General features: G+C 31.5%; 5 protein-coding genes and 1 pseudogene across 5 annotated transcripts; 3 read left to right on the plus strand and 3 right to left on the minus strand.

Moving 5' to 3' along the window:
- Positions 1 to 1,338: 1,338 nt before the first annotated feature.
- LOC114395222 lies at positions 1,339 to 8,841 on the minus strand (annotated as a pseudogene).
- LOC114395223 (serine/threonine-protein phosphatase 7 long form homolog) lies at positions 8,735 to 11,952 on the plus strand. Its single transcript, XM_028356944.1, has 5 exons — positions 8,735 to 8,870; positions 9,042 to 9,102; positions 9,781 to 10,792; positions 10,877 to 11,281; positions 11,368 to 11,952. The coding sequence occupies exons 3-5, from the start codon at positions 10,778 to 10,780 to the stop codon at positions 11,434 to 11,436; spliced, it is 489 nt and encodes a 162-aa protein (XP_028212745.1). The 5' UTR covers positions 8,735 to 8,870; positions 9,042 to 9,102; positions 9,781 to 10,777; the 3' UTR covers positions 11,437 to 11,952.
- Positions 11,953 to 20,813: 8,861 nt separating this feature from the next.
- Positions 20,814 to 23,168, minus strand: LOC114396308. The gene is made up of 2 exons (XM_028358214.1): positions 21,989 to 23,168; positions 20,814 to 21,709 (listed from the first exon to the last, which is right to left on the minus strand). The coding sequence occupies exons 1-2, from the start codon at positions 23,166 to 23,168 to the stop codon at positions 20,814 to 20,816; spliced, it is 2,076 nt and encodes a 691-aa protein (XP_028214015.1).
- Positions 23,169 to 26,277: 3,109 nt separating this feature from the next.
- Positions 26,278 to 34,465, plus strand: LOC114395391 (ATP-dependent zinc metalloprotease FTSH 9, chloroplastic-like). Its single transcript, XM_028357159.1, has 13 exons — positions 26,278 to 27,314; positions 28,218 to 28,283; positions 28,395 to 28,529; positions 28,668 to 28,733; positions 29,103 to 29,288; positions 29,383 to 29,469; positions 29,572 to 29,685; positions 29,797 to 29,921; positions 30,974 to 31,082; positions 31,397 to 31,522; positions 32,212 to 32,535; positions 32,612 to 32,735; positions 33,922 to 34,465. Exons 1-13 carry the CDS (start codon positions 26,523 to 26,525, stop codon positions 34,044 to 34,046), a joined length of 2,379 nt encoding a protein of 792 aa, XP_028212960.1. The 5' UTR covers positions 26,278 to 26,522; the 3' UTR covers positions 34,047 to 34,465.
- A 14,203-nt stretch (positions 34,466 to 48,668) lies between these two features.
- Positions 48,669 to 53,906, plus strand: LOC114395392 (phosphomethylpyrimidine synthase, chloroplastic). Its single transcript, XM_028357160.1, has 6 exons — positions 48,669 to 48,853; positions 49,917 to 50,239; positions 50,385 to 50,512; positions 50,835 to 51,661; positions 52,143 to 52,813; positions 53,634 to 53,906. Exons 2-6 carry the CDS (start codon positions 49,929 to 49,931, stop codon positions 53,638 to 53,640), a joined length of 1,944 nt encoding a protein of 647 aa, XP_028212961.1. The 5' UTR covers positions 48,669 to 48,853; positions 49,917 to 49,928; the 3' UTR covers positions 53,641 to 53,906.
- Positions 53,907 to 68,633: 14,727 nt separating this feature from the next.
- On the minus strand, positions 68,634 to 69,368 carry LOC114397518. The gene has a single exon (XM_028359588.1). It carries the CDS (start codon positions 69,149 to 69,151, stop codon positions 68,873 to 68,875), a length of 279 nt encoding a protein of 92 aa, XP_028215389.1. The 5' UTR covers positions 69,152 to 69,368; the 3' UTR covers positions 68,634 to 68,872.
- Between the last annotated feature and the right edge of the window lie 2,721 nt (positions 69,369 to 72,089).

Raw genomic sequence — 72,089 nt, forward strand, 5'->3', positions numbered from 1 at the left:
TTGGATAATGAAGATGAGATACCTAAAAAAAAAAATGCGGCCTTAATCAATGCGTTGATCGAAAGATGGAGGCCCAAAACACACACCTTTCACTTGAGTATACGGAGGAACTACCATTACTCTTCAAGATTGTGTCAATTTGATTAAGTCTTCGTACTGACGGGGTACCATTAATTGGTTCAACAAATCTTGATTGGACCGATTTATGTGAAGAATTATTAGAAGTCAGATCACAGGAAGATGAACTTGAATGCAGTGTGGTACTACGTCTTCCTGTGATCTGCACTGCCTTCAAGTTCGTCTTCTTGTGATGTGACTCCTAATAATTCTTCATATAAATTGGTCCAATCAAGATTTGTTGAACCAATTAATGGTGCCCCATCAGTACGAAGACCTAATAAAACTGACACATATCTCATCTTCATTATTCAAAAAAATCCAAGTTGTCGAAACAGAGGAACAATCTTCTCTAATATTTGTTCTTCACCTTGATACGTCGGGACTGCTTGTCTGATGTGTAATTTTTTGTCTGGTTTCCCATTCCAAACATGTTCTGAAACATACTTAGGTTATATCCACAAAACACGTCACCATCAATTGGACCAGACCTAGTTTGTATATTTGATGAGTATGATGACGAAGATTTCATTGATCCTGCAAAATAAAATATAATACAATAAAATGAATAATAAAATTTAAACATACTCTCTAAATTAAATCACATCCAAACACAATTTTATATAAATAACAAATTACTTTTTTAATTTTAATAACAAAATATATTATACAAATAACCTAATTCATATATATTCTACAAATAAATTAAATTATATACAAATATAAATTTAAATATATAACATAATTTTTATATTTACAACTAAAAATTAAAATAATATATATGCATATATATATATACTAAATTAATAACTTAAAATACTTACGAATAAAATAATTTAACATACAAAATTAATAACTTAAAATACATTAAATTATTCTAATTTAAACATACTATATCAAACTAATAATAACTAAAACTAATGTAATATAAATAACTTAATTATTATCTAATTTAAAATTTATAATTTATAGTACCTAAAACTATTACTAATTTATCATATCAAATATTTAAATTAAATGTAATGTACCATGTAGAAGATTTAAACTAAACTTAATCTAAAATTAATAAGTTATAGAACCTAAAACTATTTTTAATGTACTATATAAAAAAATTTAACTAAACCTAATCTACCATATAAAAATTTAAACTATTCATAATTTATCATATCAAATATTTAAACTAAATGTAATATATCATATAAAAAATTTAAACTAAACATATACTAACTAAAATTATAACATATACATATAACACAAATAATATTAATATTTCAAATTATTACTTAAAATTTATAACTACCACCTAAAGATACATAAGATATAACATATAAAACAAACCTAACCTAAACATACATAACATATAACACCTAAAATTTATAATCTAAACACACCTAAAATTTATTATTAGTTAAAAAATACTTACCAAGAAATTCAAATAACAGCAATGAACCAAAGAAGCACTAGGAACCAAACGAATCAAGCTTTTTAAATAAGAAGATGAAAGTTGAAGTATAAGGAGTGAGGAGTGACAGCGCAATGGCGAGGAAAAGCAAATCGCTGGAGGGAATGACGCCTCCTTTATGCAACTCGCAATACCCAATGGCGCGTCCCTCACCACTGACCTGCTGCCCCTGCGTCGCTACAACCCCGACCTGCTGCACTCTGCAACGCTGCAACCCTAGGGTCTCGCGTTTGACTGCAGCCATGACCAACTCGCCATTAGTGCTGGTGTTTTCAACGCCACGTAGACAAAAGATAAGACGCTGGTGGGAATGGCGACACCAGCGCCACGTGACACGTCCCTGGCGAAAGCGCCACTGGTGGTGGCGCCATGCATGAAGGTTACGTCGAAAAATAACACCCCTCAAGAATATGTTTAGAAACAACCCCAGTTTGGGGAATTTGCCGTTCAACTCTTCTGAACCAAGTCACTGGTAGTTTACCTTTGAAGTCATGATTGCAAAAGATAACATCTATAATTCCCTCTCCTTCATTTCTTGGCAACCAAGCAGCAACAAGGGCATCAATCTTTTCCAATAGCCGTGGCTCTAAGACTAAACATCTTCCAGATATCAAAATAACCAGAGTTGGGATTTGGTCAGCAACTATGCTTATGATATCAGCACCATTTAAAGGGATTGTAAGCTTTGAATTGTCACCCCAGGTCTCAGCATATGGAGCTTCACCAACAGCTACAATTGCAAAAGAGAATTCATGACGTTCTATGGTGTAAATCGACGGATATTTCTCGTATATAACTTCTGTTTCAGCTCCCACAGTTGCCTGCACAACATCCAAAATTGTAGTCTCTGAAATGGTAGGTGTGAGACACATGTAACAACCATGTTTAACAAGGAAAATAAACAAAGAATATTGTAAAGAAGGAAAGATAATACATTAACATTAGCAATTCTTATAAATCAATCTTCATGTTCTCCATGAATATGTATTGAAGACAAGGATGGAGAAAACCTATGCTTGAGACTTGGGAGGGAATGATAGACCAAATGAATTTCTAGATTTATAAAATCAGAAACAATTACTCTACCTAAGAAGCCAAACAATATCATCCAAGTTCTACACTACCATGGAGAAGAAACAAAGTTTCTCTGATTTTGAAAGTCAATAAAAAACTTTGGAAAAACAAGAAAAAAAGAATGGCTTACCATCTGTGATCCGCCCACTCATTCCATACCAAGCTTTAGTCCAACCTCTACATTGATATCCAAGATCATCGGCGTGTGTTCCAGCAACAAGGATTCTCTTAGCATTCCTGATCAATGGAAGAAAAGGTTTGCTAGGATCTTTTCCATTTTTCAACAGATCCAAGGACTTCTGAACTGCTTTGCGTGCTAGATCTCTATGTAGCTGGAGAAATAGTATTATGTTTAAATGGACTTAAAATTTTCAACAAGTCATGATACTAACAAACAATTAATCAGGGAATACAGAAACTTAAAATGCCATGAAATGGGAAGAGCATAATTAATTAATTAATTATAATATAAATGTAAAAAGGAGTAAGTGTTACTAATTTGTGTTCTTTATCAAGATCCCTTGACTTTAGTGATCTAAGTTGAAGCATTTATGTTTCCTAGAGCTCTCACAAAAATAGACTTTCCATCCCTTTATATTATTACCTCATACATATTTAGGAGAATTAAATTCAGGACACCTTGGGAAATATTTCTAATTTAGTATGATTAGCCAATAGATTGGTTAATCATAGAAGGTTAAGATATTTGCTTGATTAATCATTTTTCTGGTTTATTCATTCCTAAACTGAAATATGTCCAATGGCATACCATAAGTTGTAATTATTGCGAGAGAACTAAATATCTGATCTAGAATACTACCATTTATGTTTCCTGTTGATCCATTTCTATATATATATATATATATATATATATTTTACCACTTTATATTCGAGGAGGGGAATGTTCTATACCCTCTAGAGTAATTTTTTTTCACGCCAAATGTATAATGTTTCTGAAAGTGGATCAAAAGTGAACCATATAGGAGAAGAATTAATTTTCAATTGCTTGCTTCTATTTATTTAAATAAGCACACAGGTTAGCAACAGTAGTCTATGGTTACGCCACTAGTTGCAATGATGTTAATATTTTAAAATTGAACAAAAATTCACATGAAACAGTCAGAGACAAAAAATGATGGAAATTGTCTGACAAAAAGTGTCATTCTTGAGCACTGTTGTATTTCCACATAAGGAAAAATACAATATGCAAAGGAGTAGGGAAAATTGAATCACTATTCACTAACACAAAAAGTGTCATTCTTGAACACTGTTGTATTTCCACATAAGGATAGATTTTTCCATATATTAGGAGAATTTGTGAAGGCAATGAATACTAAAACAAAAAATACTTCATCCATAAGGAAAGGAGTATGGAAAATTGAGTCACTAGCATATAAGGATAGAATTTTCCATATATTAGGAGAATTTGTGAAAGCAAAAAATACTAAAACAAAGTAATCCATCCATAAGAAGCTAGAGAAATAATCTTTCTGATGATGTGTGGGAAACTCCTATGGGTATAAAACTAGATTATGATTTAACATTCTTTATCGGAAATAGAAATATATTTAAATCCTCAAATGATAACTAAGCCTAAACAATGGGAAATAGAAATTCACTATGTGCTGAGTTATTGCTTACCTTGCAACCAACTATATCTAACAAAGATCCGTCACTTAACGGAAATTCGAAAAGACCAGCAGCGAACTTTACTCTCAAAATTCGCTCAGCAGCATCATCAATTCTGCTGATAGGTACTTCCCCTGATTCAACTAGAGACGCCAACTCTTCAATGAAAACTTTGAATCTAAAAGCCACCATCACCTGCATATTTTAATGAATAGATGGAAACAGATTAAGAAAAGCACACTATGATAAAAGATTCTTTTAACCGAAGATCTATACCATGTCAATTCCGGCATTGACGGCAGAGGAGATGCAGTACCGATAATCTGATCCATGAGGCTCGCACAGTTGGTCAAGTCCTTCCCAGTCAGATATCACAAAACCCTATAACAGCAATGGTGTAGCACTAGGTTAAAAAAATGTTATAATCAAAACCAGAAACATAAGAAAATGAAACACAATTTCAGTTATTGTTATCATATCTTATTACAACTTTCCTGAAATTGTCAAGGACCAATTGTTCTAAAAGCTTAAGTTGTTAGGTGGATGAAGCTTGGGGATGATTTTTATATCTACCACACCTCTTCTCACGTGATCTTTTTGGACTTGAAGTGTAGACAATTTTCAGGCCTATTATACCATCTTCTGAAAATCATTTTTTATTATAAGAGTAGGGACGGTAAGGATTGAATCCTTGACTACTTAGAGTATGTTTTGGGTGAGCTGTGAGCATTTACAAACTTGATTTTGATTCTTGAATGATCTTGATTTTACAAAATTGTTTATTGTTAAAGTGAAGTGATTTTTATGTTTGAAAACTTTTATCTCAAAAAGTTTGTAGTATAACTTAAGTGTAAACTTTTGAACCCAACACAAAAGCTATAATTTTCCATTTCTAGTCTATCATGCTTTTAATTAGGAACAAAATCATTTTTAAAGCAACTGAACATTCTTTTCTGGACAAAATCAGTGTTGTCTCTTAAATGGGGATTTGAGACTAGGCTCCTACCACAAATGCAGACATGCTATTAGCCAAAGAAGCTCTGGTATTGCGTCAAGGGACAATTATCTTAAAAGCTTAAGCTAATAAGTGGAGGCTCTTGAATAGTTTTTAACATTTTATATCTAATCAAAAGAAAACATGAAGAGCCTCCCTCCATCTTTTCAACATGAAAAGAAAGAACATAAAATGGGGAAATGCTTTTGGTCTTAATCCGTAACATACAGAAAATATCTACTAATGTATAAAATTGGGAAACATATTTTTCAAGCATATTGATGCAAATGCAACTTGAAAATTATCCAGTGATAAGGAGATAGATTTATCAGGGGTATTTTACCTTAAAACCTAGCTATCTTTCAAGATTTCAGTTATAAGAAAATGGTCAGCATGGAGTTTGTGTCCATTCCAGCTAAAATAGGAGGCCATAATGGTTGAAACTCCCTGGGAAATGCAGTCTAAGTAAGGTGCCATGTGGATTCTCTCTAAGTCTTCATAAGATAATATAGAATTTCCCTCATTTACACCTTTGTAGGTACCTCCATCTCCAACAAAATGCTTGGTACATGCAATGACATTGTTCCTGAAGTATAACTTGAACATAAGATGACAATATTGATAAAGAAAATGTATAATAATTAATTTTGGTAAAGTTTTTCAAAATAATTAAAAGTTTATGCCATGAGCAGAATGAAGAAATAGGAAAACATACAAAAGAGAAAACAGGTAACAAAATATTAATAGCTTGAAAACTTCAGGGAAATCATATTTTACAACTTAACAAAAGGGGAAAGGTTTAAAAGGGAAAAAAATCCCTTCCTAAAATGTGAATTATAGAAAATGATATATAAAGACAATAAATAAGAACAAGATAGAACAAATGCTGTCCTGCCTTCAAGTGTCAATATAAATGGTTATTGGGACAATAATAGTTCATTTTCAATACTGTTGAACAAAAATATTTTGTTATTTATATGAATGGCTTTTGCCTACCTTCCAGCAACAAAAGGATATCCATGTTCATGTCCTTGTGGAGGCTGGCCTTGCAAACCTGAAACAATGGAAGTCATCTTTCTGACTATTTCAGTATCCTCACTATAACACTTATAGCATCTTCCCCATCTAGGATCTTTCAAGACCTGGATATTTAACCAAGAGAATTGCCATTCTGTTATTGTTAAGATATTGAAACTTAAATAGAAGAAAAATGAAAGGAAAAATATGCAAGATATAGATATATTTTGATCATCCTTCTTGTTTTAACTCCTGTTTGAAACTGATTTAGAGACAGATATGCAAATATTTTTGGATAAATGTAATAATACACATCAACAGGTATTTAAAGAAAAAATTCATAAATCTATAGAACTGGTACAATCTATGAGAATTGATTCAAAAGTCCAGGATTCTTGGGAAGTGTTGTCACTGTCATGCAAAATATATACTGAGTTTACTGATGAACATCAAAGATTAGTGAATAATGAGTGCACCAGGGGCAGAACTTCGTTTTCTTGCAAAATTTTCAAAATTTAAAAAACTTGCACAAAATGAAGATCCAAGTGATTCTAGTTTCTACTTTGCAAAAGCAGCATGATCTATGTAGCTCTCTGGCATAACTCATCTAGGCATAGAATGACTAGCTTATTGCAATTTCTAACAGCCACACACGGAGCAAAATTACAGTGAAGCTTCAATTCTTCGAACTAAATCACTGTCCCTAAAAGCATGCCAGCAGTGAAAAGTAAGATTTGATTTCAATGGCAAAATGAGGACTACTTTATCAACTCAATGCCAATGTAATTCGGCATATCCGGCAAAATTATTGCAGCACAATTTCTGATGAAGTTAGCATCTTGCATTTTAGTGCATTCCCCTCTCTTCGGTACAGGAGAGCCATTCCACTGTAATATTATTAAGCTTTGCTAATTGAGTTTAAAAGCACAAAGAAAAGTGAGTACTAACCTAGTAGCTCCAAGGCCAATATTGTGAGGAAATATGGTAGCACTATAGACACTATTATTACCATGAACTGCACCAATCCCATAGATGAGAGGTATTCCCAGTCGCAACTGAAAAGCTGATTTTTGAAAGCCATCCACCATATCAGCCCAATCAGACGACTTTCAAATGGTGCACTGCCACCAGAACTAAGTAAGCTCTCTATAAAGTGCACAAATAATCAAACGCCAAAGAAGGGTCCAATCCAAAACAATACAAGCACACACAAGAGACATCAACAGGGTGTTTGGTTTAAAGGAAAGACGGGGAGGGAAAATATGAGAAGATGAGAGATAAAATAAAATCTCACGTCTAAAAGTTATAGACCATTTTTACTCTCCTCCAAATTCCCCAATATGAAGGAGGGAAGGCAAAGATGGCAGAGGAGGCCAGGAGGGTATTTTAGCCCCCTTATTTCCCCTCATCCAATTTTTGAACCAAACACACTACACTGCAAAGTTCCCATTTTTAAGGCACGCTCTCAAATGCCCCCCTTCAAATTCATTTCAAATTCCAACAGGTTCAAAGCTTGAACAAAATGTAGACACAAATGGAACATGTAATACATTGATACACAAACATCGCCCAAGTTCCATTTTCAAGACGCACTCTCAATTGGGGTCCCTCAAATTCATTTCAAAATCCTATAAGTTCAAAGCTTGCACAATTACACAGACAAACATCAAATTTCCCATTTTATGACACACTCTCAATTGGGGTCTCTCAAATTCATTCCAACCTCCAACAAGTTCAAAGCTTGCACAAAATGGGTGGCACAATTACACATACAAACATCAAATTTCTCATTTTTTAAGACACACTCTCAATCGGGGTCTCTCAAATTCATTCCAACCTCCAACAAGTTGAAACCCTGCAGAAAATGACAAAGTGGAGAAAAAAATTAAGGTGTGTGTACCAATGGAGAGATCTCTAATGGCAGAAGAGGTAGCAACAGTGCGCTCAAATTGGGTCATCTGACCAATCTTCTCCCTCAGAGTCATGCGGGAAAGAAGGTCTTCACACGAGCTTCAATTTGCTCTTCGGGATTCTTGTACACGCAAGCCATGGCTCCTTGGTTGAACTTGAAGGTGGTTAGGGAGTGAGCGTGTTAATGTTTCTGTAGGCAACAAACAAACGATGAACACAACATACCAGAACAGAACTCAATTTGGTGTCCTCTGGCAGACACACACACAAGCTAATTGACTTCAAGCATTTCGCCGTTGCCAGTAGCGAATCATCAGCAGGATGACCCGATACTTTTGTTGTGTCAGCGTAGCACAGCAGCGTGCAGCGTAGGGTCAGGTTGCAGGCGGAGCGTTTCAGCGTGCAGTAAATAGGAGCCAGTGTTTGATCATTGTTTCGCTGAAGGTAGGAGCCAAATTAATCAACTCCCTTTAAATTTCGACTCCCATCCTCTTTCCTTCCCCTGTATATAACAACTTTTCCTGGTCCAGAATACTCACTTTCTGCATTCAACAAAATTTTTCTACCTTAAAATTTTTCTAGTTTTTCTACCTTCAAAATTCGTGGGTCTTATTCCGCTGGTGGTTGTAGTGGTGAAACGCTTGTATCTCCAGAGTGTTGGTACTGGTAATATATATGTATATTTTTTATCCATTTCAATTTTTATATTATTGTTATTGAAATTATTTTTGTAATTGTGCATAATATGTTTTTATACATGTATTTTATTATTTATATATTATTAATATGTTAATATTATAAAGGTTTTGATGTTGTGTTATTATTTTGTTTGTATAGGTGGTAGCGAAACATTTCTTCCACCGTCATTTCTTACCTTGTTGGTGTTAACAAAACATTGGTAATATATTTATCCCAATTTCTATATGTATTCTTTGTGTTTATACTATGTTATTATTTTGTTAACATAGGTGGTAATGAAACATTTCTTTCCCCAGTTATTTCCTTTGTTGTTGATATCTTGGTGTTAATCAAACGTTGATAATATATTTTTTATATTCATTTTCTCAATTTTTATATGTATTTTTTATATTGTTATTATTTAATTTTTTTATTATAAAGGTGTATCATATATTTATTTTGTATGACTAAATTTATTTATATCTTATCTTGTATGTATGTATTTTTTATAAATATAATTTTGATGTATTTTTTTATACATGTATGTTATGTTGTTCTTAATTTTGTTACATATATATTTTGGTATTAGTTTATTATTTAATATGTTAATATTATAAAAGTATTTATGTTAAGTTATTATTCTGTTTATATTTATATATTTTGTTATTTATTTATTAATTTTGTGCTTGAATTTAATTTTTATAATGTTTATTGTATTATTATTAGTTTAGCTTTTGTGTATGTATTTTAATTTATTTTGTATAATATATTTATTGTATCATTAATATTATATATATATATATAATTTATTTTTTATAAATATACTTAATTTTATTATATTATGTACAAATATTTTATAATCTTTTTGTCACTTATTGTATTATATTTTATTTTGCAGTATTAATGGCATCTTCTTCATCATCTTCATCAAATATAAAAATTAAATCTGGTTCAATTGATGGTAACGCGTTATGGATGCAAAATAAGCATGTTTCACAATATATTTGGAATGGGGAAGAAGATAGAAAATTACACATTAGACGAGTTGTCCCCATATATCAGGGTCAAGAACAAATACCAGAAGGAATTATTTCTCTACTCCGTCAATCTGGTTTTTATTGGATTATGAAAATGGGATATTTAAAAATAAATGCGACATTAATTAGTGCCTTGATAGAAAGATGGAGACCGGAAACACATACTTTTCATCTGAGATGCGGAGAATGCACTATTACTCTTCAAGATGTCTCTATTTTATTAGGTCTCTGTGTTGATGGAACACCAGTAATTGGTCCAACAAATCTTAATTGGGCTGATTTATGTGAAAAATTACTAGGAGTCAGACCACAGGAAGGCGAACTTCAAGGCAGTGTGGTTAAACTAAGTTGGTTGGCTCAACATTTTTCACAATTAAACAACCATGACGGTGACGTACAACAACTGCAAAGGTTTACCCGTGCATGGATCCTTAGATTCATAGGAGGTGTCCTATTTGTTGATAAAAGCAGTAACAAAGTTTCCCTAAGATACCTACAATTTTTACGTGACTTTAGAGAGTGCAGCATATATGCATGGGGATCTGCCGTTCTTGCTTATTTATATAGAGAGATGTGCAGTGCCACCGATTATAAAACTAAATCAATTGGAGGTATGTGCATCTTAATACAAATGTGGGCGTGGGAACGATGTATAACTTTGGCTCCAAAGAGGACTCCTCCCCCAGTCGAAAATAAACCACTCGGGCACAGGGTAGTCGTTTAAAAAATTAGATTTAAGTTCAAAATAGATAATAATGTAATGTATATTAATTTATAATTTTTTTAAGGTGACTACGACATGGAAATCAACATATTGGCAATGAAGATTTGATAGTTTTTCGTCGCAAATTAGATATCATGAAACGACATGAGGTAAGAACATGTCAATGTATTTGTTACATAATAAATAATATGTCATATTTCATTGAAAATAAACAACATTGGAATTATATGCAGTTTGTGTGGGAGCCTTACACAACAAATGTTATGTCACTGTTGCCCCCAATTTGTTTAGTTGGAGATGTAACGTGGTGTGCGGTGGTGCCACTAATTTGTTTTCAAGTTATTGAGTGGCACCAACCTGATAGAGTGTTGAGACAATTTGGGATGCAACAACTAATTCCATTGTGTCCTTCGCAACCCTCTAATATTCATGACATTTCATTGAAAGGAAAACATGATGAAAATTGGGAGCAACTGTTAGGCCCAATAATCAGTCAATGGAACAATCGGGTTGATTTTAGGGTAGATGGTTATCCTCGACAAGAAGGTCCACTGAGCTTTAACTCCGATTATATGGTGTGGTATAGGCGAAAAACGAAGATGTTTGTTGACCCTAAGAATGCAAAGACAGCTACATTGGTATTTTTAAATCTTTTTTTTGAATATTTAAGTTCAATTTATTTATGAAATTTTAGTCCATTAATATGTTCTAAAAATAATTGCAGGCTGAAGTTGCAGAGGGCATTGCAGTACATGGTGTCTCCACAAGGGAGAAATACATGGACAGTGGATGATCTAGTGCCGTATGTGGAGAAATTAACCATTTTATCTGAAGAGCAAGAGAGAATCATTGAACCTGTGTCACATGGTCCATTTACTCAGTATCCGGCACAGATGTATCATTATCGATCCGAAGGTCATCAAAGTGATACTTCTGCAAGCGAACATTCATTAGGTGGTGTTACGAAAACATATCCCAATTTTTCATGGCCTACTATGACCCCTTCACAACAACATGATGCTCCAAGTCCTGAGGCTGACCAAGTTGAAGAGGGGAGATATCATGGTAGAAGAAATTCTGATAAACAAGCACGAATATGGGAACACTCATGCGGCACATCCTCACATCATCACGGACATCATGACGATTGATTTTCATATTACTATTTAAATATTTTATTGTGTGTTTTTAATTTAAATTTTAGATTTCTATTATCGTTTATGTTATGAATATTTAGTAATGGATGTAGTTTATGTCGCGCACAAAAATATAATAATAAATAATTATAAAAACAAACTGATCATGGATAGCTACCATTTCATTAGAGTAGACAAACAAAATACATAAATCAATTAATTTAACAACTTTCACATTCAGATTGCATTAAACATATGTCTATTGTGTCTTTCTCTTTCACATCTACTACATTTTTGTCGGTGCTCAGATTGTTCGAGTCAATCCATTTCATTCCTTATCCTTGTTGATTATGGCTGACCTTTCTCACGAATTGTACTTGGATCAGGGATACGTGTCCATGAGTCATCAGAAGTAGGAATTGTTGCTTCATTCCCAATAGACCACTATTGTGCAGAGTAAACTTTTAAGATGTGATCATTTGTGTAAACAAGATCTACATATTGGAAGTAGTAGTTGATGCTCACGTAACGACAAACAACAATAATGTGTGAACATGAATAGTGAAGTGCAGAATACTTTCCGCATTGACAATAATAGTCATTCAGGTTAACTAACCACTTTTGTTCGTCACGTTGTGTTATAAGATTGAATGTCTCCTCTACTTCAACCATTGTCAAGTGGATATCAAAGATGTGGACAATGTGCGAACAAACTTTTTTTTTTAAGTTCTTTAACAACCTTAAAACAATATAATTGTCCTGCATTTAATTGTCTTTGGGCTTGGCGACCACGATCAACAAAGTACTTTCGACACCAACCATACGTTGATTTCACCAAAGCTGTTATCGGTATGTTGCGACAATTCTTCAATACCTTATTTACACATTTTGAGAGGTTGGTTGTCATGTGACCATATCTACGTCATTTTTTATCATAAGTCATGGTCCATTTTTCCTTTGAAATGCGATCAATTCATGTTACTATGATTGACGAAATTTTTCTAAATTTTGATCAAATATATGTTTGCAAGGAGTGTAGCCTGCATAAAATTAGTTAGCAACAACAATTTTAAGTATATATGATACTTAAATTAACATCATATTATAAATTAAATCTTACTCAATTTCTTCAACATTTCTTTTTGTTTGACATTGTTGAATTTGCGATTGAAATTGCTTGTTATGTGTCGGACGTAGTAAAGTAGTAAACATGATAAGCATGGGGAGGTTGTCAACCAAGTGCTTCGTTAGCAACATTAGACTTTATACTCGCATGACGATCATATATGAGATAAATACCATTTTTATTTATCACGTGTTCACGCAAGTGTGCCAAAAACCATGATCACGCTGTTAACGTTTCACCTTCGACGATGAATGCTAGAGGAAGAACACCACCATTTCCATCTTGTGATGTAGCCATTAACAGGGTCCCACGGTATTTCCTGTATAAATGTGTGCCGCCAACTTGTATGATTGACTTACAATAATTAAAAGTCTCTTTACATTGACCGAACGTCTAAAATACTCTATGAAACTGATGGTGTTCACGACTCACCCTATTCCCAACAATAAAATTGTCATGCAATATTTGAAAATATGATCTAGAAGAATTATTTTTGCATGTGTTTTAGTCACGATGAAAGTTTGACATATGACTCTTCCCAATCGCCATATTCAATTGCAATTGCTTTTTGTTTCGATATCCATGTTTTTTTGTACGAAATCTTATAGGCAAATTCATTGTTTATCCTTTCTTGAATCAAAGAAATTTTTATTGATGAATTTTCTCTAATCATGCTTGTTAATAAAATAAAAAAATTTAAATAACAAAAAATGCAAAAATACGATAATATGAACATTAAAAACGTACCTACTACATAAGTGTCAATTAAATCTGAATCAAGCTTGCTATGATCTTGTGTCACACTCATATTCATACATGTGTATGATCCACCCCATTGTGTCACTTTCCATGAATAAGTTTTTTTAGATAAAATTACCCTCATATTAAAAGGGCAACGTCATTCTGCGCTTTTATTCGGGCAACAAACGATATATTTGTGTGATTTGGTTTCAAGAACTTTAAAACTTTGATGCACATTCATAACATATTGTTTCAGTGCATTTTTTACCGCATCTTTACTATCAAAATTTATACCAACATATAATTCTTGCCCAATATTAAAACTCGATGGCTTCAAACCGCAAATATTCTCCTCATCAGGATGACCCCAATTGATATTGTTATAATGCAAAACATCATTCCAAAATGGATTATGAATTCCTTCTACACCTAATAGTTAAAAAAATAAAATTCATGTCAATATCACAAAAATATTTATTTACCATTAAATATAATTGTTATAAAATGATTAATGTATTCAACTATTTTTAATTAATTAAATATACCTTCTCTTGGTTGAACAATTGTAAGTGATTCAATCATATGGGTGACTTCATCATCTGTATCAGATATATCATCAACAATATCATCTTCATCTAAAGACCCTTCAACATATGAATTAGACACAAGATAATCATCATCATCTTCATCATCATCTAAATTGCTTACATTTCTTGGCGGTTCCGACTCATTATTAGATAAATTATTTCCACATGATCTAACAGAATTTATAGAATGAAACGTAGAACCACTAGTAACATCATTTTCTATGTACAATTCTATAACTGACATTTGTTCTTGTTGTTGAAAATTTTCGATCATAGTTTCAACATCTTTGTCATCACAAATTTGCAACGCAACATATTTTTCTGAAACTAAAAATCTACAAGTTATAAAAGAAATAATTTCATTATTTTCTAACTTTACACCATCATTCTCTTCATATACCCTTCCATTCGAAATATAAGACTGTTATAACCGAATTCATCATACACCAAAATATACCTACAAAAAAATATTATAAATAATTAATCATAACAACAATAACTTCAAAATAAAATAATCTAATTATAAAAAAATATTACTTCAGTTAAACTTGAGATTAAAACTTAATTCTACAAAAAAAAATTACTTCAAACAAAATTTGTGAATGATGCGAGGATTTAAAAGGGAGAGATACAAGCAGATCTGATATTAAAATGAGAGAGATACGGAGAAATAAGAAAACTTGAAACTGATGTGTCTCTTATGTCTCTTAGGAGTGCATAATTAAAGGGAAGCAATTTTCGGTAAAGGCAGCGAACCAATTTTTTTATTATATACCTAGCCATTTTCGCGGGTACGGATGGTGAAACTATTTTTTTATTATATAACCAGCTATTTCGCCAGTACGGATGACGAAATACACTGCACCCCCTTCACCCCTACTTTGACACACACTGCACCTACACCGAAAGCCACCGAACCTAGGAGCCCATTCCGCTGAGACGAATGGTGAAATGTGTGTTTCGTTGGCATGCTTAGTGAAATAAATGGGTATTTCGTTGTTCCTCTTGGCGAAATATGTGTTTTGCCATGCTCCTCGGCAAAACGCTTACACAAAATAAATCCCAACGCAAAATGTTTCAAAATAGACCCTGATTGGGAATTAGTTTCTAAATGAAACCCCTTGAGGTCAATTTGACCACACACAAAGGGTCTGTCAAGAGATTTAGCTGACAAGTGATCTTGCTCCAACTGTCACTTGAAATTCTACTTTATCAGTCAAAGTCCATCTATTTTCTTTTTGGTTACTTTCTTTTTTATATATTCAATTGGGTGAATAGAAATTATAGTAAAATTTGTCTCCCTATTTTTTAATTTATTATTTGAGTCTTATATTTTAAATTATATTATCTTAATCTTTAGAGTTTATTTTAAATATTAATTAAACTAAAAAGTTGATAAATATGTTTTTATAAAATAAGAACTTAAATAAAGACTAGAATTATGGTCCTTGAATTAAGAAAAACATTCTTTTACAATTACACCCAAATTTTCAATTAAATATTTGATACAAAATATAATATTAATATAAATTTTATGCGAAAATAATTTTTTTATAATTTATTATATTTTTATAATCTTATATATTATATTTTAAAATACAATATATAAGATTAAATTCTATTTTCACATAAATTAGAATATATGTATATATATATATAAGTTTTATTTTTATTTTATATATTATATTTATCTTTTAAAATAAAACTTATGATTTAGTGACAATATTTTTTTTTATCTAAATTAAGATATCATCTTATTTATTATAATATAGATAAAAAAATAATGCCAATAAATTACATACATAAATATTTTAAAAAATAGAAAATATAGTCATTTTATTTAATTATGTACCTTCAGTATATAATTTAATTCTTTAAAAAAATTGTACCTGATTAGATAAAGTTAAATATAAATAAAAAATATTATTATAATAAATAAAAAAATAACTTAAAATAGGTTAAAAAAATAGTATCATTAAATCACATATATAAATATTAAAAAAATATACATTAAAGATAATATTTATATTATATATTTACTTTATAAAATAAATTTTGAATTATAAAAATATAATATATAAAACAAAAATAAAGCTTATGTAAATATAAATATTCTAATTTATGTGAAAATAGAATATAATCTTATATATTATATTTTAAAAAATAATATATAAGATTATAAAAATATAAAAAATTTTAAAAAAATTAAATTTTGAACTATTTTTGTTGAAAACTTATATTAATACTACATTTTGCACCAAATATTTAAATGAACACTTGAGTGTAGTGGTAAAAGAGTGTTCTTATTACTGCAAGGATCATGGTTTTAGTCTTTCTTTAAATTTTTTTTAAGTTCTTATTTTTTAAGAAAATATTGGTCAACTTTCTAGTTTAATGTGTAATAGACAAAATAGAGAGACATATTTTATAATTAAGTCTAGAAATTAAGGGAAGAAAAAAAATTATATTATATTATACTTAAAATTCGTGATGAATAAATATTTTTGAACACAAATGATTGTATTTTATATTTATGATAAATATCTTATATTGTGATTCAATGTTATTTTTAACTAGTAACAATTTATATTAAAAATATTAAAATTTAATTTAAGATGAAAATGATGTGTTGAAAAGATAAAATATTAAGAAAAAATACTCTAAAAACACTCTTATTAAAGAATAATAATTTATGTGTTTACAATAATGTGTCATAAAATGTTTTTCTAATATTACGGGTATAAGCGAGTAGGTTTGGATTGAGTTTGGTCAAACTCATGACCCAATGCAGTCAAACTTGAACGAGTTGGTTTGAGTCAGTTTTCTAAGAAAAAAATGAAACTCAACCAAAATCAACTTTTTTGTAAACAATTTGGGTTGAGTTGGATCAATGGGTTAAAACATTTAATTGGGTCTCTTCTTTTTTAAAATGCAATATTTTTATAAGTTAAATATTTTATTAAATAAATCAGACACAACTATTTATTATTAGATTTTTTATTAATCTTTTTTATGATGATGCCGCATCACACCCCACTCCAGTGACTCCTATCTATCCATTAGGGTGAGAAATTAAGTTGGCATACCATATTCAATGTAAGAAGTTTCAATAAACATAGTGAAAATAGGTTTCAAACACCTTTTTCTACCAAAACCAATGAGACATTAAGAGACTTACTCTTCATAAATAGATTCAAAACATTTTTAGAAGTCCATTTGAAGTTATTTCAATCAATAAAATCATTATCGTTTTGATCCTCAAGGTTAAGGATGCATTGATGCTTACTCAATTCAGGTTGATAAATTATGTAATCAATAATCAATAGTTAATAGTATTTGATATTTTTAAAAATTTAAAAATATATATTATATATTACATATAATAATAATAATAATAATAATTTAATACAAATGAACGGGCCGAAACAACGGATTCAAAAATTAAAACACATGATCCAACCAAAAACTGAACAAGTTTGATTGGTTTAGTTTGAATTTGGCCCAAATACAAAAATTATCCAACCCAAATTATTTAGATTGGTCTAGATCAATTCTGGGTTCATGAATAATTCACATTCGCTTACACTGCCTAATATTTTTTTAAAAAAAATATTCAAGAATGTCTTTCCTAAAAATGTCATTCCCACTATTATATTTCCAAGAAATATTATTTTTAAGAATGAAAATAAAGAACTTAAATCGAACACAGACCCAATGAGGGGTGGGTATCCGGATATCACACTCGTGTCAATTACAAATCTTACCTAGTTTAATGAAAAATTAGAAAATAATAACAAAACCTACAACACCATTTCCCATTCTTGCACGTCATTCACTAAACTGCTTAATTTCATCATAATTGATAACACTAAAAGTGTCATTAAATCTTATTTTATTTATTTATTTATAGATGAAGCACTTTATAAAAGCATCAAAGAAATGGATGAGTAATGTCCTATTTAAAACCTCTTAATATGAGAGGTAATATATATATATATATATTTATATATATATATATATAAAGAAAAAATCATAAGTAAAAGTTGCCTAAAATCATCCCTCTATGCACATCATTACAACAAATAAGTCAAATTAAAATATTAATAATATAATACATCTTTCAAACATTTATTCATAATTCTGCACAATATTTGTGTTCTTAGTGATAAAAGTAATTTATAAGCTAGTCAAAAGAATTTATAAATTTTTGAAAAAGTGTTGATGGAAGAAGTAAGACTTGAGTTTACTGCTTTTGCAATAATCTAATGAATATTGTAACGATTTGTTTTGGCCAATTTAATCCTACTATTACTATTCAAGTCGAACTCAACCTCTAGGTATACATTTATCTCCCTTCCTTGTACCCTTCTCGATTATATTCACTTGGGTGTTAGAGTCCTTACTAAGATAACCATCAAAATTCTATCTGTCATCCCGGAACTGCATCACTAAGGCTGCCTCTTACTCGCGATTTCACCACTGGTCAATTTGCTTATTGAGACTTTATCCGATACACTTTATAACAATTTGGCATGAGCAATAACGGAGAAAAAATGGAAAAGGCTAGGGAAGGATCAAAAACTCCTGATACCATGCATGTGAAAAAAGAGGAAAACTGAATATGTATTTTTGCATTTGTGTCGCATATCATTGGCCTCAATGGTTATCCTATTAATCCATGAAGGAGACTAAGATAAATAAGGAAATTTAGAAAATTACAATCAATTAGGTTCCCTAATATTTGCATCCCTAAGATTTGCTATTGCAATCAATCAAATATATCATATATAGATAACGTGATTCTTTGTTGTGAACCGTTGGCTTAGGTCACCTTTGTCGCTGTCACTCCTTTTGAATATTACTACTGCTTGATGGTTTGTCATTCTTATCATCTTCAATCAGCTCTGTTGATGGCACCTGCTCTATTAGTTTACAGAAAGATGTACAAATTGTTACAAAGTAACATTGAATAATCAAATGTTATTTTATCATCCACTAAATCTCTTGATTTCTCACCATATCCTCCAAAGTTGCTATCTCACTTATTGGTCTGGTGGATTCTGTAGTAGCTTCTTGTCTATTTAGGTGGTAAGAATTGTCTTCACTGTTCTCATCATTCTTTGACTTGTCCTCCTCTTCCATATTGCTGACTTCATCATTCATACTGCCAAAGACATTTGATTCTTCAATACAATTCTCTAAGTGATTAGTCTGCTCCTGGTCAATGTCACACTAATGTGCAAAATAAGGCTTGAAGCTTTTCTTTTTTCATTTGAGAGAGAAAACTTAGAGTCAGTTTGGTTTTTATTTTGTGTACCAAGAGTATTTCCAACCCACAATCAGAGACTTAATTAATTCCTTTTAAAGAGACTCTGAACAAAGGATTTTTTTTTCCATCTCTAGAAAATCAAACTTTGATCAACAAGTTTAAGAAACCTGACCATTGTTTATTGAGTCTTACCGGTAAGTTTTGTCAGTTTAGAAAATATTTTTTATTTTTACTTTTTATTTTGATAGATAATCATAAAAGGTTGTCTTATTTTTACTTCATTCCCCTTTCAAGAAAATAAAGTGAAAATAGTAAAATATTTTAAAATTAGTTGTAAAAATTAAAAAAAAAATATATTTTTATCAACACATCATGATACTAGGTTCATTTTCTTTAAATAAAGTTTCGGATTTGAACCTTATGCATAAAAAAACATAATAATAAAAGAAGATCTCATTAAAGATAATCAGTAAGATTCTCCAATAAAGATTAATCATCAATAATGTCATGGTAAAAAAAATATTTTTATAAAACAAATAAACCCTTAGTTACACTTACACACATCAATGAAAGTTATAATTTATTTTATTTAATTATTTAGCTATGAATATGGCAAATTGATAAACATTGATAAAATTAAGATATCATGTAAAACCAATACTATATACGTTTGCCAATGTGGCCCAATGGTCTTGTGCCAAAAGCCTTTAGCAACGGGAGTTACTAACCATGTTCTGAATACATACCTGACAATGATTGAAATTGAAGTCAACACTATGTGATTCATCAGTTGTATCATCCATCGTTGGCTGAATAGTTTGAGGCATGGTGTCAGGTGGACTTTCACTGTTCAAAGTTTCTTGGGCCAAACCCTCCATAATAAATTGTTGAGCATCTATATGCAGGTCTTGATCAAAAGCTGAAGGTGAAACTTCATCTGCCATGGTTATCTCAGGTAGCACAGACCTTGGTGATGAAGAAACTGAGCCATTGAAGGTTTCATCGATTGATTCTTGTCGCATTACCGATGTGCCTGGATCTTCATTACTTCTTAAGTTGTCTGTGTTATCTTGTTCTGTGCTTGTTGAGTTGTTCACAGCATTGATAACCTGTGCCTCATTTGTTACATTCTCTGGCATGTTGCACCATTCCTATTGAAAAGAAAATTCTAAAAATAAGAAGAATACCCCTCATGACTTCCTATTGAAGGAAGGAAGCAAATGAAGTGATTTATTCTCACATAGAATGCCATATTTTGTTCTTGTATTAATTCACAAAATAACACTTGCAGATTTGCAGTAACAACTTTTATTACATAATAGTACCAAAGTGACTCGCCTCTGGTCTTTCTGAGTGTGTTTCATTGGGTAATTGATCCAAAGCATGAGAAGAATTGGAAGATTGTGGTGCTTCAGTTTCCCTCACGGGATGTTTCATATAACCAAAGAAGTTATGATGACTTGCATGAGTTGGAGTATCTTCAGGCACATCAGATTTTGAGGACATTGAGCTCACATCAGCTTCATTTTCATCTATATGTCGCGGAGTAGTTGACGAGACAACATCTTTTGAATTGTTGTTAACTTCGGCATTATCATCCGCCTCACTTCTAACTCCTTGTGCTTCTTTTCCTCCATGGAATGAGGCTCCCCACAACTCTTCACTACCAGAACTAACATCTCTATCAATGTCCCCATCATACAGTATAGAGTCTCTATCAATGGATGAGTTAGTCTCAGCATTCTCACCAACTGTTGATGTTGGCGAACCAACTTCAGAAACCTCCACTTGTAAGTCAGAAGCTACAGAATATGTTGGGGTGTGACAAATTCTCCCATGGGTTAAAAATATACTTTCTTGCCTCTTATCAACTATAGATGTGACAGTTTCATACAAAGCTTCATTTATGTTAGTAGTATGAGTAGTAGCAGTAGTAGATACCGGAAAAGTAAGGAGCCTCCTGTGAGGCTTAGGAAACGTTGGCCATGGCCGTGATCTATCTGATCCTGGCTCACTTATTTGACCTGACATGGATTTTGTTTCATGATCATTCTCATCTTTCATGTTTTCCCCATCAGTTTTACATTTTCTATCCTCCTCATGTGTTGATTCTTCTCCATTTGTTAGTGTATTAGGTATTTGCAATCCATTTTCACCACCTTCATTGTATATCAACTGGTCAATTAGCCAGTCATGAGTTCCCTTATCTGCATAAGTAGAATACATTCAGTTTTCTAAATAAACTTTTACCACAGTTTTCTCTTTTTATTATTTAGGGTACGTTGGACAATCAACTTAATAGATCACTTGTTCAATATAAGAAGATTAAACTGTGGAACTTTTTGAAATAAGCTAAAAAGGACTTATAGAAATGTCAAACCATTTTTCATAAGTCCATTTAAGCTTTTCCAAATGTCCTCTTATTTTGAGAGCGATAAAGAGTTTGAGAAGGAAGAAAAAGGACGAGGAGAAAAAGTGAATGTCACCTGTATGATGCCTTCTGAATCTTGAGTATGCAAGTCTGTCAGAATATTTGCTTCCTTTATTAAAGTAATAGTGCTCTCTAGCTCCATGGTCATGTTTGGTTTCTGATGGGAAAAGATGGGTTGAACTGAAGCTTCCATGCCTGCTAAATGGCATATCCTTCTGACTAGAAAATTCTTTAGGGAAACTATCTCCTGTGAGGTTAGGCTTCTCCTCAGAAGGATCATAGGGAATATCATAAGGACTTCTTGGCATAAAAGATGGGGCAGAACCAGGCATGTCTAAGCCATCATCAAAATCCTTTGAAGAATCTAAGTGATTTCTTCTTTTGGTAAGCACTGGTGCCATTGACTTTTTATCAATTTGACCCTTCTCAATCTGCCCCTTGAATAGTTTTTTTGCTCTTCTTCTGGCTATGAGACTCTCCATCCTTCTGTTTCTTTCCATTTCTGAATTCCTAAGATACATATGATTTTTCTGATCATCTTCTGTCCATTCGATAGCCTTGTTACTTTCCTCCTGTGTTTCTTCCCCATCCTCATCATCTCCATCCTCTATCTTTTTCTCTATCTCTAAATCACCACATTCCACCAAGTCAACCATTGAAGGTTCAGATCTCAAGATTTGCCTCTTAGGAACCTGAGTTTTTTTTGCTGACAACCTATTATCCAGAGAACTCTCTCCCTTCTCAAAAGATCTGGCCCCTTTGTTCTCTATGTTTCTTTTGGTGAACTCATTATGAAAAACTGCTGACAAATCCTTGGCCTTATCCTCTAAACCACCATATACATCCCAATTCTTGTCACTAAAGTTTCTCCTTTTACTTGTGGCATTCTGTGATGGATACTTACAAAGCATCTCAGGTCTCCTATTATTTGGTATCTTTGGACATTTTGGTTCAACCTTTTTCTGCCCTCCTTTTTCCTCCTTTGTTTTGACATATTTGAGTTGAGTTTGCTCAGAACTCCAAAAGATTTTAATGAAAATAACAGCACAAACAAGGAAAGGGGACATGCAAACCAAGAAGCTGTAAATATAAGAAAGGAATGCATATAGGATGGAGCATACTAATGAAGCACCTGAAACCAGTGGATGCCTTCGCATAAATGAGTAACTAGACTTGGCTGAATCTTGAACCACTTTGAACAAACGAATTTGAATGTCCTTCACATTCAAACCCATCTTTGTCTCTCTGAATGTTTGTACAAAGAACAAACTAAAATGCTTTCAAGCTTGTTTGTGGCTGAATGTAATTGTTACAACTCATCCATCAGTGAAAAACTCAAATTGTGAACATTTTATTCATTGCTAGATTCAAGAAAGAAACTATAATCATTACAGTCACAGGTGACACATATGTTTGTTACAAACCTCATTGAAGAAAATATTCAATGAAAATGTGTTTTTCTGCCAAGGAAAAAAATGTAACAAACTAGAATAAAAATGATGGATAATCAAAATTTAGCAATGAAGTCATTTCGTAGGTTCATAGAAACCATTCAGAAAATTGAAAAACTGAAGGAGCAATAGAGAGAAACGAGGCCAACTAGCCCCCAAATGGTGGTCAACAATTAACAAATGTTTGATTTTCCCTAACAAATGGATAGTCATTACTATGACAATTTAGTTAGTCTTTTTTAAGGAAAGTTTTCGTTTGGCTGAAAATTTCATAGATCCTTTTATTTAGGAGTTTACTTACCATGCACAAAGGGGAAAATTGATCCAGAAAAAAACAAAGGGAGGGGGTGTAATACTCTCTGATGCTACACATTATGGAAAATGCTAATAGTTACAAAACCATTTTCTCCATGAAATGTTTTATGTCAAAGATTATTTTATATATATATATATATATATATATATATATATATATATATATTTTAATTTTTTAATTAATGTTTGTTTTGAAAGAAAGCCAACACTCCATGTTAATACATTATTCATGCAGATGTTATTCGTATTGAGTAGCAGCAGTGCATCTCTGATACATAGCACACAAGATTCGATTAATTTTTAATTATTTTAAAATTTCCTGTTTTAATTATTAAATATTTTTAAGATTAAATAAGTTGATATAGATCCACACTTAGTTGTACTAAAAAAACAAATTACCTTGATAAAAATGTATCCGGAGCAATAGACTAGTTTCTTGGCCTTGGCCTTCACAGAACATTAAAGATGGTAGCTGTCAAATTGCTTGTTGTTGCCTTGCTATTGGTAAACCAATGTTTCGTTACGCAGTTATGGCTATTAGCTACAACAAGTTTTGTTAAATGATATCTTAGAATAGCATGATTTATGAGATAATGGGATTAAAAAAGGTACTATTATATATTAAAAAGAAAAAGAAATATTTTGATAAAAAAAAAGAAAAAGAAATATTTAAGGTCAATTAACATGGCCGTTGGTATTTGTTGCTCCAAAAATCATTTCTAGAGCCTCGGTTTTTCAAAGATAAACGTGTTTATAAATCTATAAAATGACTTTTCTTAAACATGACTTGATAAAACGATTAAGATTTCATGTTTAGCTTTACACCTTCGAAAAATTTTATTGACGTTTTTTATTGGCTAAACGATCTATTTGGTATTTTATTTTGGTTTTTTGGTTTAATTTGATGATATTTTATCTTTTAATCTTTTTTATTTTAATAAAAAAGATTTAAAATAATCGTTCAAATAGATTTAACATCATTAATAATATAAAGTTATTGATCGTTAATTTTTTTCCTCCAAAACAAGTCAAGAACCACAAATCAAGAACCACAAATCAAGAACCCCACATCACAACCCCAAATCAGAAATCAATAGCCTAATCACAAATCACAACCCAAAATCAGAAATTAAGAACCCCTAAATCATAACCCTAAATCACAAATAATCAACATTGTCGTTCCCACTCCTCTGCTTAGTTTCTTAGGGTCCGAGCCACAAGATGCATCGGTGGAGATGCCAACACCAGAAGATCTTGTCGGCATGTTGACGGGGATGGTTGTGACGAGAGAGAGCAAGTTGCCAGATGGATATTTCTTGCGATTTGTTGCACATATCCAATGGGTTTCAGAGGCTCTCCTTTAACCTCTTCTCGAATTCGATGCACAAACGCTTTTGAAACCTCTATACTAGACCCGGGTAGAGGAAAGGGGGGTCAAAAATGGTGTTGAAGTTGAGAGAAGGGAAAGGATTTGAGAAGAGGATGATGAGATATCTTAGGGTTAAGAAGCAGAAAATGAGTTTTATTTTGATGGATTAGTGTTGCGTTGTGTTGTGGTGGATTTCTACAAGATCTACACAGTGTCATTTATTTTGGCGCATATTAGAGGAATCAGAGGGAGAAAAAGAGAGAAAATAAACTTACATGGTCATAATTTTTATTCGTCCATATTTTTATCTCGTTAACAACGTTAAATTAAACTGTGATGAAGAAAAGAATCAAACTGAATCAAATAAAAGATCAAAATAAATTTTTCAAAAAATAAAAGATCAAATTAAAGAAAAATAAAAGATTAAATAAATCATTTAATCTTTTATTAGGTGAGATTTATAATCTTCTATAAAACTTTCAAATTATACATATGTCACTAGGAATGTTGAGGCTTCTTTTTTTTACTTACTGGCCTAATGCCCACAATAAATAAATAAAAAGAACAAACAAAGAAAAATAATTAAAAGGTGCACTTTCATCTCTTATTCTCTTTAATATTGTCATTCATTCATTGAATTTAATTTTCCACTTTTTTCATGAGTTTGGTCCCCATTATTAAATATGCAATTTGGATACATTCAATATTTAATAAAAATGTTCACGTAATAGTAAAATGCTTACATCAATGTGTTGATATGGATGTGCTTTAGAGTGACACGGTAGCATTTCCCTTTCTAACAAGCAAATTAGGCTCCTTAACTACTTTCACACTTTAGTTTATGGACTAATCCTCGAATGTTTTTTTTATCGGCCAAAAAAGCATAACATTAAAGAGGTACCAAGGGTACCCAAAACAAATACATTACCAGCTACAATTAATCCACCGCAAACAAAAAGAATACCGAACCAAGGTTATCCCATCTTTATCTAGTGTCATACACAATTATAGGATATTCCCAAGAATGTTTTAATTTTAGAATGAGGTAACATATTTTGTCATTCTTCTCCCTTAACCTCTTATAAAAGAACAAAACTTTAAAAAAAGAGATTTTTCAAACACATAGTAATCTCACGCATGCATAATCCAATAGCATGTGTTTGAAATCGAGAAAAGAAAACCAATAAAAGAACAAAATACGCACGAGAGGAAAACAGAACTTGAGGCATGAGCGTGAGCGATGATGAGTATTGACTATTGACTAATGTGCCAAAACGAGAAAATCGACGGTTCAGATCTTCCAAGTCTCCCTTCAATCCAACGGTTATCGTTCGCTTCCTAATAACCTTCTCTCTCTCCTTCTTCTTCACCCACCATTGTTGCACTCTGCAAACTCCTATACCCACGTTCCAAGTTCCGATTTTTCGTTTCTGGGTCTCACTCACTCCCTTCGAATGTTACCCTTAGAGCATCACTTTCACTATCTCCCTCCCTTAACCCACACCAAATTGAAACCCTTTTCCCGCGCAAATTCTAGGGTTTCCCTTCCCCATATCGAGACCACCCTCCGTCGTTTCAACCCCTCTTCGTGTCGTTTCCGATGTCCAATTTCATCCAACGATTCGCTTAGGTTCGGTTTGAGGGGTGGCCACCGAACATCATGGGTGTGTCGTTCCGCCGGAGAACCCGATTCCGCGGCGGATTCCGGCGAGAAGAAAACCGGCAGCGACGACGACGCCGATTCGAACCGGAGAAAGGGCGGGTGGTGGTGGCGGTGGCGCCGGTGGCGGTGGCAGCCCCTGATTCAGGCTCAGGAAATTGGGGTCCTGCTCATGCAAATTGGGATTGCGTTTTTCGTTTTGCGGTTGCTCCGGCCCGGAGTTTCGCTACCCGGGTCGGATCCTCGGTCTCCGACTGTGTTTGTGAGTGTGCCTTATAGTGATTTTTTGAGTAGGATCAATAGTGACCAGGTGCACAAGGTGGAGGTTGATGGGGTCCACATCATGTTCAAGTTGAAGGCTGGTGTTGGAACAAGCCATGATGATGGTGGTGATGTTGTTGCAGGTAGTAGTAGTAGGTTGCAGGAATCAGAGTCTTTGGTGAAGAGTGTTGCAACAACTAGGAGGATAGTGTATACTACCACAAGGCCTAGTGATATCAGAACACCCTATGAGAAGATGCTGGACAATAAAGTGGAATTTGGGTCCCCAGATAAGCGGTCTGGCGGATTCTTTAACTCTGCTCTGGTAAGCATGTTGCAGCACTTTTTTGCTGTGTGTGATTTTAGAGATATATGAAGTTTGAGAAATAAAATAGAATTGACATTGTTACTGTGGTGCTGGAAACTTTTGGTATAAGAATTTAGTTTAGAGCGTTGGCATTGTATGATTCGTGTAACCTACTTCACCTGGTGGGACAAGGCTTTTGTTGTGAGGAGGTTGATGCTGGAAATGGGTATCAAGAGCCTCATCACACTTTTAGCTATTTTCTTTTACCTTATTTTGGGGGCAGGCCAGTGTTCTGAAGCTTAATGTTCTTGTTGCAGTATGTACTGTTGTTTGAATGTAAAATCTTGAGACCTGAAAGAGGAATAAGAATTATGGTTATTTCTCAGAATGAAGCAATTGTTTTGTTTTACCAAAAAATTTAAACATGGGGAATGCTCAATATCAATAGCTATGGTGAAGGGGCAGGACTAAAATCTAGGTACTTAAGCGTTTCCTTCTTCTTGTAGAGAAGAGCACTTAGAGACGTGGATTCAGCTCCCATCATTTGTAAATCATTATACTATTTTAGAAGGATAATTTTCAGAAAGCCTACTCCCATCTGAAGTATTAATTTATTAAAGCATTGGATTACTTTGTTTTATAAAAGCTAACTCTTATATTGGCTTCTTGAGGACAATCTGCACACAGTAACACAACCATTTAAAATTTGATAAGTATGTGCTATTTAGTATTTGTAGTTTATGACCGTGTTACTTTCGTTTTCTCTAGTATCACATTATCAATTCAATATTGTATCACTGGTTCAAAATATTCACCTGCTTGTTCCAATTGATTATGAATTTCCTTGGTTCTCTCAAGGTAGATTCCATAATGATATGACCCATTACACATGGCATACTGACTTCATTCTCATATTCACAGATAGCCTTGTTTTATGCTGCTGTGCTTGCGGGGCTTCTCCATCGATTCCCTGTAAGCTTTTCTCAGGTGAGTTTGCATTCTTGCCCCATCTGAATTCCTTGGACCTTTGTATACAACATATGTTTCCCACAACTTTAAAATGATACATTTTTCTTAATAATTGTATGCTGTGTGCAGCATACGGCTGGTCAGATACGGAACCGCAAATCAGGCCCTTCTGCTGGTACAAAGTCATCTGAACAAGGAGAAACAGTCACTTTTGCTGATATTGCTGGTGTTGATGAAGCTAAAGAGGAGTTAGAAGAGATTGTAGTAAGCCGGACTCTCTTATTATTTTCATCACTTACAGTCTGTAGGGTGTTTTAGAGGCTTTTTATTTATATTTTCAATTTTTAGTTTTTCTGGTGATAAAGGGTTTTAGTTTTGATTATGCTGATGTTCACTTGCCAGGAATTTCTGCAAAATCCAGATAGATACGTAAGGCTTGGTGCTCGCCCACCTCGTGGTGTTCTCTTGGTAAGTTCTAGCTAGAGTATCCGATAATTGTCCTTATCCCAGGATGAAACCATATATTCTATTAGCCTACACTGTGTAGTTGTGAATAATTGTCTGAGAATGGGTTACATATGTGAAATTTTGATGGGGAATTCTTGGGCTAAAATCCAGCGGGGTCGCGTAGTGTGTTATACTAACATTTCTTTCTCATATTTAAGTAATAATTAACTTGCAATAAAAAGGACCAATATTGTGTTGGGCACGGCATAGGTAGTCTTGGGTATAAATTCTTGAAATGTTTTCACTTTTGTCTTTTCTGCATGTTTGAGGATTTTTAACATTGTTTTATATTGTCATCTAGGTAGTGAATATCTGTTGATTATCTTACAGGTGGGTCTTCCTGGAACAGGTAAGACTTTACTTGCGAAGGCTGTGGCTGGGGAAGCTGATGTGCCATTTATAAGTTGTTCTGCTAGTGAGTTCGTAGAATTGTATGTTGGCATGGGTGCCTCTCGTGTAAGAGATCTATTTGCAAGGGCTAAAAGGGAAGCTCCGTCCATAATCTTTATTGATGAGGTATAAAAATATATATTCTTTTGTTGTGTGGAATCACTTGGTTCAACATATATTATTTAATATTAAACTGATCAGCATTTCTTTTGGTATGCAGATAGATGCTGTGGCTAAAAGTCGTGATGGCAAATTTCGCATTGTCAGCAATGATGAACGAGAGCAAACCTTGAATCAGTTGCTCACTGTCAGCATTCCTTTGACATTTTCTGTTTCTTGTGGATGTAAAGAAATAAATTTTTAAGTAAAACTACCTTAATGAGGTTAATTTGTTAAAGTTGCATTGCAGGAGATGGATGGGTTTGATAGCAATTCTTCAGTGATTGTTCTTGGAGCTACTAATCGGTCAGATGTCTTGGATCCTGCACTTCGCCGGCCAGGAAGATTTGATCGTGTAGTTATGGTCTGTATTCTATTTTCAATTTTTAATACATTACCTCCTAAGGTTTTAATATTGATATTAATACAAAATTATCACATTGCATATCTTTAACAAACTTCCCATAATTCTTAGGTAGAAGCACCTGATAGAATTGGAAGAGAAGCCATCCTAAAAGTTCATGTTTCCAAGAAGGAACTTCCTTTAGCCAAGGATGTTGACCTCAGTGGCATTGCTTGTATGACCACTGGTTTTACTGGGTAAGTATGCTTCCCCTGCCTACTCTCCCTTTTTTGAAAATATAGAGATTGGAATTTCAGTTGGAAACTGGCTCATCATTATCTCACCTAATGGGATTATAAAACTATTGTTGTATTTGTTACTATGGTAGTCAATCGAATTTTAATCCCTCTGAAAGATTCAAATTTCCAATGAAATCGGGATTCAAGTCATAAAATCCCTCTGTGGAAATCATTGATAACATATAGCCAACGTAATAGAACCCGTTAATTTGTGTATTGAATTAATGAAAGTTGTGTATCTTTTTTTTTTTTATTATTTATTTCATGAAACTGATGTTTTAAAGGTTTTTTTACCTGGTTTTATTTTTTACCCACTTTTTAAGTTAGTGACCCCTGATTTGGTTCAACACTGTTCAAAGCTGCTGCTTCATTTTGTGCGATTCTGAACCCTAAGTTTCTTCTTCACGAAGCATCTATAACAATGAAAACTGACCCCTAACTGCCATTCTTCTTCCTCTGTACCTGCTACCATTTTGTCTCTGTTCTCTTTTTTTACTTGAATTTCTTCTTGGTTCACTGTTGATAGGTTTGAGTTTTTTTGCTCTTGCTGTTACTGTTTGAACCCATCCTCTCTTCTTGTTCCCCACACCCATTGATGGAGCTGAAAATGAGGTCATGAGGATCAAATGCTAGATCCTTGTGACTATAATGTGGCGCATTTGTTAGTTAGACATCTAGATTTTAGGATTAGAATATCACTATTCACGTTTGGTGTTTAAGTTTTATGCCTTGTAATTTATAACTTGTCAAAAACTTGATGTGTTGTGTACTTGTGTTTTGGAGTTGTAAAGTTTTATACTACTTTATGGGTTTATGACTTGTGAATATGATGCATGACATTTATGGAATATGGGTTATATGTACTAATATGCATATATATGAATTTATATTCATATTTGCAAATGTATATGAATTTTGTAAAATCTTGCAATTCTATTTATGATTTGTACCCCCTTTTTGATCGGAGGTAAATATTGATTTTGACTACCCTGCTATTTACATCATTACAGAGCAGATCTTGCAAACCTAGTAAATGAGGCTGCTTTACTGGCTGGGAGACAAAATAAAGTTGTGGTGGAGAAACTTGATTTCATCCAAGCTGTAGAAAGATCTATAGCTGTAAGTCACACTTGCTCATGGTGGTCTATAATATACTCTAATTATATGGTCTTTAGTACCTTATGTGAACAGTTGGACATAGTTGTATGGTATGGATAAAAGTAGTCTAACTTGTATTCTAGTGATGATCAACATTCACTCTTGACCTTTGGTTCTTTTAATGTTCTTGGATGTTTATGTATCTAATTTTTACACACTTGACTGTTAGAACATGTAGTTTAGTCTGATTTTTCTAACTGTCAAATGAATGTAAAATTGAAAATTTCAGTTTTGCAATTGGTTGTTTTAAATATGAACCAAAGTATTTGTTTTAGGGCATAGAGAAGAAGACTGCCAAGTTGCGAGGAAGTGAGAAGGCTGTAGTTGCACGACATGAGGCTGGTCATGCTGTAGTAGGTACTGCAGTTGCAAAGCTTCTTCCTGGACAGCCACGTGTTGAGGTAAACCATTGAAGATGCTATATTACTGGCAACTAAAAAATGTCACTGCCAATACAGATATGCAGATTGCGCTTGTATACACATATTTGCCTATTTGAAATTTTGGAATTCACTTGCTATGCTTTTGGGATTTTTAGTATGTTAGCCTGTGACTAGAATTACTGTATTTATGTTTAAAATTACTCTGATGATTGATGATTTCTAGTTCATATTCGCTCTGCTTTTGAGATTCTTAATATACTAGTCTGTGACTAGAAATGATTTTGCTTACCTTTAGGGGGTTGGGGATGAGATATGAGGTTGATGGGCCAATTTTCACATTCATTTTTTGCTTCATTGGTGTTTGGAAATTATAGGTGTTTTTGATGAATAATGTATAAAGTTCTGGAATGATATCTGATAAATAAAAACAAGGTGAAATTGTGAAAATCTTAGATAGGAGACTTCTGGAAGCAAAGTAATGTATATAATGTGCTCCATTAAGTTTGGTTTGTGTTTCATTTTGTTTATGAATCATCATATTATTGGTAAATGAATATTTTCACTCACAGTTGTAGAACTTACTCCTTAAGATTTGCAGCCTACTTGTGTATATAAGTTGTATCTTGGAAATCTCTATGTTGCACATCATTAGTCCTTAAATACTTTAAGGATGATTCAATGCCTTAATATGTTGTGTTTGTCATCAGAAACTAAGTATATTGCCAAGGTCAGGAGGGGCTTTGGGCTTTACTTATATTCCTCCAACAACTGAGGATAGATACTTGCTATTTGTCGATGAGTTGCATGGTCGCCTGGTGACCCTTCTTGGAGGACGTGCAGCTGAAGAAGTTGTTTTTTCTGGTCGAGTGTCAACAGGTGCACTTGATGACATACGACGAGCAACTGACATGGCATACAAGGCTATAGCTGAATATGGTCTTAATCAGACCATAGGTCCTGTTTCAATAGCCACTCTTTCTAGTGGTGGAATTGATGAGTCTGGGGGAGCAGTTCCTTGGGGAAGGGATCAGGTCCTGCAATTCAGTAACTTTTTACTTCTTCCTATTCAATTTCTTGCATATGCTGATTTTAGTTGGAAAACAACAGGGACATCTTGTTGATCTTGTTCAAAAAGAGGTGCAAACATTACTGCAGTCTGCACTGGCTGTAGCACTTTCCATTATCCGAGCCAATCCTACTGTTTTGGAGGGCCTTGGTGCTGATTTGGAAGGTAATTATACTTTCTGTTTTTAATGTTTGGTAATTTGGAATTGTGTTGGTGATTGTCAAATAATAGCAATGAATACATGCAATATCTTTTAAAACACTTAAATGATTAACAGATATGTTTAGGGTTAAAGTTGTACTGTTTAAACGAAGAATATGATGAACTATACTTGAATGTTCAAGTACATAACTCTTTAATATCAGTGTTAGATGTATAGTAATCAAAATCATGAGTCCACTGGTAGAATAGCATGATTCTACGCTTTTGCCATGCCTAAGCCAGTTCGTGCATATGCTCAGAATTGCAAATGAGCAGAGTTGGTAGAATCGCCATGCAGAATTGCAAAATCGTGGGAACATGTGATTTCCACGTGCAATTTTTTTTAGTTGCTGAAGAGGGTCCAATTCATGATCAATTTTCAAGCCTCGTGACTGCTCCTCCATTTGTGTTGCTGTCAGAAAGGCTCTAGATGGAGGTGGCGGCTGATGGGAGAAGAGGCTAGGTTTCTCCTTTTCTTGGTGATAAGGGGTGATGGCTGATGGGAGAAGAGGGAAGGATTTCTTTATTCTTGGTCATCGAAGGTGATGACTGATCAAGCTAGAAAGAGGCTAGGGTTTTTTTGGGTGAGAAGGGTGTTGGTCCTGGACATAAATTGGCCCACTCCATCCCAAACAGTCTTATAATTGTGGAACTTTTTTTTTGTTGTCTTTTTATTATTAATCATATATTATATTATTACAACACCATAAATTACTCTATAATATTTAAAAATATTTATAAAAATATTATTTCGTAATTATATATTATATAATACTATAATAGAGACAAATATATAACATATAATACATAACAAGTTTTATAGGATCTTACAATCCCATGATTTACAATCCTGTTTTCCCTTCCTGATCCTGAATAGAATATTGAGTTTGGATATGTTGTGTTTACTTGCTCCCAACATTAGCTGTTTGGCTTGGAGTGTGAACAAATGCTCATTTTACCATAAAAGGCATGTGTTTGTATTTTATTTATGTCATTACACCATCTGTTGAAATTGCATTGAAGAATTATATTTGGGATTTTATTTAATTTGGGGTTTTAGCATCATTTGCTTCCATGATAGTTATAATGATTTTGTTGAACCACTTCATTTTGGCTTAGCTATCATGTTCTAATAGTGCTTATTCTTCAGAAAAGGAGAAAGTTGAGGGTGAAGAGCTACAGAAGTGGTTAAGATTGGTTGTCGCACCAACAGAGCTTGATGCCTTTGTCAAAGGTACACAGCCACCTCTTCTTCCATCGCAGACAGGTTCCTGACAGTTGATAGCTGTTTATTATGCTAGCTATGTGGACTGTAAATTGGGGTATGAATTGACACCATTGCTCCGAAGCCAGTGAAGTTATATCTCAAATAGCATGAATTTACCTTTACAACTTTGTACATCCCTGTAAGGTGAATTTTGGCATCATTTTTAACAAGTAGCCAGCCTGTTATTTGTGTTATAATTCACTCCACCAAATGTCCAAATCCATGGGAGATGGGAAGATTCAAATATACACATCAATACCTCTTCACATGTTTCACAATTCTTTAACTGGTGGCACCTTTACTACATGCATGCTCGTATATGAATTTGTTTTACTGACAATCATTTATGTTACATGTGATTTCTGCAAATGTATGTTTGTGTACAGTTTGATTTTCTGAAATATACAAGGAAATTTACCACGTGCTACTCCAAAATATTTTTTCGGAATTTGTTTTACAGGCAATTTTTTGTTACATGTGATCAAGTTCATCAAATTGAGATTCGAATTGCGAATCAGTGAGCTAATTTTTGAATCACGAATCATACTTTGTATCGAATTGTAAGATTCAGAGAACAATGCAAAATTACTTCAGTTGCATCATATAAATTAGATTGGGTTAAATGTAAAAAATTTAAAATAAAAATGAGTAAATATACATTTTAGTCCTTGAAAGTGTCAACCAATGACATAGTCTTTGAAAAATAGAAAAATAAAATTTAGTTCTTGAATGTATAAAAATGACAACAAATTAGTTCTATCTATAATTTTTTTTTGTTATAGCTAACTTTCGTGCTTATGTGACAACTTAGGACTAAGATGTCAAGAGAAAGAATATCACTTGGGTTGCTGACTCAATATGACTAATTTCTGGATGTGTAACTTTTGCTTTTTACTTCATGGTTTTTGTATTTTTTATTTTTATTTTTTATTTTCTCTTTCTGTCCTTTTTTTTTCCAATTACCCTTCTTTCTACAACACATTCCAGAGCAAAAGCACCATATTTGTTGCAACCATTCCAAACCATAGGGAGTATAGAATCACCATTATGGCTTCTCCACCAATTTTCACCACTACGATGATATACCAACATCGAAAATAACTATGATGACAAGACCATCGCAACCGCTCAACCTCGGAGATGGTTGCATGGAAAGTCCCGTGAAGCAGGATTTGCACCCTCTTTCACCTGCAACACAAGTTCACACAAACCCCTTTCACATCAAATCACACAACACATGGAAAAACACGAGCAAAAACATCCCATTAAAAAACAAGTGAAATTTAAGTGTGTGGCACATAAAGACAAACTTTGAGAGATGAAAGAATCAATTCAGATGAGGGTGTTCGAGGTCGTCTAAGGTGTCGATGGTGATGACCTCGACAGGTCTTAACGTTTAGAGATTTTGGATTAAGAAAATGTGGGAAGAGTGATTCTTTTGCTCGTTAAATTGAGTGATTTGAATTTGAGAAAGACACAATGAAAAAGGTTTGGTTGTGTATAATTGCTAGTGAAACCTCGCATAGTCTCATCCCTCTCCTCATTTTCCCCAGTTCCATACCTCAACCCTTATTTCAAATTGCTTCCCACCAACACCGTTCCTCACAAGGTTCGATTCACGCCATTTCATGCTTCATCGTCATGGCTTCCTTTAACTATGAGTTCTTTGTGCATTGAAAAGCCTCGGTCAACGATGGACCGGTGTTGCGGCAGGGGAGAATGCGACAACAATGAAGAGCTTCAAGAAGTTTCTGTCCCTGACAACAGTTCCTTGATGCCTCCCTCCTTGGCTATTGACCACAATGATAGGACGTGATTGATGCGACCAAAGTGTTGTCGAGCTTCAAGGATTTGATGTCATTGAGGGTCTCCAAGGGTTTCACAACAAAAAAGAGCGAGGAAGGAGAGAGGAAAGAAAGAGTAATTGTGCAAAGAGATGTAGCAAAAATAAATAAATTCAACCATTGTTTTATAATTGACAAAAATGACAAATTAATGCTTAGACATTTTGATGACGAATTAATCTTATTGAGTTAGCAATCCATGTAATACTTTTTTTCATAATAAATTGATATGTTGTCATTTTTGTACATAGATTAAATTTTATTTTTCCATCTTTTAGTATGTCACCAAATCACACTTGTAAGGATTAAAATGGGTATTTATCCAATAGAAATAGATAAAACAACTTAACAAGAAGGCTTATAAAAGGATTAGATATATCAAAGTTTGTAAAGTCTTTATTTTAGAAGAATAGAAACAAAGCAATTAACTAAAGTAAATGCATTGAACCACTGAGTGATAAATAAAGGAGTGGAATAATCAAATAAGATCAGTTTAGAAGCGTTTCTTCAATGTCTTTTCAGTTAACAATTTAAGCTTATACTTTTCATGAGAATTGGTGCAAGTAAAAAGAAAGAACAAATAACCAATTGTTGAATCATATGAATCGAATGGTTTGTATCCATATACAAAATTGCATAGATTCATGCATCTATCGTATGATTCTAATAACTATGCATGTGATTGTCTGCAAATGTATGTTTGTGTACAGTTTGATTTTGTGAAATATACAAGGACTCTACCATGTGTTACTCTAAAATATTTTGTCGAATTGCTAGTAATATTTTAAGAAAGTTCGTTTCTGAATGGTGGCCCCTTTCATAAGATAAAGCAGGCCCATAAATCATAATTAATTGCAATTGTGTTGAGGTAACAACTTGAGTCCAAGGGCTGGGGCTTTGCTAAGTGCACTAGGCATATTACTTCTGCACCTAACATTAAAACAAAATTTCAAAAATGCCCTAAGGTTTTTTATTTTTACGGATTACATAATCCGTATACCTCATACGGATTACATGATCCCTGTGAGTCATACGGATTACGTAATCCATATGACTTACACGGATCGCGTAATCAATACAAGTTAACTCATATGGATTACGTGATCCGTAAGTATTTTTTTAATTTTTTTAAAAAATATGTTTTTTTTTATTTATTAATAAATTAATTTTTTTAATAGTAAATATTTTTTTATTTATAAAAAATATACGGATTAAATAATTCGTATGAGTTATATCAAAATTAATTGTGACAAAATTTATTATTTATAAGTCATAGGTTCAACTAAAAAAAAACATTTACAGATTAGCTAATTCGTAAGCTTCATACGAATTAGTTGATCCGTAAGTAGGGGTGGGTAAGCGGGCCGGCCCGTCCCACGTAAGTTCGCATTGGCAGCGGACCGGGCCAGTCCGCCCCGCTTCTTACACGGACCAAATAAATTGGTCCGTCCCTGCCCCGCGAACCCCGCGGGTCAAACGGGCCGATCCGCGGGCCTAGTTTTAAAAGAATTTTAATTTTAATAAAAATACAATATAATCAAATTAAGTTCAATACAGATGTAAATAAAATCTCAATAATTAGTCAATTACATCAATAAAATAAATAATGTCTTAACAAAAGAAAATCCAAGCAATAAATCTAAAATATGAAATTTAAACATCTCCAACAACAAATGATTTCATATTTGAAGTAGCTTGAGCCTTCTCCATGTGAGTTGCGTTTTGTTTTCCTTGTAAGGAAAAAAGTCATATGACTTGTGCGCGTGCATGCGCGTGCGTGACTACGTGGTGGAGAAAAACCGTGAGGAAAAAAAGTATTTTTAGTCTGCTACAATGATAACTGCTAAATATGATGTGAGCTATTTTTTATAATACAAATATATTGAAATATCCTTAAAAATATTTATTTAACAATTATTTTTAGCTTAAATGATAAGAATTGATATTTTTATTATTTATGACTTACAGATATGAAAATGAAGATTTTTAGCATGTTATCACTTATCTTTTTTATCTTAATCTTTTATTTTTGTTATCTTATCTTTTTTATGTTTATCATCTTTTAATTTAATTTTTTTTACTTTTATATTTAAATCTTTATCTTATCTAATATATTTCTTTATCTTTTATTTTAAAAGAAAAGTTTAAAGTGAAAAAGAGAAAATCAAACCTAATATAATTAGGTCAGGGTCACACAAATCAAATCTAATGCGGGCTGCGGGCAACCTGCGGATCCCGCAGGTCAAACCCGCAAAGTCCGCGGGTTAAGCGGGGCGGACCCAAAAATATGACATAATCATGGATCATTTAAAAAAATTGATCCGTAACCCGTACGGACCGCAGGCCCCGCGGGCCAGTCTATGGACCTGTGCCCGTTTACCCACCCCTATCCGTAAGGCTTACAGATTGGGCTCACACGGATTAGCTGATCTGTAATCCTTTTATGGAAGGACAAAATGAAAAAATCATGAAATTGCTGGGTGTACCAGCAATTTTGCTGTGTACGTAGCAATGCCCCAGCTATGAAAACAATGACATTTTGATGATAAGAAACTTTAATATTTTGTTTCTAGTTCATTTCCCCCTGACACTCATGATTTTGTATTTTTCTATTAAGATTGTTGATATTTTGTAGACAGCATAAAATATCTGTTGCCCTCTCAAGGCAACATTTTGTATGTGGTTATGATGTCATATTCATGTCAAGTCATATATTTGTCTTGTGCCTTTCCACTATTGTTGGATGATGAGAGATGGTAGCGAAAAAGTAAAACTTTGAAAAAAGCTGTGTTTGGTTTCAGCTTTCTGTTAACTTCAACAAAGCCCAAGTTCAAGCTCAAAATAATAGTCTTCAAAGTAAAATATAAGATGTTTGGTAATTTTCATTTTTACTTTCTTTTAACTTAAAGGGGGCGTAGGTAGCATAAAGGATTCTTGAGAATTACATTCTCATGAAGATTATGTCAGGAAATATTATTTTCATGAATATATTTAGTAATTTCAGAAAAAAAAAAATAAAAGTGAAAAAAGAAATGTGAAATAATGAAGTGAGAAAGTAACTTAATGTAATATATCCACTTTTTATTATGGGAATGAGAAGTAAGATAAATATGAGAGCTTTGTATTAGTTAATTATACATTTTATCCTTTAACTCGTTATTATTTTGCAAATTTATTATCCAAATTATTTTTCTTACTCATTTTATCCACGTGTTAACATGCTTCTAAAAGACGACTTTCTTTTGTCACCAGTTTTTGCAAAACACTATTTTGTCACCAACAATCTACGAAAATTAAAAAATATGATGACAAAAAATGCAAAAAAATAATTTTAATGCTAAAATGTGTAAAAAATGAAAATATAATAAAAAATATAAAAAAAAACTCAATGATAAAATTCATAAAATATATTATATCTTGAAGATGACTTAAATTTCCAGATTTTTTAGTTTGAAATTTTAAGTCTTGCATGTCTATTATATCACCACCAACACATTAAAAGTTATTTGGTGTGATGTGATAATTGAGTGATAAAATATATAATTAAATCTTTTGTATTCTTGAAAATCAATAATTATTGAGATTGTTTTTTTGAAAAATTAGATCAAACATGAGAATATAAAGTAGCATGTAATTGTACTTTTGTTTCTTGTTTTCATTTTTTATAAAATTGTCATCTTATTTTTAATTTTTTTTCTATTTTTAAAGATTTTGATAGGAAACACCGCAAACATTTTTTTAAGTTTCTTGTACAAGTATTTAAAATAAGAAAAACCAATTGAAAATAAGATGACATTATTGTAATTAAAATGTGAAAACCAAAATAAAAAAAAACAAAATATAAGTACACATCCTTTGAAAGTCACTTTTCTAGAAATATTTTGTGATATTTTGAACACCCCAACGAAATGACCTAACATTGAAGGTGGTAAGTAAGAGTGAGTTGACCTAGCAGAGAAAGGGGAAAGAGTCTGAGAAATGGGAGAGAGCGAGGAAAGAGAGAATGGAAGTTTGAATTATTTTTTTCCTTGTTTCTACCTAAGTTTAGAAAAAAGTTAAATGGAATACTTCCATAATGTGCTCACAAGCATTAGACAAGTATGAGACAAAACAAAAGTACTCACAAGCATAGGGCAAGTATGAGACAAAAGGCACAGTACTCATGCATGTGAGTACTGTCTATACCTATAGGAGGAAATCAACCATGCGACGTGGAATGGATCCTTGGGAGGAAAATTTGGAGTAAACAGCCTCAAATGTGTAATTTACTGTTATTTAGGTCCTTAAAAGATATTAAGATTTTTAAAAGTGTAATTAGTCTGTGATTTTTTGTAGGAATAACATGCCAAATTTAAATCATAGGACATTGAGTCTGAAATTCTTATTTCAAACCATCAGGTCATTCGAGATGCTAACAATTTGTATATGATTTTAATTTTATTTTTGTTGTTAATTTGATATATACACTTATAAGAAAATAAGACCTTTCAAATAGTACTTAAATTATAATTAAAAAAAAAGCATCCGAGATTAAACCTAAATATAAATACTTGGATGACTATTATCACCATCATTATGATGGTAATGGTAGTAATGATGTACGTGATTGATTTTATAATTTTTTTTTTAATTCTAGTCATAATTTTTTTTTAATTATAAGCTAAAGATTATCATCAAAGGTTCTTATCATAAAGGATTTTTCATTCGAAACATCACGTACATACATGAAAGATTGATTAAACTATACTAATATAAGTTACTAAGGATTATCATCAAAGCTTCTTATTATAAAAGATTTTTCATTCGAAACATCACGTACATACATGAAAGATTGATCAAAATATAGTAATATAACTTATTCTCTTCTAATCAATTGACTAAAGAGTTTCACATACATATAAAACTATTGAAGATGGATCAAATATACTAATATATATAACATCTATCTACAACTTGTTCTAATGATTTGCTTATTGTAATACCATTCAATAATCACATATTCGACGAATGACAGTCCCTTCACACAAACTAAATGATGATTTGGTAGGAGAGAAATAAAAAAATAAAAAAAATATTTAAATTAAAATAAAGAGAAAAAGATATAAAACTCATATCAAATTTTTTCTCTCTCTCCTACTTCTCCAAACCAAACATCCCATAAAAGACTTACACTTATTTCCAGCTGTTCTTTTTATATATTACAATATAAGGCTCCTGATCAATCCATTAAAGAAGTTCACGTGATCATGCAAAAACAAAAACATCTTCCAAACCTCTTGTGTCCATTGCCAACAACATATTTCAGGTTAGTTGTACTGGCATTGCTCATTGGACCGTTGGCATTCTCATCGTTTGGGGATAAGATTTTCAGTTTTATGAAGCGTGTGGCATCCACAATAATCTTCTAAAATGTCCTCATAAATAGTAAATTCTTCTGCACAACCAAACTAAGTATGAGAGGTTAATATTGAATAACGACTTGACTAAAACAAAGATTGGATAATAGGCCAAGTTTCTTGAACAAACAGACTAAAATTAAAATTACCTATACCGAAAGTTTGCAATTATACCTATGATAATTTTTAATAAGTTGAAAGTGGAAAAAACTTACACTGATAATACATAACAGAAATTAAATTCATAAAAATATGTCAATAATTAATGTTTATAATTATTGTTAGAAAAAATTCTGATAGATGCCGGTTCAATTTAACACATTTAATAAGCGTGATTTTTGTTCTAAAATTGTCGTTATTCTAATACTATATTAAATATTTGTGGTATTATATTTAATATTTAATTAATTCAAATCAAATTAAATACATGTATGGTGGATGAAAAAAATGAATAAAAAAAAGAATTCATTAAAAATAATTAACCAGATTTCTCAAGCATTCATCATAATTTAGAGTCAGTAAATAACTATCATCGACTCGCGGTTATCCAAAAATTTTATCTAAGTTCCATCATTATCAATAACAAATATTTCCCTTTTAATTTTTAATATTAGCACATATTTAATTAAAAACTCGGATTCAATAAAAAAAAAATTGTCACTCGTGATGCATCTCCTCAAGAACTAAACATTTGTAAGGTTGTGTCTAGAAATTTTGAGGTCTTAAGCAAATTTTATAGGTAAGTTTATTTTAATATAACTCATAAATTTTCATTTTTTTATTATACATTTTGAATTAAAATTTGTTAATTAAAGTTTAATAATCAATCATTTTCACTATTTCACTATATGGTAATTCATTCAATTATTATTTCGTAACATACTTGATCTCAAATTAAAACTAAAAAATTAATTTTGAAAAAAATTCTCTTAACAATGACATTAATTGTATGTATTATTTATCATATTCTATAAATATTGCATGCACTAAAAAACTTGATTTTTTAATATATTTAAAGAATTAATAACTGAACAAGAACACGTGATGTTTGTTGTTTTACAAAAATTGAACGCGTGATCTATCACTAATATTTTCATAAGAAAAATTATTGATGATACTACTTCTACGAAATTTAATTTCTATGTTCATTTCAACGTCATTTTAAAAAAACAAAAATTCAAACTAAATGTAACTAATTTATCCTATACCTTTCTAAATAAGTAATAAAAGTTCTCAAATAATCTAAAACAATATCATTATATATATATATATATATATATATATACATATTTTAAAATTGCATAATTTTACTAACAAATTAATTACAAATATTATAATAGAATTTATTACTTAATAATTTAAATTCAGAATATTTTTTAATATATATATATATATATATATATATATATATATATATATATATATATATATATATATATATATATTATGTGTGTGTATGTGTTTATTCTTCATTCCCGTTTTAATGACATACATGCAGAATGCATGACACGTACGTGGGAAACAAGGGCAAAGGGACATAAAGTCGTTTATAAACTTAAAAGGCTGAAATTAAAGGTGCGCGAAAATATAGTTGAAATGCAAAAATATAACGGTAAACTTAGGTTTATCGTTAGACTGTGTTTGACACTGAGAAGAAAATAGAATAGATAGACATAGAAAGATAGAACGAAAATAGGTGAAAAAATAAAATGATGTGTTTGGTTAAAAAAAAAGAGAGATGAGGAAAGAAATAATACAATATGAATCTCACTAATTTTGAAATTATTTTTTCTTATTCTCTTACTTACCAAACATCCCTACCTCATTTCTATCTCATCAATATTATCTTTCTCTTTTGTTACAAACATAGCCTTAAGTATCTTTAGTCAATTATGTGTTGGCATCTAAATTATGTCAAGTGTGTGTTTTGCTTCGTTAGTAAATTATTTCTGAGTTTAAAATTAATTTTAAATATATTTTTTAATTATATGTTTAGTTTCATGTTAGAGAAAAATTCACAATTAATTATAAGTTCATATTCAATTATGAGTTGAAATTACTTTAAATTTATAGTTTTTGCGTTGAATCCAATAATTTATAATAAATTTTACTCTTAATTTAATTTTATTATAAAAACATTTAAATATAAATCACATCATTTTTAAATTAATTTTATCAACACTAATCCAAACATATATATACTAAGTTGCCGAAACAATGAAATCCAAATAATTAAGATAAAAGATGGAGTAATTTTCAGCTAGCAACCTTGTACTGTTAATTTGGGGTTGAAACAATGAAATCCAGATAAGATAAAAGATGGAGTAATTTTCAGCTAGCAACCCTGTATTGTTAATTTGTGGTTGAAACAATGAAACCCTGTACTATCTCCAAGGCCCTGGTGAGTGGTGAGCACAAGGCCAATTAGGCCTGATCAAACTCTTAATTTAAATTATTTTTAATTAATTTAATTTTTTTAATTTAAATTATTAATTAATAAATTTTATGATAATATTTATAATTAATTTGTTAGTAAGATTATGAAATAAAAAATATGTATATACAATTATTTGCTTTAGATTATTTGAGAACTTATATTACTCATTTAGAAAGTTATAGGATAAATTAGTTTATATAAAAAAAATTAGTTTGGATTTTTTTTAAAAAAAATTGACGTTGATCGAAATGAACATGAGATTTAAATTTCATAGAAGTAGTATGATCACAATTTTTTAATGAAAAATATTAGTGATAGATTACATGTTCAATTCTTGTAAAAAAATAAAATAAAAATTTATTCTTTTGGAGTAACTTGAGAATCTATAATCGAAGTAAAATAATTTGTTTTTACCTAAATTTTTTGTAAATATATAATAAATAAATTAAATATCCTTAGAAATTAAATTATGATAATATTTGATTAATAGAATAAATGATGTCAATGCTCATGTAATATTTTTTTTATATTTTAGATAAAAATAAAATACTATATTAGTATGATAAAACTTAAATAAAATGAAGATAAAAATATAAAAAAACTAAAAAATGGAAAAAATCATGATGATTTAATTTAATAATTTAATAAACTATTTTAGCAAAAACTATAGTATTTTGTATTTAATAATTTATATATATATATATATATATATATATATATATATATATATATATATATAAATTGATTAATTAAATGTGACAGGTTGGGTTGGGGTGAAATATAGAAAAACTCATTATTAAACTTATATATTTAATGGGATCTGAAAGAATTAGGTTGAATTTGACTCAAACTCTAAAAAAAAAAAATTTAATGAAAATAATTTTGTAGGATTGGGTTAGTAGATTACAGTGAACACTCTTATAGAAATGATTCAAAACTGTGATTTAAAATTATGAAACCAAACTGAATATAATAAAAAAAACATAAACAAATAAAAGTGTATTTTAGCATATTTAGTTTTAAATATCTTTTTTTTTTATTTTTGATAATTTTTTGAATTATTTATGGGTCATAATAATTTTTAATTTTTTTTATCCCTAATAAATTTTATACATTTTTTTGTCCTAAAGTGTTATCTAAATAATTTTTTCACTTTTTTAAAGTGTTATATAAAAAAACTTAGGACCAAAATAAAAATAAAAAATTTGTTAGAAACAAAAACTTTTAAAAAATATTAAGTGCCAAAAGAAAAATTTTAAAAATTTAACAGGCACCAAAAACAAAATTAACAAAATTTAACAAGTACCAAAAACGCATATAAGCGTTATATTTACTAACCCGACAATATTTCTAACAAGATGGTTTGAAGAAAAATATCCATAAAGAACAAAAACACTGAACGGAGTAGGTCCTAAAAATTCATGATTTTCGATAAGTTTTAATTAATAATAAAAATCATTTAAAATTGTATATTCGAGAGAGTATTGTTAATATACTTTTTTTTATAAGAAGGGCTAATAGTGCAGTTTCTATTTCTATTTGTTAAATTCTATTGAAAATTATAAAATGATGAATGAAACTTGTTAAATAAGAAGCATGACTTACAAAATTTTATAATTTTTAATAAACTTTAACTAATAAAACAAATTTTCAAAAAAGTGTATTTGTGCTTTTACTTGCTAACATTTCTCATTTACCCATTCGCTTCAATTTTTTTAACTTAAAGTTTTCTTATATGAATTAACAAAATCAATTAAAATTTTAAATTTTATATATAAAAAGTATTATACAATTTTTAATATATATTTTGTTTTTCATATTAATTAGATTCTCTCTTATCTATGCTTCTTTGAAAAATACTAACCAATGTTATGCTAGTCCACACACATATCGATCTATATCAAATTGTATTTCGGCCACTATTATGAATGAAATGAAGTAGTTTTATTCCTGTAAAAAAAAAATACTAATCAATGTTTTTATAGGATTAATTAAAGAATAAAAAAAAATCTCCTTTTGTCTTATAATAACTTTTGTATAAGAAAGAAAGTTAAAAAATATTGTCATTTTTCAGTTTAAAAAGATGTTATTTTAACTTTTAAACGTATTATGAATTACTTTTTTATTTATATCTGTAATATTAATAAAGAGTAATAAAAACTATAAATAAATTAATAATGATAAGATTAATTTTATAAATTTGTTATTTTTTCATTAATTTATTATTATTTTTATCTGTGTAACAAACTTAGGATGGAAATTATCATTGAATGAAGGGAGTAGAAGGTTTAATTGAAAAATACAACAATACACTCCTATGTGATTTTCAATAGAACTAAAACAATAAAACTTTTTATTTGTCGATACCTTATCCAAACTCCACATTAAATAGTTAAGGATGCAACAGAAAAAAATAATTCTAAATTGATATTAAATACAATAATAAAAATAAAATATATTTTGTTAATAAAATATTAAGAGAAAATAGGCTATATGCATTGTGTAAAATAATTTTACATTACCACTCAATCAAAATCTATCATTAATAAGTTAATTTGTTAATTTTGTGATAATCACTTTAAAAGTTATATCAACAATAATTTGTTATTAGACGATAATGACTATTAAACTCAATTAGAAAATATTGGTCATTCACTTACAATATAATTTTTTTTACACACTATATATAAGAAATAAATATGTAATTCATCAAAACCAATAAAATAGTTAGGGTCTTGTTAATCGTAGGAAATCATAGGAAAAAATTAAAAAAACTAAAAAGAAAATAATATTATTGTGAAAATGATAGGAAAACATAAAAAAAATTCATGGACAACGTAATTTTAGACATTTTAATAAAAATATTTCTCCTATTAATTCTTTAACCAATATTCCAAAGATACTTGTTAATATTTTTCAAATAATTAAGTTGGTTGATTTAAATTTTATTTTAAAAATATATCATAGAATTAAATGATTTAAGTGGAGAGTGTATTTAATGACCCTACTTATATTTTAAGGGATGATTTTTCAACCAATAAATATTACTTATATTATCAATAGTTTAATAAATGCTTTTATTTTCAATGTAAATGTACAAATGAGTAAATACCTTATTAACGGAATCCACAGTAAATTAAGGATTTTTTTAAAAAAATTAATAATTAATATATTTGAAAGTGATTTTATATTTTAAAAAATATTTTTATTTATTTCTTATGCATAGAAACTATGGAAGTAATATGTAGTAAAAATATTATGTATTTTTAGTAAAAATACAGGAAAAGAAAGTGTAACTAGAGCTATCAAAACGGGCCAGCCTGATTCACGTGGGTTGGTCCGCAACGAGTTGAGCTAAAAGTGGGCTAGTCCAGCTTGACCCACTTTTGTGTGGGCTAACAAAATGTCAGTTTGGCCCAACCCATCACGGATTGGTAGATTATGCGGGCTGATCCACTTTTTTGCTTCTTTTTTTTTTTGTAAAATAAAATAAAATTATTCCAAACAACTTAAAATAAAATCCAATATAAAAACCAAACTAAATCAAATTCAAACATTCAATATTAAAGTGATTGAAGTCTTCAAAATAAACATTCAACATTAAGATAATTGAAATTTAAATATTATCAAAAATAAACTTCTAAACTATTGAAATTAAATATTAGAGTCATGTAATGTGAAATTCAGACCAACTTCCTCTTCTTTTTCAACATCACCATTAATTTCATCTACAAAGACAAAAAAAAAAATATCATTAATAAGTCAAATAAATAAAACAACACACATTATTGTTATGATTATTTTAAGAACAATTATTATGATTATATGCTATAAAACTATACTCATATCTTTGATGATTTCAAAGTTAAGTTAATTATTTTATATTTTACTCTTTTTACTTATTTAAATATTAATAAATATGAAATATTCAGGTTATAAGAAAATATATGATAAGTTACTTCAATAAATAATAATATCTGATATATTATATTTTATGATGATAATTCCATGAAAAGATTGATCATCAATATGTTTAATTTTAAAAGATATTCATAATATTTACAAATTTCATTTATAATGAATTATTTATAATAAATTATAAAATAAAAAAAAATTATTTTATAAATATTTTATAATGCAAAAGTTTAATGAATTTAAATTTAAATAATTATAAATTTATATTTACTATTTTCTTTTTAATTTATACACATAAGGAAAAAATCATGAAAATTTTCAATAGGCTTAAACATGTTTGAAGATAATACCTGTTTAATTAAAAATATAATTAATTTTTTTACTCAATTTTAATGTAATTATATTTAATATGATACTAAATATTTAGAAAAAGATAAATTTATTAATATATATATATATATATATATATATTAAATAATATTAAATACCAATAAAATATTAAGAAATTATATTTTTATGAAATTAAGAAAGGTGCAGACTTTGCGTAATTGCGTTACGGACCATTAAAAAATTGCTAATTCAATTGGGTTTTGCAATTATTTGGGCTTCGCTCTATTAGAAGGTGAATTGCCAATTGGTTTGCTAGCTACAAAATAAAAATTTAATTTTTTACCAATTATAAATTTATAATAATAATAAAATAAAATAATATATTATTTAAATTTGGTGAATTGACGGGTTGACCCACTAATCCACGGGTTGAGCTCACCTAACCCAAGTGGAGCAGGCTAAAAAATTGCACTTTTTTTTTAATTGAGCTCGACTCACCTCTAACCGGTAGTAGACTGAGCTGGCCCACACACATGAACCCATCTTGACGGCTCTAAGTGTAACTCAAGTTCTATGAGAAATCTTCGACTCAAAACAAATAGTAGAATTTCAAACCTACAATCTATCACATGCTATGCTGAGGTTCTGTCTTGTCTCGGTCTATGAATCCCTAAAGAAAGGTGGGGTGGTGTTACTGGTCATCAACGAAAAGAAAGTTTGATGTGAGAAAATATCTAAGCCCGAGTCACGAGAGCCACATCATGTGCCACTTTTGCTTCATACTACTGTCTGCCACTCTCTATATAATGCAACGCTTGTGTTCAACCATTCACTTCACAACTCAAACTGCTTCATTGCATTATTGCAGATAAGATCAACCCTACTCCCTTCAGGTTCTCTCTTCTCTTTGTCTCTCTCTTTTCATCCAACATGTGTAATGTCATCATGTTTCCCAAGTTTTTTTGAGTGTCTTTCAGTCGTTGTCTTTCTTTCTTTCATATATATGTTTTTCTTTTCTTTCTTTTCTGAGATTGTCTTGATTGATAATTCTTCATTATGGCTTGTTTAGTTGTTGTAAATAAAATATTTTGGAATAAAAAAGGGGCTGCTTGAATGAAGAGGGCATGGTAGGTATGGTTTGAAATTCTCTATTTTTGTCTTGTTCTGCTTTTTTTAAGATGGAAAAATCCTGACTCAACCCTGGTGATTTTGCATGAGTTTTTTTAGATTTTAATGTTATTTTGTCATTCAAAAAAGCATAATTGAGAATCGGAACAATCTACAGTGATAAAAATAAAATGTCTCATTTAGTCCCTCTCCCTCATTCATGGAAATGTGTTAAGATCCCTATTTCTACAAATGAGGGACCAAAAGGAAACCATTTTTGAAGGACAAGGACAGCATATGATAGGTTTTCATACATGTGGAACCTAAAAGAGATAATTTATTTTTTTAATGACTAAAAACAAACATTGTCTTATTTGGAGAAACTAAAACATATTTAAGCTTATGCTATATATAATTTTTTATTTTTCAATTAATGATTACAGTTCAGCACTTTACCTTTTCAGCAGCTTCATAATTTAGTATACATTATTTTTCTGTCACTGAGTATAACTTGGATCTTTATCCTCTAAATTTCACCCATTGCTTTAGAGGGGTTAAATCCTTTTTTCTTTTTAACAATTCCATAAATATGATGAAAAACCACCATCACTGGTTTTGAAGTGAAATTTGTTAGGTTCACATCCCATTTCTAGGAAGCTCTCTAGTTTGAAGATCATGACGAGAAGTTAATTGACTAACTACTTTGTGAATGTGAAAATTCATAAATGAAGTTATCTTTTTTAACAAAAATCTATTGATATCTGTGTATAGGGATAGATATGTTCATTATACTGCATGCATGTTGTAATTTAACTTAAATTTTGTCTTTCAAAACTTGAAATGCTGTAGATTCGGGCCAAGATGGCATCACTTCATGCTAATGTGACATCAGTTGTTTGCAAGAGTGGCAACCATGCTTCTCAATTGAAATTCACAAGCTCTTCATTCTTGCCTGGGTTTGATGTTGTTGGTCGTGCTTCAAATGCTTGGAAGAAAGAACTTGTCCCATCTTCCATTTCCTTGGTGCCTAGAGCCACACTAACATTTGATCCCCCAACTACCAACTCAGACAAAACCAAACAAAGGAAGCACACTGTTGATCCTGCTTCTCCAGATTTTCTTGCCCTTCCTTCATTTGAACAGTGCTTTCCAAAGAGCACCAAAGAACACAGGTGATCCTTATCTTCTTTTTTTAATCAGTTTATTCTATTATTGGAATTTGATCACACAGATAATATGGCTTTCCAACACATATGGACACAACTCATGAGTCCTCTGACAGCTTACTACAATTAATGTATGATCCATCATGTGTAGAGAAGTCACTCATGAAGAAACTGGTCATGTGCTCAAAGTTCCCTTTCGTCGAGTTCACCTGTCTGGAGAAGAAGGACACTTTGATACCTATGACACTAGCGGTCCCCAAAATGTAAACCCAAGGACTGGTATGAATAGCTAACCTTTTTTGTGCATTTTCTTTATATGTTGCATCTGTACAATGTAGTACATTCATTTTCTTTGTGACTAATGTTGGGCTAATAAATAATTTTTTTTAGTGAGTGAATGAAACAGCTATAATTCCTCTCATAGATACATCCTCAGAAATTTAACCAAATAACATTTTCATTTATATATATATATATATATAGTATTTGTTGCTATCAATGAAGAATCTAATTTTGGCCTTTTATGTATACTTGCACTATGCTTTTGGAAATTTACACTTATTTACTTGATTTGATTTGTTTCCATGGATTTGATAATTAGGACTCCCACAGTTGCGCAAAGAGTGGGTTGATAGGAGGGAGAAACTGGGTTATCCAAGATTTACTCAGATGTACTATGCTAAGCAAGGAATCATCACGGAAGAGATGCTTTACTGTGCCACTCGTGAGAACCTTGACCCGGAGTTTGTGAGGTCAGAAGTTGCTCGTGGACGTGCTATCATTCCTTCCAACAAGAAACACTTGGAGTTAGAGCCCATGATAGTTGGAAGAAACTTTTTGGTAAAAGTAAATGCCAACATTGGAAATTCTGCAGTTGCAAGTTCTATAGAAGAGGAAGTTTACAAGGTTCAATGGGCAACTATGTGGGGAGCAGATACTGCAATGGACCTCTCAACTGGTCGCCATATCCATGAAACTCGAGAGTGGATCCTACGCAACTCTGCTGTACCAGTTGGGACTGTGCCTATTTATCAAGCACTTGAAAAAGTTAATGGGATCGCTGAGGATCTTAACTGGGAGGTTTTCAGGGACACCCTGATTGAACAAGCTGAGCAGGGTGTAGATTACTTCACCATCCATGCAGGAGTTCTTCTGAGATATGTTCCATTAACGGCAAGGCGCATGACAGGAATAGTATCCAGGGGAGGGTCTATTCATGCAAAGTGGTGCTTAGCTTACCACAAAGAGAATTTTGCTTATGAGCACTGGGATGAGATACTTGACATCTGCAACCAGTATGATGTGGCTCTATCCATTGGTGATGGGCTAAGACCTGGATCCATCTATGATGCAAATGACACAGCACAATTTGCTGAGCTCTTGACACAAGGAGAACTGACCCGTAGAGCATGGGAAAAGGATGTTCAGGTGATACCAATCAAACTTTCTTTATTGCACGATACTAATAATTTTATGGCTAAATGTAATGATTTAGTCTTTAACTTCAACTTCTTTTTTTGACATCACAATGTTTGCATGTCTATTTATTGTATTACTTTTAGTTGCTAATTCTTCAGCATGAACAATTAAGATTTTCCAAGGATAATTCTGGTCACATATTATTAAAATTACTTACTTTGATAGGAATAGGCTAATAAATAATGATAATAATAATAATCCATCACATGGGAAAGGTGTATTGAAAAGATGCTGTTGAATTTACCGATGAAGTTCCTAGTTGGGCCACCTTGTACAACTAAATATAATGCACTATGTTTCTATAAAGATTTTGATATATGGTGATGCTATCTAATTTCGTATGATATTAAACTATCATCATCTGATGCAATATTACCTGATATATCTCTGGAGACGATGGGGGCTTATTGTATACTGAGTTACTTTACAGGTGATGAATGAAGGACCTGGACACATCCCAATGCACAAGATTCCTGAAAACATGCAGAAACAGTTAGAATGGTGTAGTGAAGCGCCTTTTTACACTCTTGGTCCTTTAACAACTGATATTGCCCCCGGCTATGATCACATCACCTCTGCAATTGGTGCTGCCAATATTGGGGCACTTGGTACTGCTCTTCTCTGTTATGTGACTCCAAAGGAACATCTTGGGTTGCCAAACCGGGATGACGTGAAGGCTGGAGTTATAGCCTACAAGATAGCGGCTCATGCTGCTGATTTAGCCAAAGGTCATCCATATGCTCAAGCCTGGGATGATGCATTAAGCAAGGCAAGATTTGAGTTCCGATGGATGGACCAGTTTGCTTTGTCATTGGATCCGATGACAGCCATGTCCTTCCATGACGAAACCCTGCCAGCAGATGGTGCAAAAGTGGCTCATTTCTGCTCAATGTGTGGCCCTAAATTCTGCTCTATGAAGATAACGGAGGATGTGAGGAAGTATGCTGAGGAACATGGCTATGGAACTGATGAAGCTTTGCAGCGTGGGATGGATGCTATGAGTGCTGAATTTCAAGCTGCCAAGAAAACTATCAGCGGGGAGCAACATGGTGAAGCTGGCGGAGAGATTTACTTGCCAGAAGAATACGTTAGTTCCAAGAGGTGAGGCTAAATAAAATGTATTACTTTTTTAATAAGATGTGCCTTTTCTCATTTGACATGCATTATAATGGCATTCTGTGAATCAAGTCTATAAATATGCTAATAAGAAACTTAAACTGAGTAGAAAATCTCATATAGAATATGGCATAATCAACTTTATTGCTTGCAAAAAGCATGGTCTCCTTTGGTTATTTAACATGAAGCATCATCTTGTACTGTAGAATTTTGATATTTCCACAGGTTAGAAGCTGGCAACTCATGCTATTTGTTCTCATAGTAATGACTAAAAATGGGTAGTGGGTAAACAGGGATCCCACCATTGAGGGTTTGGGGAGGTTTATTAGACTTGTACAATCTTCCTCTGAGGGGAAAGGCTTACTGTTGCATCAAGTCTCACTCTCTATTCTCATGATGATTATATGAGGGTGAACTATATTTCCACATTCATTGTTCATCATATACTTTTATGACCTACCAATTGAATTAATGTTACAAAAAGTTGAATTAGTATATGCTCTTGGACATCTCTTAGGGACCAAGAATAGATATTGGGAAGAAAGGAAGGATTTTATTGAATTTAATGGAAAGAATAGAAAATAGGAGAGAGAGATCTCCTCCAAGGGTTTTCCCTCCACAAAGGACTTCTCCAGAGAAGTGTGCTACAAGTTCGTTGGCACCTTCTCAACTATTTTTTATTAATAACTAGAGGGTGGAGGGACTTCTTGAGTTTATTGTGTTACTTTCCATTTATTTCTCAATGAGCTACACGCACTTAATACCTCACTATTTATTGAATATCTTAATGCATATTATTGTGCAGGACTTAAATGGAGCAAATCAGTTGGAAGAACTTGGAGCTAGCTTCCCAACTGGCTTATCAGGGTGTGGAGAAGCATTATTAAGCCTTAGGAATAGGAGAGTAAGTACTGTTTGTGAATGTCTTTGGTTTAAGAACTCCGTCTTATGTCAACTTGTATTCTGTTATACAGTTCTCAGCAATAAACTGCTCTGGCAATCTAGTTTCATGTACAATACTATCTTTATCTTTTGGGCTATTTTATTAACACCATAGATGGGTTTTTTTACCATTCTACATACTCTCTCTCCTCAAAATTCTCAATCTACACCCCTTTCAATTTTTTTTCCCCCAAAATGCACTAGTTGAACTTGCCTTCACGGAAGTCGGGTTTGGCCACCCCGACTTCCCTGTTTGATCTTTTTTTTTTTTTTTTTATAAATTAAAATATAAAATTAATTTTTTAAATATTATTTTATAATTTTTTTAAAGAAAAATATACATATAAAGAAAAATATAAAAATTGGATAAAATTAGAGTATAATTTTTTATTTACGTTATATGTAATTTTGTAGTTAAATTTATGTTTTGTTGATATTTTTTTTGTTATGTTCTTATAATTAAAAAATAATAAAATTAGTTAGTAGTATTAAAATAAATTAAAAAAATACCATGAAAAAATAATTGAAACATGTGTCTTATAAAGTAGATTAAATTTCAAATTGTAGTAACTGAGATGATAGTTGAAAATAATGAAATATATTAAAAATTACAATTACACCGCAAATAGAACAAAACTAATGATGATATGAAGATATGTTAAAAATAGTCAAAATTTCTATTTGCAAAATCATTTCCAATAGTTGGATTATGTTAACACGTTTAGCACTCATCATTTTTCAATTCTGTTATTTCACATTTAATTAAATTTTTTGAATACTTAACATGATCCGTTGTTGAAAGATGAAAATGAACGAGCTAAGTAGAAAAAAATGTGGATTTTGCCGGTGATATAAAACAATTGTCCTAATATATCCTTATCTTATGTTTTTCCTTGGCCAAATGTGATTGTTTAAATATTCTATAAATAAATTGTTAAAATCTTTAGTTTTATCATTTTTAATTAAATCTAATGACATAAACAAACTAATTATATCTAGTAAAATAATTATAATAAAAATTTTAAATTTTTTACTAAAATAATATATTATTATACAAAATTTAGATTTTAAAACAAATATTCACCAAAAAAATATCTTAAATAAATTAAATAATATAACAAAAATAATTAAATTTAATAATATTATTTTCTTAATAACAAAATTAATTTAATCAATTCTTAAAAAATTAATTTAATAATTAAATAATTTTAAAACCAATTAAAAATAATATTATTTAATATAATATTTATATTTTATAATATTTTAATTTATATATAAAAAAAAGATCAAGCAGAAAAGTCGGGGTGGCCAAACCCAACTTATGTGAAGGCAAGTTCAACGGGTGCATTTTGGGGAAAAAAATTGAAAGGAGTGTAGACTGGAAATTTTGAGGAGAGAGAGTATCTAGAATGGTAATAAAACCCATAGATACACAAGGGGTGCCTGAATCTGCACGAGCTACGGCTATGAAGCTAGGATGCTAGCAGATCACGCAGAGATAGTTCCTTTGAATCTGATTGTAATACCTCTTTTTTGTAAAATGAATTAAAGAATTTTATTTAAAAATAAATAAAATTTAAAGAAAAATAATGAAATTTTTGTAATTAAATAAATGACAGAAAAATGACTATATTAGTTAAAGTAATTAGTTTTGAAATAAATAAAATAAATATGTTTTAGAAAATAAAGAGATGTTTTAATGTGTTATTTATTTAAAAATAGTTAAATAGAGTTCATTTTTATAAAATAAAAAAATAGAGTAAATAATAGACTCAAAGTATACTAACTATATATAGAGAGATATAGTAGGTCAATTTTTACAATTATGATACATATTTATACTCTTACTTCCTCTTAAATTCATTCTATCTTCTTTCTCCAATTTTTTTTCCCGCATACGCCCAAATCTATCATAGTAAAATTACTTTATTGGACTTGTTAATAGTTGGATCGTCCTGAAATTTGGACACCATCTTTAGAACTCATTTTTGCACATCTTCACTGTTAGAATTTGCGAAATAATTTTGTAGAGAGAGAAATGTCTCTCGCACAAAGACCGTGAAACCGAGACTCCATTTCCCTCTCATTCTCTCTAACTAACGCTTGGAAATCCTAACCGAGAGCCTGCTTAGAAGGAAAAGCTTAAAGAATCTAAGGGAATCGCTAAAGACGTCGCTATCATCGTCGGACTACACAGTGAGCCCGCTTAGAAGTAAGATATGAGTTATTCACAGTTGGGGAGTAGTGAGAACATGTGTAGGGATCCTTAAAGGATCAATTGAGAAGAGTTTTTGAGTATTTCTGCAATTTTGATTCTATCTTTACAATTATAACTGTGAATTATATATGTTTGACGGACCAATTGATGTCTCAATGTGAAATTGCTGTGAAATTGATGTGTTCTTGTGTTGAGTGAGAATCCTAAAATTGAGTTTTTTTTCTCTAATTAGCTTGAATGGATGAAACTTAATGATTAGTATGACGTCTTTACTAGTTAATTTGCGATATGAGTTTATATTTGAATCTAGCATATTGCGATAAAGAATAAATGCTCAAAAGAAAAAAAAATTCTTCTGTTTGTTTTGCACATTGTGGAAGACTGAAAAAGGTATTGTAATGTTATATTAAAATAAATTTTCAAATTGAAATCATACGCAAATTTTTATGTCTTGTACAATTGCACTTTTGATATTTGACACCATACATATCAATCTTCTCTTTAGTTGTTTATTTTATACAAATTATTGCCTTTGTCCTGTATCTTCCCATGATGAAGATCAACATGTTATATATACATTGTAATAATAAAAGTAATAAAATAATAAATTAAAGAAAGTTGTAAATTAATGCTTAGTAGTAATTTCTTTTGATACAATTTTAATTTATTTGTTGTAGAAACTTTTTTTAATTGAAAATAATATAGTTCGATTTAATATATATATATATATATATATATATATATATATATATATATATATATATATATATGTTTTGTGCCATGCAAACATTACTACTGTGTGATGTGTATATGATTCATGAGGCGTGATAACATGTTGCTTTGGATTTATAACATTGTGATTGAGATTGGATGTATGTGATAAATTGAGTATGTATTAAATTGTGTGATCGCATGTGTATTGAGATATTGTGTGCATTGAGTTGTGAGCTATGAATCGTACAATCATATGACTGTAAGTACCTTTAAGGGCGACGAGTTAATGCGACGAGTATTGTGATGAGATCACTGTGGGAACCTGACGAGTTTAATCACTTTGAGGTGTGACGAGTTAAAATTATTTTGAGAATAATTGAGGAGTTGTGTGTTTTGTATAGTTCATAGATAGAGTTTGCATGTTAAAATGTTTTTTGGGTTGAACTTGAATCAGGAGGGAAATGTCTTGATGGACTCTTCGGAGTCTAGGCCTTGGGGGTAAATACACCTAGTTTGAATGCTCCTTTAAGCCTATGTCAATCCCACATGGTTGGAGCATTCTCGCAAAACAACGTGACCATGACTGGTCTCCATATGATTTTACCTAGTGAGAGTGACCTGACTTATCAGTATCTGGTCTGTCTTGTCATGTACTCTTGGGCGCCTGACCAAGTTTTTCATTAACATGGTACCACATTGCATATTGTGACACCCTCTACCCTGATATACATATTTATATAATAAAATACATGAAAACACAGAATTACATAAAATGAAATTTTATTTTCTAAGCATAAAAGAGTTCACGTGGGTAAAGAGTTCACATTCACTTCACTGTTACCAAATAAAACTTATTAGAAACATTTTCGGCTTAAAACAAGATCATTCTAGTTTAGCAACAAAATAAAGTAAAATAACATGTTCGGAATATCATGCAATTAAAATAGAAACTCATGCCCTAATGTCACATTCTATCAGAGCATTGTGTCCTGGCGTCTTCCAGCACAAGGTTCCTTAAAGCAATCCATCTAGCCTTTTCCACAAACACAAGGTTCGAGATCATTAAAGGATCCAAACACAAGCAACACATAGGGAGTGAGTTATCACATTTCTAAATAGAATACAGATAAACAAAAACAAAAGCAAAATACATTACATAAATATTTATAACATAGCTCAACTTAATACAATCCACGTCACTTCACCACTTTATCATTTAAAATTCATTTTTCAATCACCAATTATATTTCACACGAATCACCAATTTCATAATAAACAATTCACAGGCGTTATGCAACAATTATACTAAGACTCAAGCTTATATGCAATGTGGTACCATGTCAGTGAAAAACAATACTAGGGCGCTTAGGAGTACATAACAAGACACGCCACACAATGAGTATGTCAGGTCACTCTCACCGAGTAAAATCATAAGGTGACCAGTTAGGGTCACTCTGTTTTGTGAGAATGCTCCAACCATATGGGATCAACATATGCTTAAAGGAGCACTCAAACCGAATGTATTTACCCCAAGACCTAGATCTCGAAGAATCCGTTAGGGTCTCACCTTCCTGATTCATGTCCAACCCCTAAAATAACTTTTATACGTAGACACTACTCATGAATTATACAATACCCACGACCTCACACTTATTTTCAAATACGTTTAACACATTGCGTTACTATTTAACACTTCAGGTTCCTAACTTGGAACTTGTTAGTACGATTGGCAAGTGCACCAATTCATTCAAGTAGTAATTAAAATGGTTAGAGAATTTGTTATACTTTGATGACGAATATTCAGTTTGTAAAAAATTTTAATTGCAGTGAAATAAAATGAAATAACTCATTCATGTTTCAAATTCTTGAATTAATTTTTCTAAACTTAAAAACACATGACAAGATAAACGCATAATTGTATAATAGAACAAATACCAAGATGAATATGTCGAGGAATATTCTACTGAACTTTCTCTTGATGTAACTAAATAAGTTTTTCTCTATTTAATATTGCTCTAATGTTCTTTGCACCCTTAAATTACTTTAACCATAATTCATCACATGAAAGAGCCTAGCCCTCCTAGTTTCGGTCTTGATTCCTCAACAAACTCATTCTAAGCAAGCTGCATCACGCAAAAGATGCAATATTTACTAGATTACTACACACCATTCCTAGAAATGCAGGCCTCTAGCTGCTCTACCAAGTTCTAAGGACTAAAAGCACTTTCCAATGCTCAATGCCTAACAAAACATATAAATGGGTGATCAAGCCACAAATATGGAAAATAAACACATATAGAAGCAGAGAACATTAGCAATGATATTAAATAGATAGTTAGAGTTTTTACATCAAGAGTGCTCAGTGGAAAAAACTCCCCAACAATGAAGTGTTTAGCCCTCCATTAGCAAGGAGGGCTCAATACAAGGATGAAAATGACGTAGGAATGGACTGATGAAGTAAAAAATGTGAAGAAAAATGTCTTCTTTCAGCCTTGGTGCCTTGTTCCTTCCTTTTCATGCTGCTTGACCCTTCATTTCCCCTCCTTTCTTAGTTTTTAAAGAATTTTGGGCTTCTCAGCTTACGAAGGCGCGCTTAGTGAGCATGTCTCGATGAGCGAGAGTTAGTGGTTGGACGCTAAGCGGGCTTGATGCGCTCAGCGCGAGAAGAGACAAAATCCTCGCTGGGCGGGTTGGCTATGCGCTAAGCGTGCTGCTCTCCGACTCAACATTCTCTAGGGTTTCGTACTCGCTTAGCAAGCTGACTTTCTCACTAAGCGGATGAGCCTTGCTTAGCCAATATGGCTCGCTGAGCGAGCCATTCAGCAGCATTTCAAAATCTTCTCTTCTTTAGCCTAAAAATCCAAATAAGTTCTACATTAGTCATCCAAATGGAGTTTTGTTAGGAGGTCGACAAGTGTACCGATTCGCTCAAGTAGTATAAAACGGTAAGATTGAGTATCATATCCTCAGAGAATTTGTTTCACTCTGACATTGTACTTTCAGTGTGCAAACATTTGAATGGATTAAAAAAAAGGTAAATATCAAGTTGGATTCTGTACTAAAATTTATTTGAACATAAACTAAATATCTAAAATTATAAAGGTGAAAACTATCAAGTAAAAAGCGTTGGGTCGTTCTATTGAATTTCCCTTGATGTTTAATACATATTTTTCTCTATTTAACATTATCCTAGTATTCTTATGCTGAGAAACTACTCAAACCAAGATCCCTCTAGTAAATAAGCCTAACTCTCTGTAAACTTCATCCTTGATCCCTCAACAAACTTAGTCTAAAAGAGTTGCGTTAATCCTACAACATAATATGGACTAGATCACTACACTCCATTCATAGACATACAAATTTCTAGCTTGCTCTACCAAGTTCTAAGGCTTTAAAGCATTTCCCAATGCTAAAATCCTAACTATACATACAAATGGGTGATCAAGCCATAAACATGTAAATTAAGCATAGGTAGAAGCAATGAACACATAAAAATAACATTAAATAGATAGTGAAAGAATGTTACATCATGGTTTTCAGTAGAACTCCCCAACAAAGAGGCTTAGCCTTCCATTACAATCAATTCAATCTCACAATACAAGGAAGGAATAGCTTTGAGTGAAAGAAAATGGCAAAAGATGGTTGAGGATGTCTCCTACAGCCTCTAAACCCTAAATTTCACTCCTTCTAACCTAAGCTCTCTCTGCTGCTCTCTATCTGTCTTCTATTCTTCATAAAATGTGTTCTCCCTTGAAATTCTGCCAACCTTAGTGTTGTAAAGGCTCTTGGACTCTTTAACTTTTGAAGGCTCGTTTAGCGAGACTGGTTCGCTTAGCAAGACTGGCTCGCTAAGCGAGAGTAAGTGAATTTTGGCTTAGCGAGACTGGGCGCGCTGAGCGCGATAAGAGACAACGTCCTCACTGGGCGAGCACATCTCTGACTTATCCTCTTCTAGGGTTTCCCAACCTGTTAAGCGAGCTGTATGCCTCGCTAAGCGGATGCCACTCGCTGAGCGAATCTGTCTCGCTAAGTGAGTCATCAACTACTTGAACCTTCTCTTCTTTAGCTTGAAACTGAGTCGGATTCAACATTAATTCACAGAATGAGAGTATCTACTCTATAAAATCATACTAAACATAAAAATATGTACAATTCCTACAAAAAGAACCATAAATTGGAGGTAAGATGCTATTTCCTTGCAAATATTCAACATAAAACTAACTCATGAATTGCGACTAACAAGTTTCCACTGCATAAATTCATACAAAAATAAATTATTTACAAATCTCACAAAAGAAAACATAAATTGGAGGTACATTGTTACTTTTTATCCTATTTTCGATGCATTTAGTACTCATGAATAGCAATTAACAAAACCCTACATTTTTCTTTTAACAGCTCGCACATAAACACTTATCTCAAGGTAAACACCGGCTGAATTATTGTATAATTCTCAACTTATAACACAAGTATTGTCACATCAAGTATTGATCACACACTTGTTCACAATCATATTCCATATCCACAATTTAACATCTCACAATGTCACAATTCACCATTATATGTTCACGTGTGTCCCATAGATTAACACATGCTCAACTTGCCACTTATACATAATCTCAATTCACAATTTCATAATCCCAAAATGATATGTCATTACCCCTCATGTTTATTTATACATCTTCATAACCTTCATAACAATATTCATAAGTTACAATATACACATGTACATTAAATCTAACCATAATATTCTCAAACTCCAACACTTGAATAATTTTCGGAATCATACTATGACAACACCACAATATTATTTACATCAAACTAGCACACTTCACACTGGATCATGAATTTCAGGTAAGCTTTCAATGCACCAATTCCAAATAATTATATGAACACTTTACCCATATATATATATATGCATGTAACTAACATAAAACAAGGCATCAGAGTAAACAATTCAAATATATAAAAAGTAGAAAGCAAATGTATTGGAATCAATTATATAAAAAAATTATCATAAGTAAATATTTATATAGTAACTAAAGGTGTCCATTGAAAATACATTTCCAAACTAACATGCATAATATGATATTATTAACATGAGTTAATCTCAAATATTTTTAAAATACATATATATGCATATATAAATGTAAAAATAAATGTACATGAGTTCATATATATTACCTACAAATACACCACATAATCTACTAGGAATCTCTGGTCAATTTCAATTATAATATTAACTTCAAACTAAAAAAACCCAAAAAAAGCAACAAAAAGGAAAAATACAAAATCAATATCTCACTCCCTCTTATGATAAATCTCTCCTTACTTAATCTCAACAATTTACGTTAATTAGACAAATCCCTAATTTCTAGGATTCACACTCAATACAAGAACATATCAATTTTATAGCAATTCGCATCGGGACATCAATTGGTCTGTCAAACATATATAATTTACAGTTATAGTTGTATAAATGGAATCAAAATTGTAGAAACACCCCAAAACTCATTTCAATTGTTCCTCTAAGGATTTCTACATATGTTCTCATTACTTTCCAATCGTGAATAACTCATTCCTTACCTCTAAGCGGGCTCACGTGCGTGGTTCGACAGTGATAACAGTGTCTCTAGCGGTTTCCTAAGATTCCTCAAGCTTTTTCTTTAGTTGCTTTGCTAGGGTTTCCAAGCATTAGAGAGAATGAGAAGAGATTGAAGCGTTAATTTCACTGTTTCCATGCGAGGGGATTTTCTTACTCCCCAGAAATTGTTTAACATATCCCAACGGTGGGAATATATGAGAATGAGTCCTGAACCTGGGGTTCAAATTTCAGGACGATCAAACGGTTAACGAATCTGAGATTGTAGTTTTACTGGAACAAGTTTGAGTGTATGCGAAAAAATGTAAGGATTTTGGAAGAGAAAGAAGAGATAATGAATTTGGGAAGAAGAGAGCGTAGAAACATATCTTAATGTAAGAACTGATCTAATATGTCTCTATTTATAGTTTGGTACTCTGAGCCTATTATTTACTCTGTTTTTTTTCTTTATTTTATTTTTATAAAAGTGAACTCTATTTTCTCCCTATCAAATGAATAAATATAACATCTTTTTATTTTATAAAAACACATTTATTTTATTTACCTTAAAATAATTATTTTAACTGATAAAATTATTTCTCCTTATTTATTTAATTTCAAAAATTCATTATTTTTCTAAAACTCTATTTATTTTTAAATAAAATCCTTTTTAATTTATTTTACGAAAAATGGGATGTTATACATATATGATTGAGTCTTAGTGTATCTGTGTAATGATCATTGTGACTTGTTACATGATGGTGGGTAATGAATTGTGTGAGTACAAAATGTTGTGTTGTACTTGAGATGTGTTGTTCGGAACACGTGATTAATATGAATGTGTGAAATATGATTTTGTGATTAAATGGTTGGGACAAGTGATGTCATGCAATGAGTGATAAAATTATGCGAATGCTAATTAAGTTGAGCTTGTTATACTTATGTGTGTGTGTGCGTGTGTGTGTGTGCATTGATAGGATGTGACATTCAGACATGAGTTTATATATTATTTGCATAATGTTCTGAAAATATTACTTTATGTTGTTTCGTTGCTTAACTTGTTTTCCTTTTGTAAAAAAATAAATTTGTTTTTATACCTTTATTTGATAAGTTTTTAATTTGATAATTAACATGGATGTGAACCTTTTATCCACGTGAACTCTTTTATGTGTAAAAAATAAAATTTATTTTACATAATTCTATATTTCCATGTATTTTATTATATAAATATGCATATCGGGGTAGAGGGTATCACATTGATCAGGGTGATGCCTGCACATGGAGTGTGCATTTTTTAGGTAAATAGTTAGTTTTGCCCCTGAATGTGTAATTCACTGACAAATGCCTGTAAGATGAAAATACAAAATTTAGTCATCGAAAGTGTAAAAAGTACGACAAATATATCTGGCCGTTAACTTTTGTCTATCATTGTTAATAAAATAACCCACGTGGCACAAAGGGACGGATTTGTCACAGAAATGATTGACAATATGACCATCTCTAATTGCCAACATAGAGACATATTTGTCATATAATATTTTCTTAACTTTTCATCTCCCCACTCTTTGGAAATATGAATGGGTAAATAGTCACTTTTGTCTCTGAATGCGTAATTTGCTGACAAATGCGTCCATGAAAGATGAAAATATAAAATTTAGTCCCCGAAAGTATAAAAAGTGTAACAAATATATCCGACCGTTAACTTCCGTCATTCACCGTTAATAAAATAGCCAAGATTCAAATAAATAAAATATCGGATATATTTATCTTTTAGGGTAATTTGGAAAATTTGTAATGATTGATACACTTATAATGTTTTATTTTGGTAAAATGACACAATGTTTATTTTGGATAATTTATATCGTGACAGATAAATTATGGTTAATAATCAATATTATCGTTATTATTATATTTATTTTAAATTATGTTTGTCAATATATTTTAAGTGATTATTGTAATGTTATGCTTATAACGATAAAAAATGACGAAAATTTATCCTAAAATTATATTTTATCCTTAAATGAAATAAAATTTCGAGTATAATAAATTAGTCTAATAAAAACATATTGATATTTAGGTTCAATAAAAAATTATTGACATTTTCATCCAATAATGATAACTTGTTAACATTTTTGGTCCAATGGAATGTACTGACATTTAGGTCCAAAAAGAATTACTGACATTTTCCTCCAATAAAAAAATATTGACATTTTTGTCCAACAAAAAGTAACTAACATTTATGTCCAAAAATGGTATCTTACTGACATTTTTATTCAATCTAGTCAGCATGATCAGTTAATAATTATTTCAGTAACAAATTCGTCTTTTTGTGTCACGTAGACTATTTTATTAATGGTGACAGATAGAAAATAATAGTTGAATATATTTATCGCACTTTTTATATTTTTGGAAACTAAATTTTGTATTTTCATTTTTCAGGGACGTATTTATCAACGAATTACACATTTAGGGACAAATGTCACTATTTACTGTTTTTTCTTTTCTTTTCTTTTCATGCTTCTGCAGGAAATACACGTTGTAAATGCGGTTATAAGCTAATCTGGGAAGCAGCAGATACAACATGTTGGCCATGCCATTTGGTCACTGTTAGAAGTAGTTGAACTGAAAGAGTATACTACATTATCTGAATCAGTAGAATACTGTAGTTCTTAAAGTAAAGATCTTAAAAGTTGCAATGCAACATAAAATCCATCTTCACTTAATAATTTATGAGAAGAGAAATACTAGCAACACTTAATAATAAAGAATGTGGTATCTCCCTTGAAAGAAGCATGCACATTTATAATTAAGCTATGTCTTGAGCAAGATTGAATCTTACGGAGACTTAAGGGAAACAAAGAAAAGTACAATGTTGCTAGCTTTTCTTGTATGAAAGATAAAAGTTTTCACTAAGAAAACTCAAGACCAAGTACAAACATTGTTTTAACCTACATATCAAAATTTGTATGAATATTATACCTTATAATAAATTTATACTATGGGTTAATTTCCGTTACTAGTGCTGGATCCAAACACAAAATCAAGTTCACATGATATTAAGTTTTTTGGTTGAAAAAAATGTTTAGGGTGAAGGTAGGTTGTCCCCTCCCATGCTGAGATATACTCACAAGTTGAAATCTGATAATTGATAAACATGGTCTCGACAATGAACTATATAAATTGGAAGGACTCTAATCAAATATTAACAAGTTAGTTGATTTGAAAAAAATATTTGCTATAATATGATCCAGAATAATGGTATTCTTAAAAATGATGATCATCATGTTAACCAAAATATTCATGAGAACAATTTGGGATACTGACAGCCATCGTTAGCTGCCAATCTTTTAAGATGGGACTGGATTCCAACGATCATTTGTTAAGAAATGATAAGAAGTATTTTGTGTAATTTCCTCGGCATGAAGTTGTGCGAAACCCGTCAAAACCAATGCAATTCCATGGTCACGCCAACGTTCCAATTTAGTGTATTGAAATGTGTAAACTTCCATTTGAAATGAGTAAACCATTTTCAAATAAGCTACTTTCTTCTTTATGGGAGACTTTTGCATAGATAAAAAATGTTCCTACTTTGTTTAATTTTATTACCCAACCTAGATACCCTCCACCTAATTTTTTCTTGCACAGATACCTATCTTAGACATAGGCACACCGCAGGTATCAAGCGGGACCCACATAGGTGTGTCTTTGCCTAAGTAAAGCATCATGAAATTGTTCTCTACAATGCCTACATAGTCAATGGGTGGCAGTGCATCAGAAATAGGAAATAGAGAGAGCAAGTGTATCTGCTCAGTTTTGTTTTTACTCTTTAACCCATCATCACGCATTCTTCTTTTCTTACCTCCTTAACCCACCTTGTTGGCACACACATTTGCACCTTTGACACAGCTCTTACATGACAAACTTACTCATGAGAGAAACACACATCATATGTGCTTGTTCCGGATTGAGATTGTTTACAGTTTTAAGAATATCATAAACAATCTTAACCATGAAAAATGTTTGGTTCTATAGCCCAAAAATACAAAACTGTAAACACACTACTAAACTAATATGAATGGTTGGATTCAAGACTAGTTTCATAGTTACATAATTCTCTCAATAATCCTGCATAAAGACTATGTACTTTCATAATTACACAATAATGCGCTCAATAATCTTGTGTACTGTATCAAAAGTTCATAAGTTATAAGGTTAGCTTTCGTGGATGAAGAGAGAAGGGGGAGGGAGAGATTGTAGGTTTGAATCCCTTCCACTAATATTCTAACAAAACTAACAATTAACATTTGCTGACAAAAAACATTATGTATAACATACCGGGTACTTTTCAAAGGAGGTCTTGTAAAAAGTGATGACACTATATACTTATACCTTTATCACATCTACACAAATTGTGTACTTGTACCTTTATCACATACATCACCATTAAGGTAGGTGATAAAAGTATAAGTACTCAGTTTACAAGATCTCTTTTAAAGAATTCCTCATGTATGGTAAAGGTATATTTATAGGAACTTACATGATTACGGATTATTACAAAACCTTTACTGCATACCTGCTAATTATGGTTAGTTTCCTCACTCAAGCACACAAAGACCTTCCTTATTTCCTATTTCCAACCTTTCCAACAACTGTGTTGTTGAGTCTTACCTACAATTCCTTTTGTCTGTTATCACATCACTTCACACATACACTCTTTCTTGCTTTCTTTCCCTCTTTTTTATATAATACTATGATGATTATGCAAAGAATGAAAAGAGAAACACACAATGAGTAACACAGGCTGTTTCTTTGAGAAAACAAGCTTGCCCTGGAAAAAGAACACCAGAAGATCATCCAGGAACAAGCTTGGGAGGAGCTGCAAGTTCAGGCTTCCTTGGTGGTCTGAATTGTCCCCCATTGAGTTTCTGAAGGATATTGCAGATAAAGTGACAAAAGCTATATGCTTGAGGTCTGCGAGAAAATCTTCAAACCGAGGTTCGTCTTCCATGGGAAGATCAAAACCAATTGGGGTATCTGTTGATTATTATAGGACAGCAGCTGTTGAAGACTGCATAGAGTTCATCCACTCCTCCTTTTCTAGATCAAATTCTGTAACTGCAACACCAGGAGAAGAATTTCCACATATTCATTTAAGAAAGTTTGAGTCATAGACTGTGAAATTAAAGATTAAGGAGTGCTTGCTACTGTATTTCAGTGTCTATCCTCTTGAATTTGTTCAGGTTTACAAAATAACAATGACTCAGACAGCGAAGGTTATTTGTAATATATGTGTACTATGTCTCTATACAAACATAATAAGGTGTATCTTCTTTTATGAGCTTCTAACAGTTTGCATTTCATTTCAGCTGAATCAGTACGTTAAAATTTCAATATGTTTGCATTATTATTATGAACAATAATTAATGGAAATCAAGTTCAACCACGCGTAAGCGTCATTATTTGTTTAAAACCATTTAATAGGTCTCACATTCACATTTTCTTTCTTCTCTGGATCCGTTGGAATTTAATTTGCATAACAGGGCTACTTTTTCTCTTTGGAGCATAAGAATTGGGGGTTAATATTTAGAAGTTATAAGAAACACCTCACCTTACTTTTACACATACATTGTATGACAGTGAATTAATAGTTTCTTACCGTTTGCAAATTGAGTAATGGTCTCACATCAATCACTATGGTTTTCTTGACAGGCATCATATCTAAATGGTTTTATGCTGTCCATTTTGCAAGAGATGATAGGGCTACTGCGAAGGTTATCTGAGCCAATGTTAGAGTCAAAGCTCTGAGCAGAAGGTTCCATATGTTCATGTCTATGGGATAAGGTTAAAACTTCAGGACTTGGGTCAAGTCCATCTAATCATTGGGACTTGACAATATTTACTGAATGGCAAGTTAACATTTTGATTTTGATATCACTAACAAACAAAATAGGATACAGTCTTTTATTTTCTTAAATATATCTTCAACACAGACCAGCAACAATAACATGTTGTTTAAGGCTTTTAGCTAATCGTATGATTTTAGTATGGTTCCTTTACAATGAATTATAAATACATATTGTCATTATTAGTTTAATTTCATTTAACATTCCTGTTGGTTAGATGCAAAATATATATACTCTTCGTTTTCTGTTGTAATAAACATAAATAAGAGTGTTGGCTAGTCCTTCTATGTTGTCACACACACCACTTAATAGTTAATATTTATCTATCTTCTTTCCTTGCTCTCCTTGTGAGTCATAAAGAAATGAATTTTTCTATTTTAAGATTGAAATTTGGCTTACATTACCAGAAACAGGACATACTTTTTAGTTAAAGGCCTTGGTGTTAAGTAAAGTAAATTACCAAAAATCTCCAAATATATCAAATTGTCAATTAACAAATTGTACCTGGCCAGTAACTGATCCAAAATGAATCATATAGTTCTGTAAATACGTTGATCCAGAAGAGCCAGACATAAAGTATTCCATAAGATCAAGAGGTTGGAATCTAAGTGGACAAGACAACAACGCATGCATTTGAGAAAAAAAAAACAGGTAAAACAAATATAAGGTAATAAATCACTGCTCCTTCAGTTCTTCGCAAAGAGGCCTCCAAAGCCACCTTTCTTCTTTTGTGGCACTGCCACAGAGTTCTTGTTGCGGCCAGTGTTGCTGGTGGTGCCTCCATTCTTCTCCTCCACCTTCTTGAGGATTGGATCAGTCTCTAGCAGCTGGTCTTCCTTCTGCAACCCTCCAAGGATCCAATCAAGAAGACCCTTCTCTTCTTTGCTTCCACCAGCACCCTTTGCCGCTGTGGCTGCAAAGACTCTACCAGTTGCTGGAGCAAATGACATGATGATGGAAGCCATGTTGCAAGCTGAGAAATCTACAACACACACTTGTGTGTTAGTGATGAGAATGAGAAGACAAATAATGGGGTGGACAATATTTTGGTGAACTTTGAAGAATAAAGTGTGTCTATGTAATGATAATAATATATATCTTCTCTTGTGGCTGCACCTCACAAATATGGAACACTATAGCACGAGTTCTCCACAAGTGTCTTATCTTGATTGTGGCTATTTTTTTTGGTACATAAATTTTTTCACAAGGAGAGGAAAATTATGCATGGCAAGTTGGGTTAGGGGGAGTTCATCCTCACTCACCTGCTGAGGTTGTGAATTTGACGTGTGGATGCACCACATCCATTGGCTTTTCCCACCCCTTTTTGGGTTGAACATTGTCTCCACTCTCCATGCAGTTTGCATTGGCCACTTTTCTGTTTTTGGTCATAAGCAACTGGGCCTCTATTGGTATGATTTTTAAGTTGGAGGCACTGGGCCCATTGGACACAGTGTCCATGGTCTCTGACTTGCTTCTACTTTTGGGTCCAAGACTGCAAGGAAAAATAGTAGGTTTAGACCTATAAAAAAAAAGTCTAGGATTTTTTTAATTATACTTTTAATCCTTTATTATGTATAATATATTTTCAGGTGAAAACACTTTTTATTCATATGATTAATAAGATGATTTTTTTTTGTACCAAGGATATCGCCTTACCGGATGGTCAGAGACTAGATTTTTTTGACGCATGAAGATAATGAAAATGAATTTTATTTCTTTCAATAAAATTTTCTCCATTCACATAATTATGTATCAATTGTGTTGGATTTTGTTAGTATTAATGAATGATTTTGATCTCTCAATAAATATTTATGTATAATATCTTAACTATTATAATCAAATTTATTTGTTAGTTTTTAATGAAATGTTGAAATGGTAAGTTTTTTTTTTCTTTCAAGAATTAAAGAAAAAAATATAATTGATTGATTGATGGTTTTTTTATATTCTTTCTTTTTAATGTTCAATATTAGGAGTTAAGGACATCTAGTAATAGGAAATTAAAATGTGAGTAAAGATGTGTGACTAAATCGTCTAATTTTACTAATAATTTTTTGGATGAATCCAGATATACTCAATCAAGAATTAAAGATTAATTTTTCTAGGATACAAAAATTTATTTAATGAGATAATATCTCTCAATAAATTTTCTTATACACATAAATCTTATATTGAATCTCTAATTATATATTTAAAAGATAAGATTATTTATCAATCATATCATATCATACAAATTATGAGTTGTGACTAAGTTATCAGTAGTAACATCTTATTCCACGTTGAAAGGCATAAAAATTACAAACAGTTTAACCCTTATACTTCTCAACGAACCATTTCGAATGAAAATTACCTTGTTGGTAATTTGCAGAATAAATCTCGTGGATATCATTTACTGACAGTTCGACCATTGAAAATCTAAAACATTCTGACGACTTTATGCTCATCAGAAAAGATACGTAGATAACTAATGACTTGGTTTTCGCTACCAAAATTAATTATACAATACAGTATAATACCAGTTCTGTATACTACTACAGTACTACTTGTTTATTTAAGTACATGATAATATCGATCTGAGTTATCATATACTACCAAATTTTAACTACGCTGATTTAAATATTCTATTCAGCATGAATTTCTACAAAGCATGAGTATGTGGTCTGAGAATAGTGTGTGTAAAATCATACATTTGTCTAATTTGTTAGATTGCATTAATTTGAATAGACAAACCATTTGACTTAAAATTGACGGGTTAGTTTTGAGATGAAAAGCGAAAAGAAGAGAAAAAGATCAAAATCTTTGGTTGGTGCAGTTTACTATGGAAAAATTAAAGGAGCTAAAAGAGAAGTTTCTTCAGAAGGTTTCCACCTCTATACTCAGAAGAATTAAGCCAGTAAACTCTATTGGTTTATACATGTTTTCTTCTCACGATGACTGATCTATAGATTTCCATTTGTTTCCAATTTGTAGCAAACCCATTTTCTCTCTTCGGTTAAACCGTCTCTTACTACCCTTTCTCTTGCACTCTACACTATACTGGGCTCTCAAGAATACTAATAAATGATAGGACTTTGGCATATTAATTAAATGGTCGTATTATTATTATTATTATTATTATTATTATTATTATTATTATTATTATTATTATTATTATTATTATTATTATTATTATTATTATTATTATTATTATTATTATTATTATTATTATTATTATTATTATTATTATTATTATTATTATTATTATTATTATTATTATTCATCAGTACCTTTCTACTTTTTTATCACAACATTAACAACAATAAGTGCATCAAAACACATGATTCACAAATGGATAAACAATTGGCAAATTACAGACCTCGTTGCAACTGTTATTTATTCACATTATACATTTACCCACATGTAGTTAATTAATCATTTTTTTTTAGTATATTTCCCTTAAAATACCACTATCAACACTCGGTTGATTAACCACCACTCTTTTCTAATTATCCTATTCTTTTAAATTATCACAACTAAGAATACGGTGGTTATTTTTTTTTCTTTCTTTCTGATTTAGAGTAATTATTTTTCTTATTGTATATTGATGAAGATATTAATTTTAATTTAATATTTTTTCTATACAAATTTATCCATATATATATTTTCTACTATTTATGGTTATTTAATAAATTATTTTTTGTGCATGCATTGGACAAAAAGTATAAAAATATGTAGAAAATCAAGTCTAACAAATGATGTGCTTGTTTGTCTGATTTATTTATGTTTTGAGTAAGACTCTAAATTTAATTCACCTTAACAATATAAAACATATCAAATTATGAACCTAGTGATAATGCCCTCTAAATTTAAAGTTAAATATAAAATAAAATTATGAGTAAAAAAATCCAAAAAAGAGGAAATTTTCAA

The sequence above is a fragment of the Glycine soja genome, chromosome 18 (genome assembly GCF_004193775.1).
Source record: "Glycine soja cultivar W05 chromosome 18, ASM419377v2, whole genome shotgun sequence".
Lineage (NCBI taxonomy): Eukaryota > Viridiplantae > Streptophyta > Magnoliopsida > Fabales > Fabaceae > Glycine > Glycine soja.

Excerpts from the sequence above, each read along its gene's own strand:
- LOC114395223 (XM_028356944.1), top strand. Across the intron at positions 11,282-11,367 it reads ATGCAAAGACAGCTACATTG|GCTGAAGTTGCAGAGGGCAT; the intron begins GTATTTTTAAAT and ends AAATAATTGCAG.
- LOC114396308 (XM_028358214.1), bottom strand. The coding sequence starts at position 23,168 with ATGGGTTTGAATGTGAAGGACATTCAAATTCGTTTGTTCAAAGTGGTT. Across the intron at positions 21,710-21,988 it reads ATTCAGAAGGCATCATACAG|ATAAGGGAACTCATGACTGG; the intron begins GTGACATTCACT and ends CTACTTATGCAG.
- LOC114395391 (XM_028357159.1), top strand. The coding sequence starts at position 26,523 with ATGTTACCCTTAGAGCATCACTTTCACTATCTCCCTCCCTTAACCCAC. Across the intron at positions 27,315-28,217 it reads GATTCTTTAACTCTGCTCTG|ATAGCCTTGTTTTATGCTGC; the intron begins GTAAGCATGTTG and ends TCATATTCACAG. Across the intron at positions 28,284-28,394 it reads TCCCTGTAAGCTTTTCTCAG|CATACGGCTGGTCAGATACG; the intron begins GTGAGTTTGCAT and ends TGCTGTGTGCAG.
- LOC114395392 (XM_028357160.1), top strand. The coding sequence starts at position 49,929 with ATGGCATCACTTCATGCTAATGTGACATCAGTTGTTTGCAAGAGTGGC. Across the intron at positions 50,240-50,384 it reads AAGAGCACCAAAGAACACAG|AGAAGTCACTCATGAAGAAA; the intron begins GTGATCCTTATC and ends CATCATGTGTAG. Across the intron at positions 51,662-52,142 it reads CATGGGAAAAGGATGTTCAG|GTGATGAATGAAGGACCTGG; the intron begins GTGATACCAATC and ends GTTACTTTACAG.
- LOC114397518 (XM_028359588.1), bottom strand. The coding sequence starts at position 69,151 with ATGGCTTCCATCATCATGTCATTTGCTCCAGCAACTGGTAGAGTCTTT.